General features: G+C 40.5%; 2 protein-coding genes across 3 annotated transcripts in view; both read left to right on the forward strand.

The window, feature by feature from the left end:
• Positions 1 to 10998, forward strand: part of specc1la (sperm antigen with calponin homology and coiled-coil domains 1-like a) — a 65796-nt gene extending 54798 nt beyond the window's left edge. Inside the window, exon 16 of the mRNA XM_061907024.1 lies at positions 6758 to 10998. Within this exon, the coding sequence (XP_061763008.1) occupies positions 6758 to 6847 (90 nt within the window). The 3' untranslated portion in view covers positions 6848 to 10998. The remainder of the gene's footprint in view (positions 1 to 6757) is intronic.
• A 1505-nt stretch (positions 10999 to 12503) lies between these two features.
• On the forward strand, positions 12504 to 49467 carry adora2aa (adenosine A2a receptor a). Of its 2 annotated transcripts, none has more exons than XM_061907035.1 (4): positions 12504 to 14145; positions 20793 to 20951; positions 30453 to 31072; positions 41579 to 49467. In XM_061907035.1, exons 3-4 carry the CDS (start codon positions 30735 to 30737, stop codon positions 42489 to 42491), a joined length of 1251 nt encoding a protein of 416 aa, XP_061763019.1. In that variant the 5' UTR covers positions 12504 to 14145; positions 20793 to 20951; positions 30453 to 30734; the 3' UTR covers positions 42492 to 49467. The 2 variants fall into 2 exon arrangements, with proteins under 2 accessions (XP_061763019.1, XP_061763020.1); XM_061907036.1 differs by lacking the exon at positions 12504 to 14145 and adding an exon at positions 17465 to 17551.
• The last annotated feature ends 22622 nt before the right edge of the window (positions 49468 to 72089 follow it).

Genomic DNA, 72089 nt, shown 5'->3' on the forward strand with positions numbered 1-72089 from the left:
GGAACATGCTTTATCAGTATCATGCTTTGAAAAGCTGTGCACTGCACAATGTGCTCATAGTAGCCATTAATCGTGACTTTCTCATTTTCATTTATTCAAAAAAAACAGCACCAATTGTTGCATGTATTCTTGTTTTGTAGTGTTTTACATATTGTGCTCCTGAGTTTTAATGTTTTTCTATCATTTGAATTCCATCCATCCATATTCTACCGCTTATTCCCTTTGGGGTCGCGGGGGGCGCTGGTGCCTATCTCAGCTACAATCGGGCGGAAGGCGGTGTACACCCTGGACAAGTCACCACCTCATCGCAGGGCCAACACAGATAGACAGACAACATTCACACTCACATTCACACACTAGGGCCCATTTAGTGTTGCCAATCAACCTATCCCCAGGTGCATGTCTTTGGAGGTGGGAGGAAGCCGGAGTACTCGGAGGGAACCCAGGCAGTCACGGGTAGAACATGCAAACTTTACACAGAAAGACCCCGAGCCCGTGATTGAACACCAGACTACTCAGGACATTGGTATTGTGAGGCAGATGCACTAACCCAGGGGTGGGCATTACGTCGATCGCGATCGACTGGTCGATCTTGGAGGGTGTGTCAGTCGATCTCAAGCCAGGCATTAAAAAATAGACATAAAAATGAGCAATCATCAATCATACCAAGACTTCACTTTCGTCAGTTGTTTGACATTCTCGGCACCCGAGGATCTTGTGAGATGACGCTGGCTGCTGCAAGCTCATATTTAAGAAAAAAATCACTAACAGGGCGGACGCAAAGAAACACATTTTATTTCTAGAGACTCCGTACCTACTGTCAAAACTCTAAAGACCGACCGCACAGTTCCTGTCTTCACCATAAAAGACCTGTTTCATCCTGCCTGTGCTAACAAAATAAGAGTCTCAGAAAGCTAGCGTGCACAAGCTAGCAAGCTACGGAGTTTGATGCCAATGTATTTCTCCCCCGCCCTCAGCGACCGCTTTCTCACTTGCTTGCCCACCCGCACACTCACTGACGTCACTCACCTGCTGCCAGACATTAAAGGGCCACACATATACATGCTACACTCATAACAAAGTGTTTAAAAACGAGTATGCAAGTTGGACTAATGAGATGCCAAATCCAACCACTTTCATGTGGTATTGGACAGAAAGGAGGACTTTTTTTTTCCTCCATTTGAAAATGCGGACGTTATCAGCACCACTGTCTAATTCCAATCAATGCAAGTCATCAGAATCAGGTAATACACCAACTTATATTCTTGTCTTCATGAAAGAAAGGAATCTATGTGTGTTAAACATGCTTGTATTATCATTAAACACCATTAACTTGTTAACAAAAATGTCTCTTTCATAAATAAATAAATATAAATTATAAATAGGAATGAGGTAGATCTCCTCGACTTGGTCAATTGAAAAGTAGCTCACCTGCAGAAAAAGTGTGAGCGCCCGTGCACTAACCCCTCTCCCACCATGAAGCCCTCATATGAATTCATTATTATTTATTGAGTTTATTTGGTCAAAAAATGTTTTGTAGTTTGGGGCGGTATACTCGGTTGGCAGAGGGTTCCAGGTTCGATCCCCGCTTCTGCCTTCCTAGTCACTGCCGTTGTGTCCTTGTGCAAGACACTTTACCCACCTGATCCCAGTGCCACCCACACTGGTTTAAATTTAACTTAGATTTGGGTTTCACTATGTAAAGCGCTTTGAGTCACTGGAGAAAAAGTGCTATATAAATATAATTCACTTCACTTCACACTAGTTTAAATAAAGATTTGATTTTTTTTCTACTTCAGGCACATTGATGCACTTAAAACCTTTTTTTGTTAGAGACTAAAAAAGTGGAGGAGTTCAAGTACCTAGGAGTCTTGTTCACGAGTGGGGGAAGAGTGGATCGTGAGATCGACAGGCGGATCGGTGCGGCGTCTTCAGTAATGCGGACGTTGTTCCGATCCGTTGTGGTGAAGAAGGAGCTGAGCCGGAAGGCAAAGCTCTCAATTTACCGGTCGATCTACGTTCCCATCCTCACCTATGGTCATGAGCTTTGGGTCATGACCGAAAGGATAAGATCAAGGGTACAAGCGGCCGAAATGAGTTTCCTCCGCCGTGTGGCGGGGCTCTCCCTTAGAGATAGGGTGAGAAGCTCTGCCATCCGGGAGGGACTCAAAGTAAAGCCGCTGCTCCTTCACATCGAGAGGAGCCAGATGAGGTGGTTTGGGCATCTGGTCAGGATGCCACCCGAACGCCTCCCTAGGGAGGTGTTTAGGGCACGTCCAGCTGGTAGGAGGCCACGGGGAAGACCCAGGACACGTTGGGAAGACTATGTCTCCCGGCTGGCCTGGGAACGCCTCGGGATCCCCCGGGAAGAGCTAGACGAAGTGGCTGGGGAGAGGGACGTCTGGGTTTCCCTGCTTAGGCTGTTGCCCCCGCGACCCGACCTCGGATAAGCGGAAGATGATGGATGGATGGATGGATGGATGGACTAAAAAACATGGTTATTCTTTTTTTAAATGTCTTTCTTTTGTTTCTTCTCGTGTTGTGTTTAATATTAATGTGGGTATACAATGTTATGCAGAGGTGTACTTATAACAATTTGATAGACAAAAAATAGTAGTTATAGTGACGGCGGAGTGTGGGTAAAAGCGTGGGGGATGTGCAAAATGTTTTCTGCTTCCTGGGGGGGTGTAACAGAGAATATTTGAGAAGCACTGATCTAAAGAAACATGATTTTTTAAGTCTGTGCTTTTAATATTACGCAATATTACTAAGCTATTATCCTAAGCTATATCAAAGACTCCTCAGTGTTCAAGAGAGACGGAAACTGTTATTGAAACAGGAACTAATCAATTCGTTATCCGCACAGGAAATAATATTCTAAAGAGGAACCCGTGTGGTTAGATTTGTGCAGAAGTGCATGTCAAGGAAGCAAGCCACCCTGCGTAGCGTACGTCGGTGCCTCAACGCAGAAGTGCATGCCAGGCTTTGCTGGTAAACGTTACAGCGCCACCTGTTGCTTTTGCCGGCTTTTGAATGCCTGCAGATGTCTTTTTAATGTTGACACAGGGAATAGATTTTCAACCCTGGCATGGCGAAGACTTTAGAGCATGCAGAACCAATTATATTGCAGTGTACTCTGTTTGACAAAATGAAACCGACTGCCAACTGTGCTCCGCAGCCAAGAAACTAGGGCTGGGCGATAATGCTGACGTCAGCATCCGTCTGAGACTTTTTACTTGGCGGTTATACTGACATTATGAGTGAAACCTAATTTTTGTGTTTGTAAATCTTACCAAAACGCCTGATTTGAGTAAAACTTGCAAAGATACAATATTACAGGCATTCTCAAACATAGTGTAGGTTTGGTTTTGGAGTTATGTATGTCTATATAACTTTCATATTTAGTATGTCAGTTATACTGTCAAATTGAGTAAAAAAAAAAAAACTTGTGTCTTTGCAAACCTTACAAAATATTTTTTTATCCCCAGTAAAACTCACAAAGATACATTTCTTCAGGCATTATTAGACATAATGCATGTTTGGTTTTGGAGTTATGTTAAATAACTCTCATATTGAGTGTGGCAGTTATACTGTCATAGTGAGTAAAACCTCATTTTTGTATTTGCAAACCTTACAAAAACAACTGATTCTAGTAAAACTCGCATACAGTGGGGCAAAAAAGTATTTAGGCAGCCACCGATTGTGCAAGTTCTCCCACTTAAAATGATGACAGAGGTCTGTAATTTTCATCATAGGTACACTTCAACTGTGAGAGACAGAATGTGGAAAAAAAATCCAGGAATTCACATTGTAGGAATTTAAAATAATGTATTTGTAAATTATGGTGGAAAATAAGTATTTGGTCACTTCAAACAAGGAAGATCTCTGGTTCTCACAGACCTGTAACTTCTTCTTTAAGAAGCTCTTCCATCCTCCACTCGTTACCTGTATTAATGGAACCTGTTTGAACTCGTTATCTGTATAAAAGACACCTGTCCACAGCCTCAAACCGTCAGACTCCAAACTCCACTATGGCCAAGACCAAAGAGCTGTCGAAGGACACCAGGAAAATAATTGTAGACCTGCACCAGACTGGGAAGAGTAAATCTACAATAGGCAAGCAGCTTGGTGTGAAAAAATCAACTGTGGTAGCAATTATCAAAAAATGGAAGACATACGAGACCACTGATAATCTCCCTCGATCTGGGGCTCCACGCAAGATCTCATCCCGTGAGGTCAAAATGATCATGAGCACGGTGAGCAAAAATCCCAGAACCATATGGGGGGACCCGGTGAATGACCTGCAGAGAGCTGGGACCAAAGTAACAAAGGTTACCATCAGTAACACACTACGCCGACAGGGAATCAAATCCTGCAGTGCCAGACGTGTCCCCCTGCTTAAGCCAGCGCATGTCCAGGCCCGTCTGAAGTTTGCCAGAGAGCACATGGGAGAATGTCATGTGGTCAGATGAAACCAAAATAGAACTTTTTGGTATAAACTCAACTCGTCGTGTTTGGAGGAAGAAGAATACTGAGTTGCATCCCAAGAACACCACGCCTACTGTGAAGCATGGGGGTGGAAACATCATGCTTTGGGGCTGTTTTTTTCTGTTAAGGGGAAAGGACGATTGATCCGTGTTAAGGAAAGAATGAATGAGGCCATGTATCGTGAGATTTTGAGCCAAAACCTCCTTCCATCAGTGAGAGCTTTGAATGGTTGACCAAATACTTATTTCCACCATAATTTACAATTAAGTTATTCAAAATTCCTACAATGTGAATTCCTGGATTTTTTTTTCCACATTCTGTCTCTCACAGTTGAAGTGTACCTATGATGAAAATTACAGACCTCTGTCATCATTTTAAGTGGGAGAACTTGCACAATCGGTGGCTGACTAAATACTTTTTTGCCCCACTGTAGATTCAGTATTCCTTGTTTGTGAATGACTGGGCATTCCACAGAAGCTCCCTTTTATACCTGTTCGACTTGCTACCATCAGGCAGGCGCTACAGGTGCATCAGAGCCAGAACAAACAGGCTCAGAGACAGCTTTTTTCCCAAAGCTGTCACCATGTTGAACTCTAACTTATAATAATAATAAATCACCCCTATACAATACAATGCCCTAATACCCTACTGTGCAATACTACCCTTCGAGCGCAATACGTCCGTCACTGATTGTTATTTATTACTCCGGTACTCCTGTCTTGCTCTGCATATTGTACATTATTTGTATTTTGTACTTCTATAGTGTTTTGTATATTGTACAGAATTGCTTATTATTTTTATTGGATAGTAGTCTGTTTATTTCAATTGTTAGTTTTTCCTTTTTACCTCTTATGTCATTTATTTCACCCCATATTTGTTCCCACTACCGCACCTTAAGTTGGAGTCTTTAATCTCGTTATATGCAAATATAATGACAATAAAGTTCATTCTATTCTATTCTATTATACCCAACCATGGTTCCCAGTCAGCCTGTTCACCTGTGGGATGTCCCAAATAAGTGTTTGATGAGCATTGCTCAACTTTCTCAGGCTTTTTTGCCACATGTGCCAGCTTTTTTTAAACATCAAATTCCATATGAGCTAATATTTGCAAAAAAATAACAAAGTTTTCCAGTTCAAACTTTAAATATCTTATCTTTGCAGTCTATTCAATTGAATATAATTTGAAAAGGATTTGCAAATCAATGTATTCTGTTTTTATTTACCATTTGTTACCATGCGTTTGTTACGTCTCGCCTAGATTACTGTAACGTATTATTTTCGGGTCTCCCCATGTCTAGCATTAAAAGATTACAGTTGGTACAAAATGCGGCTGCTAGACTTTTGACAAGAACAAGAAAGTTTGATCACATTACGCCTGTACTGGCTCACCTGCACTGGCTTCCTGTGCACTTAAGATGTGACTTTAAGGTTTTACTACTTACGTATAAAATACTACACGGTCTAGCTCCATCCTATCTTGCCGATTGTATTGTACCATATGTCCCGGCAAGAAATCTGCGTTCAAAGGACTCCGGCTTATTAGTGATTCCCAAAGCCCCAAAAAAAGTCTGCGGGCTATAGAGCGTTTTCCGTTCGGGCTCCAGTACTCTGGAATGCCCTCCCGGTAACAGTTCGAGATGCCACCTCAGTAGAAGCATTTAAGTCTCACCTTAAAACTCATTTGTTTACTCTGGCCTTTAAATAGACTCCCTTTTTAGACCAGTTGATCTGCCGTTTCTTTTATTTTTCTCCTATGTCCCACTCTCCCTTGTGGAGGGGGTCCGGTCCGATCCGGGGGCCATGTACTGCTCGCCTGTGTATCGGCTTGGGGACATCTCTGCGCTGCTGATCCGCCTCCGCTTGGGATGGTTTCCTGCTGGCTCCGCTGTGAACGGGACTCTCGCTGCTGTGTGGACTGGACTCTCGCGACTGTGTTGGATCCATTATGGATTGAACTTTCACAGTATCATGTTAGACCCGCTCGACATCCATTGCTTTCCTCCTCTCCAAGGTTCTCATAGTCATCATTGTCACCGACGTCCCACCGGGTGTGAGTTTTCCTTGCCCTTATGTGGGCCTACCGAGGATGTCGTAGTGGTTTGTGCAGCCCTTTGAGACACTAGTGATTTAGGGCTATATAAGTAAACATTGATTGATTGATCGATTTACACAACGTGCCAACTTCACTGGTTTTTGGGTTTTGTAGATAAATGTCGGTGAAGCACTGGAAGTTGAACTTTCTCCTTTTTTTTTTGTGTGTGTGTCAGGACATCAACGAGATGGCGCACACGGAGCGGCCAGACTGGCAGAGCGTCATGACGTACGTCACAGCTATCTACAAATACTTTGAGACCTGACTTCCTGCACGCTGCCGCAGCCTCGCCACCTTGACGTCACAACTATACCTCACTGGAGTACCACTCACACACTCACACACACACACACACACACACACACGTGAAGATCCTTAAAGTGCGGTGTCACCATGAGTCCTCGCCGTGTAAGAAGCGACGAGTGATGGTGAAGTCGCCACGCCTCAGTGCCTTCAACATTTTCTTTTTAGGGCCGGTTTCCTCCGCTGGCTTCAAAACAAGATTATTATTTTTTCTTGATGCGGAAGGAAACATCTGCTGCTGCTCAACAACGTATCAGTCACGCTTACGATGCAGCTCGGCCAAGCAGGCAGGCGTCTTTTTAGTCGTTTTCACCGAGCCTTCTTGAGACGCCTTACTGTAAGTGCGATGATCGATGCCTCACGCACGGCTGCTTAGTGGTCAGATCACATTAAAACCCAGAAGAACGTGCTCCGCAACACTAAGAGACATTTAAGCCGGCTTTTAACAACAGCACGAGGATCATTTACCGCGTTCTTCCCAACGCAAACGTTGCACCGTTTGCTTTTTGGGGTTCTTCGTTTTGTCACGTAGAGCCTGGGTTTACCCAAGGACCGAGTTCATGAGGTCAGTTCTGGGCTTTAGGAAATGACACTACATAAATAAGCTGAAAGGATGTAGCGGGAGTAGATAGGAGCTTGTTTATTTATTGGCGAAACACTCGGATACAAACTGTCATAGTTTGCATGCATGTCAAAGATTTACTTGCCTATTTTGTGTGGTTAGAACAGTGGTGTCCAAAGTACGGCTCAGGGGCTTTATACGCATTTTTTATTGTATAGTGTAGAAATGAAACAAAGGTATCGGTATTGAGATATGGTATTAGAAATTCTTTGCCTTGTCACCTGTAACACAAAGTTAAGATGTTTTGTTCGGCTCGCTTAGCATCTGTTGACCAACTTTGGATTTTTTCTAGCATATTTAATGTACAAAATATATCAAAGTGTTTTTTGCTAACACTTTAGTATGGGGAACATATTCACCTTTAATGACTTGCTTATTAAAGTAATAAATACTTAATTTAGAGTCATTTGGACACTAGGGGAACATATAAGGGTTAGGGTTACTAATAAGCAATAATTCTGAGGTTATTGAGAGAAGACTTTTAGTTAATGTCCTACTGCTTGTATAATAAGGCCATGCAGAATAAGGCATACTTAATAATGAGTAGTTAAGAGCCAATATGTTACTAATTTGCAGGTTGATAAACAACTAATTAATGGTGAATATGTGTTCCCCATACTAAAGTGATACTGACTTAATTTAGTTATGTGGACACTAGGGGAACATATAAGGTTTAGGGTTACTAATTAGCAATAATTCTGAGGTTATTGAGGGAAGACTCTTCGTTTGTGTCTTACTGCTTGTATAATAAGGCCATGCAGAATAAGTACTTAATAATGAAATATTTCAGAGCCAATATGTTGCAATTTCCATGTTAAAAATAAACTAATTAATGGTGAATATGTTCCCCATACTAAAGTGTCACACATTTAATTGAGAGTTATTTGGACACTAGGGGAACATATAAGGGTTAGGGTTACTAATAAGTACTAATAGTACTGATAAGCAATAATAAGACGCTTAGTTAATGGCCTACTGCTTGTATAATAAGGTCATGCAGTATAGGGCATTAATAAGTACTTAATAATGACTAATTAAGAGCCGATATGTTACAAATTTGCCTGTTAATAAGTAACTAATTGACTCTTAGTTAATGGCTTACTGGTTGTATAATAAGGCCATGCAGAATAAGGTATGAATAAGTACTTAATAATGACTAATTAAGAGCCAATATGTTACTAATTTGCATGTTGATAAGCAACTAATTAATGGTGAATATGTGTTCCCCATACTAAAGTGTTACCGACCTAATTTAGGGATATTTGGACACTAGGGAACATATAAGGGTTAGGGTTACTAATAAGCATGCAGAATAAGGCATTAATAAGTACTTAATATTGAATAATTAAGAGCCAGTATGTTACTAATTTGCAGGTTGATAAACAACTAATTAATGGTGAATATTTGTTCCCCATACTAAAGTGATACTGACTTAATTTAGTTATTTGGACACTAGGGGAACATATAAAATTTAGGGTTACTAATTAGCAATAATTCTGAGGTTATTGAGGGAAGACTTCGTTAGTGTCTTACTGCTTGTATAATAAGGCCATGCAGAATAAGGCATTAATAAGTACTTAATAATGACATATTTCCGAGCCAATATGTTGCAATTTGCAGGTTAAAAATAAACTAATTAATGGTGAATATTTCCCCCATACTAAAGTGTTACACATTTAATTGAGAGTTATTTGGACACTAGGGGAACATATAAGCGTTACTAATAAGTACTGATAAGCAATAATTCTGAGGTTATTGAGGGAAGACTCTTAGTTGATGGTCTACTGCTTGTATAATAAGGCCATGCAGTATAAGGCATTAGTAAGTACTTAATAATGACTAATTAAGAGCCGATATGTTACGAATTTGCATGTTAATAAGTAACTAATTGACTCTTAGTTAATGGCTAAATGGTTGTATAATAAGGCCATGCAGAGTAAGGCATTAATAAGTACTTAATAATGACATATTTCAGAGCCAATATGTTGCAATTTGCAGGTTAAAAAGAAACTAATTAATGGTGAATATGTTCCCCATACTAAAGTGTTACACATTTAATTGAGAGTTATTTGGACCTTAGGGGAACCTATAAGGGTTAGGGTTACTAATAAGTACTAATAGTACTGATAAGCAATAATAAGACGCTTAGTTAATGGCCTACTGCTTGTATAATAAGGCCATGCTGTATAAGGCATTAATAAGTACTTAATAATGACTAATTAAGAGCTGATATGTTACGAATTTGCATGTTAATAAGTAACTAATTGACTCTTAGTTAATGGATTACTGGTTGTATAATAAGGCCATGCAGAATAAGGCACGAATAAGTACTTAATAATGACTAATTAAGAGCCAATATGTTACTAATGTGCATGTTGATAAGCAACTAATTAATGGTGAATATGTGTTCCCCATACTAAAGTGTTACTGAGCTAATTTAGGGATATTTGGACACTAGGGAACATATAAGGGTTAGGATTACTAATAAGCATGCAGAATAAGGCATTAATAAGTACTTAATAATGAATAATTAAGAGCCAGTATGTTACTAATTTGCAGGTTGATAAACAACTAATTAATGGTGAATATTTGTTCCCCATACTAAAGTGATACTGACTTAATTTAGTTATTTGGACACTAGGGGAACATATAAAATTTAGGGTTACTAATTAGCAATAATTCTGAGGTTATTGAGGAAAGACTCTTCGTTTGTGTCTTATTGCTTGTATAGAAAGGCCATGCAGAATAAGGGATTAATAAGTACTTAATAATGACATATTAAGAGCCGATATGTTACAAATGTGCATGTTAATAAGTAACTAATTGACTCTTAGTTAATGGCTAAATGGTTGTATAATAAGGCCATGCAGAATAAGGCATTAATAAGTACTTAATAATTACATATTTCAGAGCCAATATGTTGCAATTTGCAGGTTAAAAATAAACTAATTAATGGTGAATATATTCCCCATACTATAGTGTTACACATTTAATTGAGAGTTATTTGGACACTAGGGGAACCTATAAGGGTTAGGGTTACCAATAAGTACTAATAGTACTGATAAGCAATAATTCTGAGGTTATTGAGGGAAGACTCTTAGTTAATGGCCTACTGCTTGTATAATAAGGCCATGCTGTATAAGGCATTAATAAGTACTTAATAATGACTAATTAAGAGCCGATATGTTACGAATTTGCATGTTAATAAGTAACTAATTGACTCTTAGTTAATGGATTACTGGTTGTATAATTAGGCCATGCAGAATAAGGCATGAATAAGTACTTAATAATGACTAATTAAGAGCCAATATGTTACTAATTTGCATGTTGATAAGCAACTAATTAATGGTGAGTATGTTTTCCCATACTAAAGTGTTACCGACCTAATTTAGGGATATTTGGACACTAGGGAACATATAAGGGTTAGGCTTACTAATAAGCAATGATTCTGATGTTATTGAGGGAAGACTTTTAGTTAGTGGCTTGCTGCATGTATAATAAGGCCATGCAGAATAAGGCATTAATAAGTACTTAATAATGACTAATTAAGAGCTAATACGTTACTAATTTGCAGGTTGATAAACAACTAATTAATGGTGGATATATGTTCCCCATACTAAAGGAAATGCCCAGGTCTGCCCCGGATGCTCATATATACTTGATAAGATAAATTAATTGCTTTTTTTTTATTTTTATTTTTTTCCTAATCTATGATTTTAAAAAGATTACAAACCATTTTTGACTAAGCTCTTGTTTTTGGCGGTCAAAAAAAACAAAACAACAAACAAACAAAATTAGTTTGTAGACAGCAATTAGTTAAGGTGACAAGTTTGAAAATAGTCAGTTAAAGGCAATTTAATTGTAATTTTGAGTTTGTTAGTTTTCAAAGTTGCAATTTGGTTTAAATTATTCATGAATAATTAGATCCTTTTGTTATTTTTTTTTACATTTGATTGTTAGTTTTCAAGGTTGCAATTTTATTTAAATTATTCATGAATACTTAGATCATTTTGTTATTTTTTTAAATTTAATTGTTAGTTTTTAAGGTTGCAATTTGATTTATATTATTCATGAATAATTAGATATTTTTGTTGTTATTTTTTACATTTTATTGTTAGTTTTCAAGGTTGCAATTTGATTTAAATTATTCAGGAATAATTACATCCTTTTGTTGGTTTTTATTTTACATTTAATTGTTGGTTTTCGAGGTTGCAATTTGATTTATATTATTCATGCATAATTAGATCCTTTTGTTGTTATTTTTTTACATTTCATTGTTGGTTTTGGAGGTTGCATAATGATTCAAATTATTCATGAATAATTGGATTCTTTTGTTGTTATTTTTTTTACATTTAATTGTTAGTTTTCAAGGTTGCAATTTTATTTAAATTATTCATGAATAATTATATTCTTTTGTTGTTGTTTTTCTTACATTTGTTAGTTTTCAAGGTTGCAATTTGATTTAAATTATTCATTAATACTTATATCAGTTTTTTTGTTATTTTTTTACATTTAATTGTTGGTTTTCGAGGTTGCAATTTGATTTATATTATTCATGCATAATTAGATCCTTTTGTTGTTATTTTTTTACATTTCATTGTTGGTTTTGGAGGTTGCATAATGATTCAAATTATTCATGAATAATTGGATTCTTTTGTTGTTATTTTTTTTACATTTAATTGTTAGTTTTCAAGGTTGCAATTTTATTTAAATTATTCATGAATAATTATATTCTTTTGTTGTTGTTTTTCTTACATTTGTTAGTTTTCAAGGTTGCAATTTGATTTAAATTATTCATTAATACTTATATCAGTTTTTTTGTTATTTTTTTACATTTAATTGTCGGTTTTCAAGGTTGCAATTTGATTTGAATTATTCATGAATAATTTGATATTTTTGTTGTTGTTGTTTTTTTTTAATTTAATTGTTAGTTTTCAAGGTTGCAATTTGATTTAAATGATTCATGAATACTTAGATCATTTTGTTGTTATTTTTTTTACATTTAATTGTTGGTTTTTAAGGTTGCAATATGATTTAAATTATTCATGAATAATTGGAACCTTTAGTTATTTTTTTTACATTTAATTCTTAGTTTTCAAGGTTGCGATTTGATTTGAATTATTCATGAATAATTAGATCTTTTTGTTGTTGTTTTTTTAAATTTAATTGTTAGTTTTCAAGGTTGCAATTTGATTTAAATTATTCATAAATATTTAGATCATTTCGTTGTTATTTTTTACTTTTAATTGTTGTTTTTTAAGGTTGCAATTTGATTTAAATTATTCATGAATAATTGGAACCTTTAGTTATTTTTTTTACATTTAATTCTTAGTTTTCAAGGTTGCAATTTGATTTAAATTACTCATGAATAATTAGATCATTTTGTTGTTAATTTTTTACATTTAATTCTTGTTTTTTAAGGTTGCAATTTGATTTAAATTATTCATGAATAATTGGAACCTTTAGTTATTTTTTTTACATTTAATTGTTACTTTTCAAGTTTGCAATTTGATTTAAATTATTCATGAATAATTAGATCCTTTTGTTGTTAATTTTTTCAACATGGCAAAATCCTTTTCCTTATCACATTTTAATTGTTTTCTTTTCTGATCGTGCCCCAAAATACTTGGTGATTTTGTGACGCAGGCTAGTTTTTTTATGTTATTTTTAAAAAAAACAACTAACCTTGGGCCGCACTTTGGACACCTCTGTTTTATATAAATGATCTCTAAGGGACGTTTTGTGTTACAAACCCTGTTTCCATATGAGTTGGGAAATTGTGTTAGTTGTAAATATAAACGGATTACAATGATTTGCAAATCATTTTCAACCCATATTCAATTGAATGCACTACAAGGACAAGATATTTGATGTTCAAACTCATTAACTTAATTTTTTTTTTTGCAAATAATAATTAACTTAGAATTTCATGGCTGCAACATGTGCCAAAGTAGTTGGGAAAGGGCATGTTCACCACTGTTACATCACCTTTTCTTTAGCCTGCACACTTATGGGATGTTCCAAATCAGTATTTTTTGCCACCTTTCTCAACTTAAAAAAAAAAAATGTTTATCAGATTGAACATCAAATATGTTGTCTTTGTAGCATATTCAACTGAATATGGGTTGAAAATAATTTGCAAATCATTGTATTCCGTTTATATTTACATCTAACACAATTTCCCAACTCATATGGAAACGGGGTTTGTACAAAAACCATTTAGTGTTGCCAGCGTGCGACTGTGACTCGCCACGACTTTAGGGATACAGACTATAGAAGTCTTGCTCACTAGACCTGGTTCACTGTATTTATTTGGGTCTTTCTAATCACTGTATTTTTTGGGGGTGAATCTGTTACATGACTATGTTACTTACACACATCCGCTTTTTCATGCCTTAACATTTTTTTTCCTGAGAGTGAATATTGCAGTTTTTGTTTTTTTTTCAACCCCGCAGTGTAGAAAACGATGACGGCGCCTCTTCAAATGGACTAAATATGTTTTTTTTCCCCTCTGGTGTGCGTTACCGTGTGCTGATTTGGGTCAGAGGAGGCCGCCAGCTGGTTTCTATGGCAACATCACTGTTTTTGTCTTAAAAACGAAGCACATTTGCCAAACCACGTCACTACAATCTGTACAGGTCTGTTACACACTTTGTGCGTGTGTGTGTGTGCGCGTGTGTGTGTGTGATGCCATGTTGCAACACTTCTTTTTGTGTAGCGCCTGATTCCAGCGCTGTATTTAATGGCCGACACCTGCACGGTCCGGACCGGACCGCAGCAATTAAGACGTGCGCTGCTTATTTGCAGACCTTGAATGTGTCAAACGGACTCAAGAAGCGGTGAAGCAAATGTGAACAATCCTTTTGTGTCTTTACTGGATCTGTTGAAATGTTGTTTGCTTTCCTTGGTTTACTTGAAAATGCTCTGAGAATTCCACTGAACCTAAAGTTGTTTTTGGTTTTGTTTTGTTGTTTTTTTTAACTCCGTGTTGCCTATAAAGTCAGTATTTTTTCAGGTCACATTAACAATATGCTTTTTTTTTGTTTTGAGAAACTGATCACACTTTTATGTTGTGCCTATGCTTTAGTTCACGTGTGAAGTGTGTGTGATGCAGAATAAAGTGCACAATAATGAATTGAAAACAAAGTTCACTGTTGCTTCATTTTCTCATCATAAAACCGTAATTATTGTCTCTACATTAAATATCAAATCAGTAATACTGCAATGTACAGTGAATTATTTACATCTACTAGGATAGATTACCGGATAAATACTTTGTTTTAAAGGAAAACTGCAATTGATTTGGAATTTCTCCTATCTTCCACAATCCTTACGTGAAACAGGAACAGTTATTTCTTTTTTTTTGGTGCATTCTAAATAGCAAAAACTCCTAAAAAGGAGGTGGCTAACAATCTAAGACAGGCCTGGGCAATTATTTAAAGAATTATATATGTGTGTATGTGTATGTATATGAATGTATACTGTGTGTGTGTATATATATATATATATATATATATATATATATATATATATATATGTATGTGTGTATGTGTATGTATATGAATGTATACTGTGTGTGTGTATATATATATATATATATATATATATATATATATATATATATATATTCATCCATTTTCTACCGCTTATTCCCTTTGGGGTCGCGGGGGTCGCTGGTGCCCATCTCAGCTACAATCGGGCGGAAGGCGGTGTACACCCTGGACAAGTTGCAACTTCATATATATATATATATATATATATATATATATATATATATATATACTTATATAAGGATATGTATATATATGTATGTATATATGTGTGTGTGTGTGTATATATATATATATGTGTGTGTGTATATATATATATATATATATATATGTATGTATATATATATGTGTGTGTGTATGTATATATATATATATATATATATATATATATATATATATATATATATATATATATGTATATATATATGTGTGTGTGTGTATATATATATATATATGTGTACATATACTTATATAAGGATATATATATGCACATATATATATATATATATATATATAAGGATATATATATGTACATATATATATATATATGTACATATATATATGTACATATATGTGTGTGGGTGTGTATATATATATATATATATATGTATATGTATATATATATATATATATGTGTGTATATATATATATATATGTATATATATACATATATATATACACAGTCGTGATCAAAAGTTGGCTTTCTTGCGTTTCCAATAGTTTCTACAACTCTTGTTTTTTGTGATAGAATGATTGGAGCACATACTTGTTGATCACAAAAAAAAAATCATGAAGTTTTAGTTCTTTTATGACTTTATCATGGGTCTACTGAAAATGTGAGCCAATCTGCTGGGTCAAAAGTATACATACAGCAATGTTGATATGTCCTTAAATGTACCTTGGCAAGTTTCACTGCAATAAGGCGCTTTTGGTAGCCATCCACAAGCTTCTGGTTGAAGGTTTGACCACTCCTCTTGACAAAACTGGTGCAGTTCATCTTAATTTGTTGTTTTTTGACATGGACTTGTTTCTTCAGCATTGTCCACACGTTTACGTCAGGACTTTAGGAAGGCCATTCCAAAACTTTCATTCTAGCCTGATTTAGCCATTCCTTTACCACTTTTGACGCATGTTCTGGGTCATTGTCCTGTTGGAACACCCAACTGCGCCCAAGACCCAACCTCCGGGCTGATGATTTTCGGTTGTCCTGAAGAATTTGGAGGTAATCCTCCTTTTTCATTGTCCCATTTACTCTCTGTCAAGCACCAGTTCCATTGGCAGCAAAACAGGCCCATAGCATAATACTACCACCTCCATGCTTGACGGTAGGTATGGTGTTCCTGGGATTAAAGGCCTCACCTTTTCTCCTCCAAACATACTGCTGGGTTTCAATTTTTTTTTCATCTGACATGGACAAAGATAATATCTTCTGGAGGAAAGTTCTGTGGTCATACGAAACAAAAACTGAGCTGTTTGGCTTGTTATACTACGTCATACTTCTTCTGAAATTGTCATGTATCAATCAAATCTGCTGTTGAAACCTGGACTATACTAGTAACATATATGACCAACATATATAACCAACAATTTAAGTTGATTGAGGGTGTACCTTGCAGCGGTAGAAAATGGATGGATGGACTTTTTTTCCCCCCCGTATCCCTTTTTCGGTGGGTGCCGTTGCATGTCTGTCAAATTACAAAGAGTACTGATGTGTCACTATATATGTCTATCTGCCACAATAAATACATTCATTCATTCATTCAATACGGCTCGCCGGATGTTCTAAATCATTTTGTTTTTTTAGACCTTTAACATCTGAAAAAAAATTTTTAAACTTTTTTTTATAAGTTTCAACATTTTCAAACAAACAGATGAGAAACAATAATCAAGATATGTACGAAAACAGTACAAAATAGTACAAAAAACAGTATAAAATAAAACAGAACAGCGCCAGGGGGTTGTAAATTCAAAGTAACTAAAATAGAATACTAAAAAAAATACATATATATAATAATAAATAAAATGCAAAGCCATAGACTCTCAATTTCAGTAAATAACTTAAATTTGAAACACAGCATCATTGTTTTCATAGCTTTTTTTGTTGTTAGAGGCAGTGTTTTAATGTAGAGTTCTAAATCTTTTTTAAAGGCACAAAAGACCATTCGGTTATTAAGAAACTTGCATTTATAAATATAAAACATAGGCAATAGAATAACGAGGTTGCAAAGGTATTTAACATCAAAAGTGTATTTTCCATTATGATGTGCAGTGATGTTTTGAAATTACCGTAAGTCTTGGACTAAAGAAAGTATTCCAATGGTTGAAGTCTGCACTTTTGAGTGTCATAGGAGTTATTACGGTAATCTAGGTCACAGCAGCTCGCACGAGGAACAAAGCAAGAGTGGGCGTGGTTTGTTTTCAGAGCAACCGGCCCGAAACGCGGGGGTCGGCAACAGATGCGGAAGCACATTTCTACGTGATAAAATATCATATTGTAGGTATTTATTACACTCTGCAGTCATATTTTGCCGTTTCTTACCTTTTTGTCGTGTTTTGCTTTGATTGAAAAAGATACACAACTACCGAGGAGCGACGTTAGACTTAGACCGACTTTATTGATCCACAAAGGCCTACTGAAATGCGATTTTCTTATTTAAACGGGGATAGCAGGTCCATTCTATGTGTCATACTTGACATACGGGCTGTGGAGCTCCTCACATCTGAACATTGTTTACAATCAGGGCCACCAGCAGCGAGAGCGATTCGGACTGAGAAAGCGACGATTTCCCCATTAATTTGAGCAAGGATGAAAGATTGGTGGATGAGGAAAGTGAGAGTGAAGGACTAGAAAAAAAAAGACTATACAGTGGGAGCGTTTCAGATGTTATTAGACAAATTTACTAGGATAATTCTGGAAAATCTGCTTATTGTGTTACTAGTGTTTTAGTGAGATAATATGGTCGTACCTGTACAACCTGAAGGTCAGCCCCGCACTTTTCTTCAACACCAGTCGACGGTTGGTGGCGATGCCCATCTCTGCCCTTTGCAAGGGACCCTCTTCAAAACACGATCTTTTGAAATGATCGCTGCATAATACACTGTACTTTGTGTGTGTGTGGTCCAATCTAATAGGCAATAGTGTGCGGCAAATAAGTGCCGTAAACCTGGCACTTTTGTCAACGGAATTTGGCACAGCAGGAGTAAAAAAAAGCCGGAGGGGTGTGGTGACCGCCAGTGTCTCCGAGGGACGCCACGTTTCTCGACGAGGCGAAGGCGGCCGGTGGGGCTGGGCTGAGATTTTTATTTTTTTCCCCCTCCTCCACGGTGGAAGCATCCGACGGTCAGGAGCGGCCGGTGGGAGGAGGCAAGAGAGTCCGCAGCTGCCTTTTTGACAGGTGCAGGAGGACCGACGCAAGCTCTCCGCTCATGTCTATGGTAAGAGCCGACTTATTATTACCATTTTCTCACCGAAACCTGCCGGTTGACATGTGGTAGGGAACCATGTTCGCTTGACCGCCTTAGCAAAGCTTCATCGTCATCTTTCGGGAATGTAAACAATGAAACACCGGCTGTGTTTGTGTTGCTAAAGGCGGCCGCAATACACCGCTTCCCACCTACAGCTTTCTTCTTTGACGTCTCCATAATTCATTGGACAAATTACAAAAGATTCAGCAACACAGATGTCGATAATACTGTGGAATTATGCGATAAAAACAGACGACTTATAGCTGTGAACGGTGCTGGAACAAAATGTCCTCTACAATGCGTGACGTCACGCGTACGCGTCATACTACTGCAACGTTTTAGCAGGATACTCTGCGCAAAATTAAAAATTGCAATTTAGTAAACTGAACCGGCAGTATTGGCATGTGTTGCAATGTTAATATTTCATCATTGATATATAAACTATCAGACTGCGTGGTCGGTAGTAGTGGGTTTCAGTAGGCCTTTAAGGGAAATTGTTCAACATAGCTCAGTTACAAAGGATGGAAAAGATAATTAAGTACACTAAAAATGTACCATGGTAGCAGCATAAAATATAAAGGTAACACTTTAGTCTAGGGAACATTTTCACCAGTAATTAGTTGCTTATATAACATAGGGTTAGGGAAGACTCTTAGTTAATGGCTTACTGCTTGTATAAAAAGGCCATGCAGAACAAGGCATTAATATGTATTTAATAACGACTAATTAAGAGCCAATATGTTACTAATTTGCATGTTAATAAGCAACTAATTAATGGTGAATAAGGTGTACCTTAAATTAAAGAGTTACCAATATAATATATGTAATATTTACATTTTATATATACAGTATATAGTATATACTGATCTATTATATTATTGTATTATATTTTATCCTTCTAGCTGGATGAAGTGGCTGGGGAGAGGGAAGTCCGGCCTTCCCTACTTAGGCTGCTGCCCCCGCGACCCGACCTCGGATAGGCGGAAGAAGATGGATGGATAGAAGGATAAAATATAATATCCATCCATCCCTCCATGGATAAAATATAATATCCATCCATCCCTCCATGGATGGATATTATATTTTATCCTTCTATCTTCAGCTCTCACTGGATCGGTTCGCAGCCGAGTGTGAAGCGACCGGAATGAGAATCAGCACCTCCAAGTCCGAGTCCATGGTTCTCGCCCGGAAAAGGGTGGAATGCCATCTCCGGGTTGGGGAGGAGACCCTGCCCCAAGTGGAGGAGTTCAAATACCTAGGAGTCTTGTTCACGAGTGGGGGAAGAGTGGATTGTGAGATCGGTGCGGCGTCTTCAGTAATGCGGACGTTGTACCGATCCGTTGTGGTGAAGAAGGAGCTGAGCCGGAAGGCAAAGCTCTCAATTTACCGGTCGATCTACGTTCCCATTATATTTTATCCATGGAGGGATGGATGGATATTATATTATATTTTATCCTTCTATCCATCCATCTTCTTCCGCCTATCCGAGGTCGGGTCGCGGGGGCAGCAGCCTAAGCAGGGAAGGCCAGACTTCCCTCTCCCCAGCCACTTCGTCCAGCTCTTCCCGGGGGATCCCGAGGCGTTCCCAGGCCAGGGTTAGATGTAACACAGTGGTGAACATGCCCTTTCCCAACTACTTTGGCACCTGTTGCAGCCATGAAATTTAAAGTTCATTATTATTTGCAAAAAAATATAAAGCTTATGAGTTTGAACATCAATTATCTTGTCTTTATAGTGCATTCAATTGAATATGGGTTGAAAAGGATTTGCAAATCATTGAATTCTGTTTTTATTTACCTCTAACACAATTTCCCAACTCATATGGAAACGGGGTTTTGTATAATTGACATTTATTCAATGTAAAATATTTGACCAACTCTGCCTTGCGCGCTTCTAAGGCTCCAATGAGTCCAGTGCTCCTGGTAGGGGAAACATTATATTGCACTTTAAAGTGGACACCGCACATAACAAAATGATAAGAGAGGCTTCCAGAAAACTATCAAATCGATCCTGAGTCCTTCAATTGAAAAAAAAAAAAAAACCTGGAAGAATCAAATGAGAAGAGGATAAGCATTACTATAATGCTGCTCTGAATTAACAACCAAAAACCAGGACCCATTACGAATGGGTTTGTAATGGACAAATCCATTAAGGATTTAAGATGGCCCATTTAGAGGGAGAGTCAACATCATCCAGCCTATAAAATGTTCTATTATGGCTTGGCGTGACTCATCATCCAGCTCAGGTGTCACACCTCTATGTGTCACCAGGGGATGGGATGCCCACAGCAAGTGGGCTTTTAGTTGCCAGTCTGGAGGAGAGCAAACATGCCTCGTGCGCTGCATGCAGACGGGCCGTGACAGACGTGGTGAGAACTTCAAAAACCCTCCCTGGACGCCGAGAGGACGTTTTTCTAAAGGACAGCAGAGGTAAGTTGTTTTGATTGCTAGAGATATCCAACTTGAGTGTCGACATCAATGTTACTTGTTATATTATTGGGGTGGCGTGGCTCACCCCAACCTAGAAACTTGAGGTTCTAGGTTCAAATCCAGCTTCTGCCTTCCTGGAGTGTCCTCGGGGAAGACACTTCACCCACCTTGCTCCCAGTGCCAGAAGTCACTTCGTGGGCTTCTCAATGTAAAGCCATTGGAGAAAAAGTGCTATATGAAGCAAAATATATCAAAATATATATTGCAAGATCACACTCCTCAGACTTCCCGGTAAGGTTTATTCAGGTGTACTGGAGAGGAGGCTACGCCGGATAGTCGAACCTCGGATTCAGGAGGAACAGTGTGGTTTTCGTCCTGGTCGTGGAACTGTGGACCAGCTCTATACTCTCGGCAGGGTTCTTGAGGGTGCATGGGAGTTTGTCCCGAACCAGTCTACATGTGCTTTGTGGACTTGGAGAAGGCATTCGACCGTGTCCCTCGGGAAGTCCTGTGGGGAGTGCTCAGAGAGTATGGGGTACCGGACTGTCTTATTGTGGCGGTCCGCTCCCTGTACGATCAGTGCCAGAGCTTGGTCCGCATTGCCGGCAGTAAGTCGGACACATTTCCAGTGAGGGGTTGGACTCCGCCAAGGCTGTCCTTTGTCACCGATTCTGTTCATAACTTTTATGGACAGAATTTCTAGGCGCAGTCAAGGCGTTGAGGGGTTCCGGTTTGGTGACCGCGGGATTAGGTCTCTGCTTTTTGCAGATGATGTGGTCCTGATGGCTTCGTCTGACCGGGATCTTCAGCTCTCACTGGATCGGTTCGCAGCCGAGTGTGAAGCGACCGGAATGAGAATCAGCACCTCCAAGTCCGAGTCCATGGTTCTCGCCCGGAAAAGGGTGGAATGCCATCTCCGGGTTGGAGAGGAGACCCTGCCCCAAGTGGAGGAGTTCAAGTACCTAGGAGTCTTGTTCACGAGTGGGGGAAGAGTGGATCGTGAGATCGGTGCGGCGTCTTCAGTAATGCGGACGTTGTACCGATCCGTTGTGGTGAAGAAGGAGCTGAGCCGGAAGGCAAAGCTCTCAATTTACCGGTCGATCTACGTTCCCATCCTCACCTATGGTCATGAGCTTTGGGTCATGACTGAAAGGATAAGATCACGGGTACAAGCGGCCGAAATGAGTTTCCTCTCCCTTAGAGATAGGGTGAGAAGCTCTGCCATCCGGGAGGAACTCAAAGTAAAGCCGCTGCTCCTCCACATGGAGAGGAGCCAGATGAGGTGGTTCGGGCATCTGGTCAGGATGCCACCCGAACGCCTCCCTAGGGAGGTGTTTAGGGCACGTCCAACCAGTAGGACGCCACGGGGAAGACCCAGGACACGTTGGGAAGACTATGTCTCCCGGCTGGCCTGGGAACGCCTCGGGATTCCCCGGGAAGAGCTAGACGAAGTGGCTGGGGAGAGGGAAGTCTGGGTTTCCCTGCTTAGGTTGTTGCCCCCGCGACCCGACCTCTGATAAGCGGAAGAAGATGGATGGATATTGCAAGATGTTTATTTTTCATATGGATGTCCTATTAGGGTTGTCCCGATACCAATATATATCCAAAATGTATTTTGGTAAAGCCAATAAGTCATTATTGGCTTTATTTTAACCAAAAAAATCTTAGGGTACATTAAACACACGTTTCTTATTGCACACTGCAAAAAGTCAGCGTTCAAAAAGAAGAAAAATATGTATAAAAATGAGGGGTATATTATTTGAACAAATCAAAAATGTCTGCCAATAGAACAAGAAAATTTGGCTTGTCAAGACTTTCCAAAACAAGTAAAATTAGCTAACCTCAATGAACCCAAAAAGACCTTAAAATAAGTATATTCTCACTAATAACAAGTGCACTTTTCTTGGTAGAAAAAAAAAGAGACCTTTTTGCTCAATATGTTTAAAAATATTCTTAAATGAAGTAAATGCTAGTGCCATTATCTTGACATAATGCATCATGATTTTTTTGGTAAGAAATTATTACTTTAAAAAAAAAGTTTTATACTTGTGAGTGTTAAAGACACAGCTTTGCAACAGTTGATATTTTAGTTTCAAGCATGTCTTACTCAATATAGGTCATCAAATCTCAGCCAACAAGCTGTAATATCCTACTGAGATCACCTATCCATCCATTTTCTACCGCTTATTCCCTTTGGGGTTGCAGGGGGGCGCTGGTGCCTATCTTAGCTACAATCGGGCGGAAGGCGGAGTACACCCTGGACAAGTCGCCACCTCATCGCATGGCCAATCTTACTGAGATCATTTAGGATCAAAACCTTTAAAACAAGTAAAACACTCGAACATAAAATCTGCTAAGTGAGAAGAATTATCATATCAGACAGAAAATAAAAAAATATCACCCTGATTTGAGATATTTCATCTTACTTAGATTTCAGTTTTTGCAGTGCAAGTTTGTCTGTAAATAAAATAGTGAACATAGTAGACAACTTGTCTTTTAGTAGTAAGTAAACAAACAAATGCTCCTAATTAGTCGTATGGAGTAACATATTGTGTCATTTATCCAAAAAAAACTAGACTGAGGAAACAAAAAACAACCCGGAGGCGAGCGTGCCTAACGCACGTAAAAGCAAAGGCAAAACTGAGGACATGAAACATGAACTAAAAAAAAACTCACTAAACTGTGGCTTGAAAACAAAACTTACACATGGGCAGAAACTATGGACAAGAAACAAAACTTACTTGGCGGGGCATGGACAGCAAAAACAGAGTATTGAGTATAGTCATAACCGAATTGTAGAGTATGACGCCAGGCCGACTGCCTGGCAACTACAAGCTCAAATAATACAGACAGGTGCATGAGTCCGAACACATGACAGGTGAAACTAATGGTTGTCATGGTGACAAAACAAGAGAGCACAAAGAGTCCAAAAACCAACAGAACATAACCAAACAACAAATAATCACAAAGACATGACATTTTGTCAATATTCAGTGTTTTATCCTTCATAGAAAAATGTAAAATTCCATTATGTTTTTTAAGGCGGTCTTTAATAACATTTTTAGCATTCAATCCGACATTACTGTGAGGTTTTGTATTAGTGTTCATAAAAATAGATATACCGGCCCCCCCAGACACATTTTTTTTCTCTAAATGTGGCCCCTGAGTCAAAATAATTGCCCAGGCCTGATCGAGTGAACGAGAAGGTGTGTCCAAACTTTTGGCCTGTACTGTACATGAAGACCAACACACTTAAAGGGGAACATTATCACCAAACCTATGCAAGCGTCAATATATACCTTGATGTTGCAGAAAAAAGACCATATATTTTTTTAACCGATTTCCGAACTCTAAATGGGTGAATTTTAGCGAAAAGAAGGCCTTTCTGTTTATCGGTCTTGTAGCGGTTCTGACGTCACCGAGGTAATACACCCGCCATTTTCATTTTCACATTACAAACACCGGGTTATTTTCCGTTTTTTCGACTATTTTTTGGAACCTTGGAGACATCATGCCTCGTCGGTGTGTTGTCGGAGGGTGTAACAACACTAACAGGGAGGGATTCAAGTTGCACCACTGGCAAGCAATCTGCCGCTAGACCCCCATTGAATATACCAGAGTGTCTTCACATTTGAGCGGCGATGCTAAGACAGACATGGCACAGAGATGTATGGATAACCTACAGATGCATTTGCAACGATAAAGTCAACGAAATCACAAAGGTGAGTTTTGTTGATGTTGTTGACTTATGTGCTAATCAGATATATTTGGTCACGGCATGACTGCCAGCTAATCGATGCTAACATGCTATTTACACTGGCTGTATGTACATTTGAAACTAGGTACCCACATTTAATGCGAAACAAACACTTACCAATCGACGGATTTAAGTTGCTCCAGTGTCACAAGATGCGAAAGTCCTGATCGTTTGGTCCGCACATTTTACCGGCGATGCTAATAAGGCAGCCATGCTATGGGCCACTTCATTAGGTACACCCATGCTATGGCCGAATAGCGTCAATAGCTATTCGCTCAATAGCTTCAGTTTCTTCTTCAATTTCGTTTTCGCTATCTGGCTCCATACTCCGACCATCTGTTTCAATACATGCGTAATCTGTTAAATCGCTTAGGCCGCTGAAATCCGAGTCTGAATCCGAGCTGATATCGCTATATCTTACTGTGGTAACCATCTTGTTTGTATAGACAGCCCTGTATGACGTCACAGGGAAATGGATAGTGGCATCGCAAATAGCGAAAATCAAGAACTTTAAAGCTTTTTTTAGGGATATTCCGGGAGGTGTGAAATTTTGAAAAAAACTTCGAAAAATAAAACAAGCCACTGGGAACTGATTTTTATTGTTTTTAACCCTTTTGAAATTGTAATTATGTTCCCCTTTAAAGGATTCTCTATTTTCATCACTGAAGAGACTCAATCCTCTGGTCCGAAATTTAGTCGATCAGCTTTGCCGTCAAGTTTGCACGTGTTTTTTAATACACGCAAACCTTTCGTAGATCGGGCCCTTAATTTATAGTATGAGTGGCTTTAAAGGGGAACATTATCACAATTTCAAAAGGATTAAAAACAATTAAAATCAGTTCCCAGTGGCTTGTTGTATTTTTTGAAATTTTTTTCAAAATTTTACCGGTCTCGGAACATCCCTAAATAAAGCTTTAAAGTGCCTTATTTTCGCTCTCTGCGAAGACACTGGCCATTTCCCTGTGACGTCACACAGTGCTGCCAATGTAAACAAACAATGGGAATACCACAGCAAGATATAGCGACATTAGCCCGGATTCAAACTCGGATTTCAGCGATTTAAGCGATTCAACAGATTACGCATGTATGTAAAACAGATGGTTGGAGTATGAAAATATTGAAGAAGAAACTGAAGCTATTGACGCTATTCATAGCCATAGCATGGCCGAATAGCTGCGTTAGCATTGCCGGTAAAATGTGCGGACCAAACGATCAGGACTTTCGCATCTTTTGACACTGGAGCAACTTAAATCCGTCGATTGGTAAGTGTTTGTTTCGCATTAAATGTGGGTGGGAGGAAACGTAATATAGTTGCAAATGCATCTGCAGGTTATCCATACATCTCTGTTCCATGTCTGCTTTAGCACCGCCGGTAAATAGCATGTTAGCATCGATTAGCATAGCATGTTAGCATCGATTAGCTGGCAGTCAAGATCAACAAAACTCACCTTTGTGATTTCGTTGGCTATCGTTGCAAATGCATCTGCAGGTTATCCATACATCTCTGTGCCATGTCTGCCTTAGCATCGCCGCTCAAATGTGGAGAAACTCCGGCACATTCAATGGGGGTCTGGCGGCAGACACTTTGGCATCTTTGGGCCAGTGGTGCAACTTGAATCCCTCCCTGTTAGTGTTGTTACACCCTCAGACAACACACCGTCGAGGCATGATGTCTCCAAGGTTCCAAAAAATAGTCGAAAAAACGGAAAATAACAGAGCTGAGACCCGGTGTTTGTAATGTGTTGAAAATGAAAATGGCGGGCGTGTTACCTCGGCGACGTCACATTCTGACATCATCGCCTCCAGCGCGATTAACAGAAAGGCGTTTAATTCGCCAAAATTCACCCATTTAGAGTTTGGAAATCGGTTAAAAAAAATAGATGGTCTTTTTTCTGCACCATCAAGGTATATATTGACGCTTACATAGGTCTGGTGATAATGTTCCCCTTTAAGAAACTGTGGTGTTGACAAAGTATAATGCAAGTAAACTTTATTTGAACGTGAGTTATTTGAGTGGTAGTTGGCACACGTTGATTTGGAGATAAGTTAGTATTGTGCTTAAAAATATTTCAACATGATCAAAAAAGAAGCTCTCAAATGGTTGAAATGTATTTGTAGCGGGCTGCATGTACGACAAACACTGTTATTATTGAGTCGGAGTAGGTTATTTATCATTTTTAAACACTGAGAAGCGTTTAAGTGGCTGCACTCGACATTTAAAACTGCAGTGAATTAAAAACTGTGCCCTTTCACTTCTTTTTGCAGCCTGTGGCTCACATTATCAACATCATCTTTTTAATGTCTTGACGTGCGCTCGACACGCCAGCAAAGGTTAGATTCAAAATGTCATCTTGTTTTCATCTGACATCACAAGGACAGAGATAAGACCTTCTGGAGGAAAGTCCTGTGGTCGGATAAAAAGAAAAAGTTGAGCTGTTTGGACACAATATTCAGCAATATGTTAGAAGGAGCAAAGACGAGGCCTTTTATGAGAACACCAAACCTACCGTCAAGCATGGTGGTGGTAGTATTACGCTTTTGGTCACTTCATTTCTGTTTGTTTCCTTGTTTTTGTATTTACTTCCTATCAGTGCTCTTATTTAGGTTTCCACTTCCTGCTTGTTTCGCTGAGCACCGTGTTCGTTTACTCACCTGCTGTTGATCGGCACCTGGTCCACACCTGTGCCAATCAGCATTATGTCTATTTATGTTTCACTCGCCCACTCCTCAGTGCTCGAAGATCACTTTATGTTAGCAACTATTCCATGCAAGACTGGTTCCCTCTCTGTTTGAGTGATAAAACTCATCTTACCTGCTCGTGGTCCTCCTGGTTCCTGGTGCTTTACAGAGAGTAAATGGGATAATGGAAAAGGAAGCTTACCTCCAAATTCTTCAGGACTACCTGAAATCGTCAGCCCGGAGGTTGGGTCTTTAACACTGTTAAAAAATATGCGCCACACTGTGAACCCACACCAAACAAGAACGACAAACACATTTCGGGAGAACATCCGCAACCGTAACACAACAGAACTAATACCCAGAACCCCATGCAGCACTAACTCTTCCGCGACGCTACAATATACAAGTATGCCCCCCAAAAAACGTCAAAAGTGGTAGCGGAATAGCTAAATCCGGCCAGAATGAAGGTTTTAGAATGGCCTTCCCAAAGGTCCTGACTTAAACGTGTGGACAATGCTGAAGAAACAAGTTAATGTCAGAAAACCAACACATTTAGTTGCACTGCATTGGTTTTTGTCAAGAGGAGTGGTTAGTGAAACTTGCCAAGGGACATGTAAGCATACTTGCCAACTTTAAGACCTCCAAATATCCCTTTGAGCTGTCCTGGATGAAATGAAATTCTTTTTTTCCAATCATTTTGGACTTTGCAAGCGTATTTCTTCTTCTTACTTGTCGTCGCCCCTTGTGGAGGGGGGGAGGGGGGTGAGTGATATCTAAAGGATATCACCACATGGGCTCAGGAACACTTCAGAAAACCACTGTCAGTAAATAGAGTTGGTCGCTACATCTGTATGTGCAAGTTAAAGCTCTACTAAGCAAAGCGAAAGCCATTTATCAACAACATCCAGAAACGCTACCAGCATTTAAGATGGACTGATGCAAAGTGGAAAAGTGTTCTGTGGTCTGACGAGTCCACATTTCAAATTGTTTTTGGAAATATTCGACATCGTGTCACCCAGACCAAAGGGGAAGCGAACCATCCAGACTGTTATCAACGCAAAGTTCAAAAGCCAGCATGTGTGATGGTATGGGGGTGCATTAGTGCTTAAGGCATGGGTAACTTACACATCTGTGAAGGCACCATTAATGCTGTAAGGTACATGCAGGTTTTGGAAAAACATATGCTGACATCTAAGCGTTGTCTTTTTCATGGACGCCCCTGCTTATTTCAGTAAGACAATGCCAAGCCACATTCAGCACGTGTTACAACAGCGTGGCTTCATAAAAAAAGAGTGCAGGTACTTTCCTGGCCCGCCTGCAGTCCAGACCTGTCTCCCGTCGAACGTGTATGGCGCATTATGAAGCGTAAAATACGACCGCGGAGACCCCGGACTGTTGAACGACTGAAGCTCTACATAAAACAAGAATGGGAAAGAATTCCACTTTCAAAGCTTCAACAATTAGTTTCCTCAGTTCCCAAATGTTTATTGAGTGTTGTTAAAAGAAAAGGTGAGGTAACACAGTGGTGAACATGCCCTTTCCCAACTACTTTGGCACGTGTTGCAGCCATGAAATTCTAAGTTAAATATTATTTGCAAAAAAAAAAAAAAAAAGTTTATGAGTTTGAACATCAAATATCTTGTCTTTGTAGTGCATTCATCCATCCATCCATCCATCCATCCATCATCTTCCGCTTATCCGAGGTCGGGTCGCGGGGGCAGCAGCCTAAGCAGGGAAGCCCAGACTTCCCTCTCCCCAGCCACTTCGTCCAGCTCTTCCCGGGGGATCCCGAGGCGTTCCCAAGCCAGCCGGGAGACATAGTCTTCCCAACGTGTCCTGGGTCTTCCCCGTGGCCTCCTACCAGCTGGACGTGCCCTAAACACCTCCCTAGGGAGGCGTTCGGGTGGCATCCTGACCAGATGCCCGAACCACCTCATCTGGCTCCTCTCCATGTGGAGGAGCAGCGGCTTTACTTTGAGTTCCTCCCGGATGACAGAGCTTCTCACCCTATCTCTAAGGGAGAGCCCCGCCACCCGGCGGAGGAAACTCATTTCGGCCGCTTGTACCCGTGATCTTATCCTTTCGGTCATGACCCAAAGCTCATGACCATAGGTGAGGATGGGAATGTAGATCGACCGGTAAATTGAGAGCTTTGCCTTCCGGCTCAGCTCCTTCTTCACCACAACGGATCGATACAACGTCCGCATTACTGAAGACGCCGCACCGATCCGCCTGTCGACCTCACGATCCACTCTTCCCCCACTCGTGAACAAGACTCCTTGGTACTTGAACTCCTCCACTTGGGTCAGGGTCTCCTCCCCAACCCGGAGATGGCACTCCACCCTTTTCCGGGCGAGAACCATGGACTCGGACTTGGAGGTGCTGATTCTCATAGTGCATTCAATTGAAAAGTATTTGCAAATCATTGTATTCCCTTTATATTTACATCTAACACAATTCCCCAACTCATACGGAAACGGGGTTTGTATGTTAGATCCACTATGGACTGGACTTTCACAATATTATGTTAGACCCACTCGACACTCGACATCCATTGCATCCCATCTCCTCTAGAGTGTGTGTGTGGTCTGCGGTCCTCTCCAAGGTTTCTCACAGTCATCCACATTGACGTCCCACTGGGTTGTGAGTTTTTTTCTTGCCCTTTTTGTGGGCTCTGAACTGAGGTTGTAGTTGTGGCTTGTGCAGCCCTTTGAGACACTAGAGATTTAGGACTATATGAGTAAACATTGATTGATTGATGGTCTTTTTCATGGACGCCCCTGCTTATTTCAGTCGAGCATTTATCCAATGACTGTCCAGTTTGCCTGCAGTAGAACATCTCACTCTATTTTTAGTCTATATAAATAAACATTGATTCTTGACAAGTGTACGCCGACTTTTGACCACGACTGTAAATGTGAGGGTGGAGCAGAACGCAAAATGAATACTACTCTTGAATACATTTTAAAAAAAAAACCACAAACGCGTTCCTATTGGCTGAGTCTTAACGTGTTGCGCCACACTTCCTTCACTGTCAAACCATTTCCTCTTTGTGTCTTCTGCAGCGACTTCGCTCCATTGATGCGGCGTCGCTGGCGAGGTCTCAGCCCCTCAAGAGGTTCATGGGAAAATGCCGCGGAGGGTTAGGACCCGCGGGAAGAGGCTTCTCTCGGGCTGGAAAGGACTCTTCCGCGTTTAGCGACTTGGACTTCTATCTGAGGTTCGGGCCGAGCAGGTGGTGAGGACGGGTCAGGGTGCGAGTCCGAGCGCTGGCGGGGCCGTCGCTAAGCTGGTAGAGGCGAGGTCTCCTCCCCCTCCTCGTCGATGAGACTTCACATTCGTCCACCATGCTGGAAAACCCCGCCGCCTCTGCCCCTTACATCGCTCTGGAGCTGCTGATCGCCATCTTCTCCGTGCTGGGCAACGTGCTGGTGTGTTGGGCCGTGTTCCTCAACAGCAACCTGCAGAGCCACACCAACTTCTTCGTGGTCTCGCTCGCCGTGGCCGACATCGCGGTGGGCGTCCTCGCCATTCCGTTCGCCATCGTCCTCAGCGTGGGCTTCTGCTCCAACTTCTACGGATGCCTCTTCATCGCCTGTTTCGTGCTGGTCCTCACCCAGAGCTCCATCTTCAGCCTGCTGGCCATCGCCATGGATCGCTACATCGCCATCAAGCTACCGCTCAGGTCAGTTTTGGGGTCCTTTGATTTGAAAAGTCGTACTTCCAGAACTTGGTTCGCTTTCCAGGACTGAAGTTGTGGTTTTAGCATCGAGATACGGTCCACGTTTCTTACACATGTGACCGTAGAGCTAGAGATGTCCAATAATGGCTCTTTTGCCAATACTCCGATATTGTCCAACTCTTAATTACCGATTCCGATATCAACCAATACAAACAGTCGTACAATAAACACATTAGTGCGCCTAATTTTGTTGCGATACCCCGCTGGATGCATTAAACAATGTGACAAGGTTTTCCAAAATAAATCAACTCAAGTTATGAAAAAAAAATGCCAACATGGCACTGCCATATCCCAGAAGAGTTAGTGCTGCATGGGATTCTGGGTATTACGTGTGTTACGGTGCGGATGTTCTCCCAAAATGTGTTTGTCATTCTTGTTTGGTGTGGATTGACAGTGTGGCGCATATTTGTAACAGTTCGCTTCCCAGGACTGTAGTTGTGGTTTTAGCATCGAGATACGGTCCACGTTCCCTTGACATGTGACCATAGAGCTAGAGATGTCCAATAATGGCTCTTTTGCCAATACTCCGATATTGTCCAACTCTTAATTACCGATTCCGATATCAACCAATACCGATATATACAGTCGTACAATAAACACATTAATGCGCCTAATTTTGTTGCGATACCCCGCTGGATGCATTAAACAATGTGACAAGGTTTTCCAAAATAAATCAACTCAAGTTATGAAAAAAAAATGCCAACATGGCACTGCCATATCCCAGAAGAGTTAGTGCTGCATGGGATTCTGGGTATTACGTGTGTTACGGTGCGGATGTTCTCCCAAAATGTGTTTGTCATTCTTGTTTGGTGTGGATTGACAGTGTGGCGCATATTTGTAACAGTTCGCTTTCCAGGACCGTAGTTGTGGTTTTAGCATCGAGATACGGTCTACGTTCCTTTGACATGTCACCATAGAGCTAGAGATGTCCAATAATGGCTCTTTTGCCAATACTCCGATATTGTCCAACTCTTAATTACCGATTCCAATATCAACCGATACCGATATATACAGTCGTACAGTAAACACAGTAATGCGCCTAATTTTGTTGCGATACCCCGCTGGATGCATTAAACAATGTGACAAGGTTTTCCGAAATAAATCAACTCAAGTTATGAAAAAAAATGCCAACATGGCACTGCCATATCCCAGAAGAGTTAGTGCTGCATGGGATTCTGGGTATTACGTGTGTTACGGTGCGGATGTTCTCCCAAAATGTGTTTGTCATTCTTGTTTGGTGTGGATTGACAGTGTGGCGCATATTTGTAACAGTTCACTTTCCAGGACTGTAGTTGTGGTCTTAGCATCGAGATACGGTCCACGTTCCTTTGACATGTGACCATAGAGCTAGAGATGTCCAATAATGGCTCTTTTGCCAATACTCCGATATTGTCCAACTCTTAATTACCGATTCCGATATCAACCGATATATACAGTCGTACAATAAACACATTAACGCGCCTAATTTTGTTGCGATACCCCGCTGGATGCATTAAACAATGTGACAAGGTTTTCCAAAATAAATCAACTCAAGTTATGAAAAAAAAGGCCAACATGGCACTGCCCAGAAGAGTTAGTGCTGCATGGGATTCTGGGTATTACGTGTGTTACGGTGCGGATGTTCTCCCAAATTGTGTTTGTCATTCTTGTTTGGTGTGGATTGACAGTGTGGCACATATTTGTAACAGTTCGTTTTCCAGGACTGTAGTTGTGGTTTTAGCATCGAGATAAAATCCACGTTCCTTTGACATGTGACCATAGAGCTAGAGATGTCCATTAATGGCTCTTTTGCCAATACTCCGATATTGTCCAACTCTTAATTACCGATTCCGATATCAACCGATATATACAGTCGTACAATAAACACATTAATGCGCCTAATTTTGTTGCGATACCCCGCTGGATGCATTAAACAATGTGACAAGGTTTTCCAAAATAAATCAACTCAAGTTATGAAAAAAAATGCCAACATGGCACTGCCATATCCCAGAAGAGTTAGTGCTGCATGGGATTCTGGGTATTACGTGTGTTACGGTGCGGATGTTCTCCCAAAATGTGTTTGTCATTCTTGTTTGGTGTGGATTGACAGTGTGGCGCATATTTTTAACAGTTCGCTTCCCAGGACTGTAGTTGTGGTTTTAGCATCGAGATACGGTCCACGTTCCTTTGACATGTGACCATAGAGCTAGAGATGTCCAATAATGGCTCTTTTGCCAATACTCCGATATTGAAGTGAAGTGAATTATATTTATATAGCGCTTTTCTCAAGTGACTCAAAGCGCTTTACATAGTGACACCCAATATCTACGTTACATTTAAACCAGTGTGGGTGGCACTGGGAGCAGGTGGGTAAAGTGTCTTGCCCAAGGACACAACGGCAGTAACTAGGATGGCACAAGCGGGAATCGAACCTGCAACCCTCAAGTTGCTGGCACGGCCACTCTACCAACCGAGCTATGTATTGTCCAAATCTTAATTACCGATTCCGATATAAACCTATATATACAGTCGTACAATAAACACATTAACGCGCCTAATTTTGTTGCGATACCCCGCTGGATGCATTAAACAATGTGACAAGGTGTTCCAAAATAAATCAACTCAAGTTATGAAAAAAAATGCCAACATGGCACTGCCATATCCCAGAAGAGTTAGTGCTGCATGGGATTCTGGGTATTACGTGTGTTACGGTGCGGATGTTCTCCCAAATTGTGTTTGTCATTCTTGTATGGTGTGGATTGACGGTGTGGCGCATATTTTTAACAGTTCGCTTTCCAGGACTGTAGTTGTGGTTTTAGCATCGAGATACGGTCAACGTTCCTTTGACATGTGACCGTAGAGCTAGAGATGCCCAATAATGGCTCTTTTGCCAATAATCCGATATTGTCCAACTCTTAATTACCGATTCCGATATCAACCGATATATACAGTCGTACAATAAACACATTAATGCGCCTAATTTTGTTGCGATACCCCGCTGGATGCATTAAACAATGTGACAAGGTGTTCCAAAATAAATCAACTCAAGTTATGAAAAAAAATGCCAACATGGCACTGCCATATCCCAGAAGAGTTAGTGCTGCATGGGATTCTGGGTATTACGTGTGTTACGGTGCGGATGTTCTCCCAAATTGTGTTTGTCATTCTTGTATGGTGTGGATTGACGGTGTGGCGCATATTTTTAACAGTTCACTTTCCAGGACTGTAGTTGTGGTTTTAGCATCGAGATACGGTCAACGTTTCTTACACATGTGACCATAGAGCTAGAGATGTCCAATAATGGCTCTTTTGCCAATACTCCGATATTGTCCAACTCTTAATTACCGATTCCGATATCAACCGATATATACAGTCGTACAATAAACACATTAATGCGCCTAATTTTGTCGCGATACCCCGCTGGGTGCATTAAACAATGTGACAAGGTTTTCCAAAATAAATCAACTCAAGTTATGAAAAAAAATGCCAACATGGCACTGCCATATCCCAGAAGAGTTAGTGCTGCATGGGATTCTGGGTATTACGTGTGTTACGGTGCGGATGTTCTCCCAAAATGTGTTTGTCATTCTTGTTTGGTGTGGATTGACAGTGTGGCGCATATTTGTAACAGTTCGCTTCCCAGGACTGTAGTTGTGGTTTTAGCATCGAGATACAATCCACGTTTCGTACACATGTGACCATAGAGCTAGAGATGTCCAATAATGGCTCTTTTGCCAATACTCCGATATTGTCCAACTCTTAATTACCGATTCCGATATCAACCGATATATACAGTCGTACAATAAACACATTAATGCGCCTAATTTTGTTGCGATACCCCGCTGGATGCATTAAACAATGTGACAAGGTTTTACAAAATAAATCAACTCAAGTTATGAAAAAAAAATGCCAACATGGCACTGCCATATCCCAGAAGAGTTAGTGCTGCATGGGATTCTGGGTATTACGTGTGTTACGGTGCGGATGTTCTCCCCAAATGTGTTTGTCATTCTTGTTTGGTGTGGATTGACAGTGTGGCGCATATTTTTAACAGTTCGCCTCCCAGGACTGTAGTTGTGGTTTTAGCATCGAGATAAGGTCCACGTTCCTTTGACATGTGACCATAGAGCTAGAGATGCCCAATAATGGCTCTTTTGCCAATACTCCGATATTGTCCAACTCTTAATTACCGATTCCGATATCAACCGATATATACAGTCGTACAATAAACACATTAATGCGCCTAATTTTGTTGCGATACCCCACTGTATGCATTAAACAATGTGACAAGGTTTTCCGAAATAAATCAACTCAAGTTATGAAAAAAAATGCCAACATGGCACTGCCATATCCCAGAAGAGTTAGTGCTGCATGGGATTCTGGGTATTACGTGTGTTACGGTGCGGATGTTCTCCCAAAATGTGTTTGTCATTCTTGTTTGGTGTGGATTGACAGTGTGGCGCATATTTGTAACAGTTCGCTTTCCAGGACTGTAGTTGTGGTTTTAGCATCGAGATACGGTCCACGTTCCTTTGACATGTGACCGTAGAGCTAGAGATGTCCAATAATGGCTCTTTTGCCAATACTCCGATATTGTCCAACTCTTAATTACCGATTCCGATATCAACCGATACCGATATATACAGTCGTACAATAAACACATTAATGCGCCTAATTTTGTTGCGATACCCCGCTGGATGCATTAAACAATGTGAAAAGGTTTTCCAAAATAAATCAACTTAAGTTATGAAAAAAAATGCCAACATGGCACTGCGATATCCCAGAAGGGTTAGTGCTGCATGGGATTCTGGGTATTACGTGTGTTACGGTGCGGATGTTCTCCCGAAATGTGTTTGTCATTCTTGTTTGGTGTGGGTTGACAGTGTGGCCCATATTTGTAACAGTCTTAAAGTTGTTTATACGGGCACCCTCAGTGTGACTTGTATGGCTGTTGACCAGGTATGCCTTGCATTCACTTGTGTGTGTGTGTGAAAAGCCGTAGATATTATGTGACTGGGCCATCACGCTGTTGGTATGGAGGGAAAGCGGATGTCATGACAGGTTGTAGAGAATGCTAAAGGCAGTGCCTTTAAGGTACGCCCCCAATATTGTTGGCTGGGTGGAAATCGGGAGAAGTTCGGGAGAATGGTTTCTCCCGGAGATTTTCGGGAGGGTCACTGAAATTCGGTAGTCTCCCGGGGAAATCGGGAGGGTTGGCAAGTATGGTTTGAGGTAGAGATGTCCAATAATGGCTTTTTTGCCGATATCCGATATACCGATATTGTCCAACTCTTAATTACTGATTCCGATATCAACTGATACCGATATATACAGTTTGGTGGTAGCAGGGGTTGTATATTTTAGCGTCCCGGAAGAGTTAGTGCTGCAAGGGGTTCTGGGTATTTGTTCTGTTGTGTTACGGTGCGGATGTTCTCCCGAAATGTGTTTGTCATTCTTGTTTGGTGTGGGTTGACAGTGTGGCGTACATTTGTAACAGTGTTAAAGTTGTTTATACGGCCACCCTCAGTGTGACCTGTATGGCTGTTGACCAAGTATGCATTGCATTCACTTGTGTGTGTGTGTATAAGCCGCATATATTATGTGACTGGGCCGGCACGCTGTTTGTCAGTGGCCTTGTGGTTAGAGATCGGTAGATTCTGAGTTCAAACCCCCGGCCGAGTCATACCAAAGACTATAAAAATGGGACCAATTAGCTCCCTGCTTGGCACTCAGCATCAAGGGTTGGAATAGTGGATCTACAAACCCTGTTTCCATACGAGTTGGGAAATTGTGTTAGATGTAAATATAAATGGAATATAATGATTAGCAAATCATTTTCAACCCATATTCAGTTGAATATGCTACAAAGACAACATTTTTGATGTTCAAAATGATAAACTTTTTTTTTTTTTCAAATAATCATTAACTTTAGAATTTGATGCCAGCAACACGTGACAAAGAAGTTGGGAAAGGTGGCAATAAATACTGATTAAGTTGAGGAATGCTAATCAAACACTTATTTGGAATATCCCACAGGTGTGCAGGCTAATTGGGAACAGGTGGGTGCCATGATTGGGTATAAAAACAGCTTCCCAAAAAATGCTCAGTCTTTCACAAGAAAAGATGGGGTGAGGTACACCCCTTTGTCCACAACTGCGTGAGCAAATAGTCAAACAGTTTAAGAACAACTTTTCTCAAAGTGCAATTGCAAGAAATTTAGGGATTTCAACATCTACGGTCCATAATATCAAAAGGTTCAGAGACTCTGGAGAAATCACTCCACGTAAGCGGCATGGCCGGAAACCAACATTGAATGACCGTGACCTTCCATCCCTCAGACGGCACTGTATCAAAAACCGACATCAATCTCTAAAGGATATCACCACATGGGCTTAGGAACACTTCAGAAAACCACTGTCATTAAATACAGTTTGTCGCTACATCTGTAAGTGCAACTTAAAACTCTACTATGCAAAGCGAAAGCCATTTATCAACAACATCCAGAAACGCCGCCGGCTTCTCTGGGGCCTGAGATCATCTAAGATGGACTGATGCAAAATGCAAATAGTGTTCTTTGGTCTGACGAGTCCACATTTCAAACTGTTTTTGGAAATATTCGACATTGTGTCATCCGAAGGGTAAGCGAACCATCCAGACTGTTATCGACACAAAATTCAAAAGCCAGCATCTGTGATGGAATGGGGGTGCATTAGTGCCCAAGGCATGGGTAGCTTACACATATGTGAAGGCACCATTAATGCTGAAAGGTACATACAGGTTTTGGAACAACATATGCTGCCATCTAAGCACCGTCTCTTTTTCATGGACGCCCCTGCTTATTTCAGCAAAACAATGCCAAGCCACATTCAACACGTGTTACAACAGCGTGGCTTCGTAAAAAAAAAGAGTGCGGGTACTTTCCTGGCCCGCCTGCAGTCCAGACATGTCTCCCATGGAAAATGTGCGGCGCATTATCTGTTGAACGGCTGAAGCTCTACATAAAACAAGAATGGTATAGAATTCCACTTTCAAAGCTTTAACAGTTATTTTCCTCAGTTCCCAAACATTTATTGTGTTGTTAAACAAAAAGTGATGTAACACAGTGGTGAACATGCCCTTTCCCAACTACTTTGGCACGTGTTGCAGCCATGAAATTCCAAGTTGATTATTATTTGCAAAAAAAAAAATAAAGTTTCTCAGTTTGAACATCAAATATCTTGTCTTTGTAGTGCATTCAATTGAAAATGGGTTGAAAAGTATTTGCAAATCATTGTATTCTGTGTTTGTTTACCTCTTACACAATTTCCCAACTCATATGGAAACGGGGTTTGTAGTAGTACAGTTGTTATTAGTGAGAATATACTTATTTTAAGGTATTTTTGGGTTCATTGAGGTTAGCTATTTTGACTTGTTTTGGAAAATATTGTTCTATTGGCAGATGATTTTTGCTTAGTTCAAATAAAAAAAAACTATTTTTTCTATTTTCTTTTTTTTGTTTTTGAACACTGACTTTTCTGAAGTCGAAATTGTGGGTCTCTTAATTGCTTGAGCAGACCATGTCCAAGTCCCATCTCTTCACATGTCAGATGTTGATATCAGCGACACTACCACTGACAGTCTTTTCAACTTTGACCTTTTGTCGTTGAATTAAAGTGCACCTCGGAGACTTTGTGTTTCCTGTTTCCAACAGACACTTTTCACACAGCCGACGCCGTCTCTGCATCGTTTTTTTGGGGGGTTTTTTTGCATCTCCGACGTTGTTGTTGCAGGGGTTGACATTTTGCACTTTAACATCTGAAGAATGTGCTAGAAACAAACTGTCTCAGCTGCTCTCCCACACTGTGTGGCGGTCATACTGAAAACAGACTAAAAAAAGACTAGTTTGTTGATGATTTATTTTTTACTCTTAAAGACCAGGAAATAATCTTGTCATTCGTACCAAATGTGGACTTCAATTGCTTGGCGGGGTAATTAGCAATAGTATCAATACCAAGGCTGTCAATATCGAATCAATACACGTCATTTTCGGTGTTTGTTTTCACAAATATTGGTGTTTTATTTGTCGATATTGTTATGTTTATGTATTCTTTACAAACTCAGGGAATCTGTTGTTGGACTTTGGGAGGTGGTAATATGACAAAACATTTGAATGAGCAGGCAGCACGGTGGTAGAGGGGTTAGTGCGTCTGCCTCACAATGGTCCTGGGTTCAATCCCAGCCTCGGGATCTTTCTGTGTAGAGTTTGCATGTTCTCCCCGTGACTGCGTGGGCTTCCTCCCACCTCCAAAGACATGCACCTGGGGATAGGTTGATTGGCGACACTAAATTGGCCCTAGAGTGTGAATGTTGTCTGTCTATCTGTGATGAGGTGGCGACTTGTCTAGGGTGTACACCGCCTCCCGCCCGATTGTAGCTGAGATGGCTACCAAAAGCGCCTTATTGCAGTGAACCTTGCCAAGGGATATGTAAGCAAATATTAACGGTTTAGCTCGGTTGGTAGAGTGGCCGTACTTGAGGGTTGCAGGTTCGATTCCCGCTTCCGCCATCCTAGTCACTGCCGTTGTGTCCTTGGGCAAGACACTTCACCCACCTGCTCCCAGTGCCACCCACACTGGTTTGAATGCAACTTAGATATTGGGTTTCACTATGTAAAGCGCTTTGAGTCACTAGAGAAAAAGCGCTATATAAATATAATTCACTTCACTTCACACAACATTGCTGTATGTATACTTTTGACCCAGCAGATTTGGTCCCATTTTTTAGTAGACCCCCTAATAAATTCATAAAGGAACCAAACTTCATGACTGTATGTGCTCCAATCCCTCTATCACAGAAAATTAAGAGTTCTAGAAATGCTTGGAAACTCAAGACAGCCATGACATTGTGTTGTTTACAAGTCTATGTAAACTTTGGACCATGACTGTAGGTAAGTCTTTTTTTTGTCATTGCACAAGTACAACAGAACTTATCAGCACAAACCCGTTCAAGATTAGACAAACAGTGTACAGCAGGGGTGCCCATTACGTCGATCGCGAGCTACCAGTGGACCGCGGGGGGTGTGTCAGTCGATCTCCAGCCAGGCTTTTAAAAAAAATAGACCTAAAAATTAGCGATCATCAATCTTCACCAAGACGTCACTTAAATGACATTCACGGTACCGGAGGGTCTTGTGAGATGACGCTGGCTGCTGCAAGATCATTATTATTAAAAAATGACCGAGAGGAAGGCGAGAAACACTTTTTATTTCAACAGACTCTCGCGCCGTACCTTCCGTCAAAACTCTAAAGGCCGACTGCACATTTCCTATCTTCACAATAAAAGCCCTGCTTCATGCTGCCTGCGCTAACTAAATACAGAGTCTCGGAAAACTGGCGTGCACAAGCGATCCCTCAGAAAGCTGGCGTGCACATCACTTGTGCACGCCAGCTTTCCGAGACTCTTATTTTGTCAGCGCAGGCAGCATGAAGCAGGGATTTTATTGTGAAGATAGGAAATGTGCAGTCGGCCTTTAGAGTTTTGACGGAAGGGACGGCGCGAAACTCTCTTGAAATAAAAAGTGTTTCTCGCCTTCCTCTCTGTCATTTTTTCATAATAATGAACTGGCAGCAGCCAGCGTCATCTCACAAGACCCTCGGGTGCCGTGAATGTCAATCAAGCAAGCTACGGAATTTGCCGCCAATGTTTTTCTTGTAAAGTGTATGGAAGCTGGATGAATTAGTTGCCAAAAAACAACCACTTTCATGTGGTATTGTACAGAAAGGACAACTTTTTTTCTCCTCCATTTGAAAATGTGGGCGTTATCATCATTACTGTCTGATTCCAATCAATGCAAGTCATCAGAATCAGGTAATACACCAACTTATATTCTTGTCTTCGTGAAAGAAAGACACATGCTTGTATTATCATTAAACACATTTAACTTGTTTACAAAAATGTCTCTTTCATAAATAAATAAAAAATGATATATATAAATGAGGTAGATCCCCTCGAGCTGGTCAATTGAAAAGTAGCTCGCCTGCAGAAAAAGTGTGGGGCCCCCTGATGTACAGGGTTACAGAACAGGAACGCTGATGGGTCGCAACAAGGCGCCTCGTAACATACGGGAAAAAGGTCAACGCTGGTGGAGGATGAGTAAAAAAATACAATCCTGGAGTGTGAAAAAGCAGATTTACATATTACAACATACATCTTGAGACTTGCAACAGAGGGGAGGGGAGAGGGGGCCACGGTGGCAGGCTGCAGCTCTCCAGGCGACATCACCCCTAAGGGATTCGCGTCAAGGGCGTTGGATGGGAGGTGGGGTATGTGTGTGTGGCGTATACTTTTTTTGTGGATGCAAGCCTGCGGCGTGTCTCTGTTCGCGGTCTTGGTGTTGTGCAGCCGCTAGTCAGTCCAAAGTCAAAAACAAGAAGTGTGTCTATGAGAGACAAATTTACATTTTCGACACTGACCGGACTTCTCTCTCTCAAGGTACAACAGCCTGTTGACGGGCCGGAGGGCTCAGTGCATCATTGCCATCTGCTGGTTTCTCTCCGTCATCATCGGCCTCACCCCCATGATGGGTTGGCACAAGTTCTCCCAGAAGGAAAACGCGGAGTGTCCGCCGGGCCTGATGAAGTGTCTATTTGAGAAGGTGGTCGTCATGGATTACATGGTGTACTTTAACTTCTTCGCCTGCGTCTTGATGCCCCTGCTACTGATGCTGGCCATCTACGTGTGTATCTTCATGGCCGCCCGTCACCAGCTCAAACTCATGGAGGTCAAGGCGGCTCACGGGGAGAAGTCCAGCTCCACCCTCCAGAAGGAGGTCCAAGCCGCCAAGTCTCTGGCCATTATAGTGGGACTCTTTGCTGTGTGCTGGCTGCCGTTACACATCATCAACTGCTTCACCTTCTTCTGTCCCGAGTGTCCGCACGCTCCTCTCTGGATCGTGTACGTGGCCATCATCCTGTCTCACGGCAACTCTGTGGTCAATCCCTTCATCTACGCCTACCGCATCAGGGAATTCCGGCAAACCTTCCGGAAAATCATCCTCCACCACATCTTGGGCCGGCAGGAGGGGATGGAACGACGCGGAAGCAAGCGCAACTCTCTTCGCAGCAGCATCACTGACTCCATCCGACTCAAGGCCAACGGCCTCAGGTTGGACCTTTTCACCCAGCAGGGGAGCAGCAGTAGCAACGTCTCCCAAATCTCCTCTGGCTGCACTACTCACATATCCCCTGTAGGGGGAGACCCGTTGATAGTATCCCCAATGCCCCTTCCTGTATCTCAAGCAGAACCCATTAGACCGACTGCAATCGCCACCTGTCATCGTCTGCAGTGTTTAATGGGACCAAAAGGTGTGGAGGAACAGGAACCACAGAAGCAGAGCACCGCCTAAGCAGAACCACAGCTAACCGGCACAACAAGGAGAGCAGCTTGAGGGAACTGGCAAAAGTGTCTTAACACACACACACACACACACACACACCTACTGGTTATCATTTAGAATGGGGACCAAGTGTTTGTTCGTGACTTGTGGGGACCACCCTTTCTACAGGTTGTGGAGGCATACAAAAAATTAGGTAAAATGGCCACTGCCCAGTTAGCTCATACACGTCTTTAAATCTCTGGATTGACAAAGTAATGTGCTGATCAGACTTACTGGGGACCCTGGGGGGAAAAAGAGTTAATATGGTTCCATCCATCCATCCATCTTCTTCCGCTTATCCGAGGTCAGGTCGCGGGGGCAGCAGCCTAAGCAGGGAAGCCCAGACTTCCCTCTCCCCAGCCACTTCCCCCGGGAAGAGCTAGACGGTTCATGGGGACCAAATTTAAATCCTGTTGCATACTTCACACAAATGTGTACGTGACTACTGAGGACCATTAAAAAGTTGAAATGTCTCACACTCAAACTAACCAGCAAATGGGAAAAAAACGTAAAAATCACTTGGGGCATCTTCAGAATGGATCTGACTATCATTTAAAAAGGTGTCCCTTTAGGAGACTTGTTTTTTTGGTCCCCATACCGTCAGAGGTCCCCTAAAGGTGACTGTGTAAACAGAGCGATGTCCCCATTAAGTAAGCATTGCCAGAAAACACACACATACTGGTTATCATTTAGAATGGGGACCAAGTGTTTGTTCGTGACTTGTGGGGACCACCCTTTCTACAGGCTGTGGAGGCGTACAAAAATGAGTTGAAATGGCCACTGCCCAGTTAGCTCATACACATCTTTAAATCTCTAGATTGATGAAGTAATGTGCTGATCAGTCTTACTGGGGATCCAGGGGGGAAAAGAGTTAATATGGTTCATGGGGACCAAATTTAAATCCTGTTGCATACTTCACACAAATGTGTACGTGACTACTGAGGACCATTAAAAAGTTGAAATGTCTCACACTCAAACTAACCAGCAAATGGGAAAAAAAAACGTAAAAATCACTTGGGGCATCTTCAGAATGGATCTGACTATCATTTAAAAAGGTTTCCCTTTAGGAGACTTGTTTTTTTGGTCCCCATACCATCAGAGGTCCCCTAAAGGTGACTGTGTAAACAGAGCGATGTCCCCATTAAGTAAGCATTGCCAGAAAACACACACACACACACACATATACTGGTTATCATTTAGAATGGGGACCAAGTGTTTGTTCGTGACTTGTGGGGACCACCCTTTCTACAGGTTGTGGAGGGATACAAAAATGAGTTGAAATGGCCACTGCCCAGTTAGCTCATACACGTCTTTAAATCTCTGGATTGGTGAAGTAATATGCCGATCAGTCTTAGTGGGGGCCCTGGGGGAATATAGTTAATAGGGTTCATGGGGACCAAATTTAAATCCTGTTGCATACTTCACACAAATGTGTACGTGACTACTGAGGACCAATAAAAAAGTTTAAATGTCTCACACTCAAACTAACCAGCAAATGGGAAAAAAAACCCCGTAAAAATCACTTGGGGCATCTTCAGAATGGATCTGACCATCATTTAAAAAGGTTGCCCTTTAGTGGACCTGTTTTTGTTGTCCCCATACTGTCAGAAATCCCCTAAAGGTGACTGTGTAAACAGAGCGATGTCCCCATTAAGTAAGCATTGCCAGAAAACACACACACACATATTGGTTATCATTTAGAATGGGGACCAAGTGTTTGTTCATGACTTGTGGGGACCGCCCTTTCTACAGGTTGGTGTTTGTTTGTGACTTGTGGGGACCACCCTTTCTACAGGTTGTGGAGGCATACAAAAATGAGTTGAAATGGCCACTGCCCAGTTAGCTCATACACATCTTTAAATCTCTGGATTGATGAAGTAATGTGCTGATCAGTCTTACTGGGGACCCTGGGGGGGAACAGAGTTAATATGGTTCATGGGGACCAAATTTAAATCCTCTTGCATACTTCACACAAATGTGTACGTGACTACTGAGGACCATTAAAAAGTTGAAATGTCTCACACTCAAACTAACCAGCAAATGGGAAAAAAAACATAAAAATCACTTGGGGCATCTTCAGAATGGATCTGACTATCATTTAAAAAGGTTACCCTTTAGGAGACTTGTTTTTTGGTCCACATACCATCAGAAGTCCACTAAAGGTGACTGTGTAAACAGAGCAATGTCCCCATTAAGTAAGCATTGCCAGAAAACACACACACATACTGGTTATCATTTAGAATGGGGACCAAGTGTTTGTTCGTGACTTGTGGGGACCACCCTTTCTACAGGTTGTGGAGGCATAAAAAAATAGGTAAAATGGCCACTGCCCAGTTAGCTCATACACGTCTTTAAATCTCTGGATTGATGAAGTAATGTGCTGATCAGTCTTACTGGGGACCCTGGGGGGGAAAAGAGTTAATATGGTTCCATCCATCCATCCATCCATCCATCTTCTTCCGCTTATCCGAGGTCGGGTCGCGGGGGCAGCAGCCTAAGCAGGGAAGCCCAGACTTCCCTCTCCCCAGCCAGTTCCCCCGGGAAGAGCTAGACGGTTCATGGGGACCAAATTTAAATCCTGTTGCATACTTCACACAAATGTGTACGTGACTACTGAGGACCATTAAAAAGTTGAAATGTCTCACACTCAAACTAACCAGCAAATGGGAAAAAAAAACGTAAAAATCACTTGGGGCATCTTCAGAATGGATCTGACTATCATTTAAAAAGGTTTCCCTTTAGGAGACTTGTTTTTTTGGTCGCCATACCGTCAGAGGTCCACTAAAGGTGACTGTGTAAACAGAGCGATGTCCCCATTAAGTAAGCGTTGCCAGAAAACACACTTACACACACATACTGGTTATCATTTAGAATGGGGACCAAGTGTTTGTTCGTGACTTGTGGGGACCACCCTTTCTACAGGTTGTGGAGGCATACAAAAATGAGTTGAAATGGCCACTGCACAGTTAGCTCATACACGTCTTTAAATCTCTGGATTGACGAAGTAATGTGCTGATCAGACTTACTGGGGACCCTGGGGGGAAAAGAGTTAATATGGTTCATGGGGTCCAAATTTAAATCCTGTTGCATACTTCACACAAATGTGTACGTGACTACTGAGGACCATTAAAAAGTTGAAATGTCTCACACTCAAACTAACCAGCAAATGGGGAAAAAAACGTAAAGAAACTTGGGCATCTTCAGAATGGATCTGACTATCATTTAAAAAGGTTACCCTTTAGGAGACTTGTTTTTTGGTCCCCATACTGTCAGATGTCCCCTAAGGGTGACTGTGTAAACAGAGCGATGTCCCCATTAAGTAAGCATTGCCAAAAAACACACACATACTGGTTATCATTTAGAATGGGGACCAAGTGTTTGTTCGTGACTTGTGGGGACCACCCTTTCTACAGGTTGTGGAGGCATACAAAAATGAGTTGAAATGGCCACTGCCCAGTTAGCTCATACACATCTTTAAATCTCTAGATTGATGAAGTAATGTGCTGATCAGTCTTACTGGGGACCCTGGGGGAAAAGAGTTAATATGGTTCATGGGGACCAAATTTAAATCATGTTGCATACTTCACACAAATGTGTACGTGACTACTGAGGACCAATAAAAAGTTGAAATGTCTCACACTCAAACTAACCAGCAAATGGGAAAAAAAACGTAAAAAAAACTTGGGCATCTTCAGAATGGATCTGACTATCATTTAAAAAGGTTTCCCTTTAGGAGACTTGTTTTTTTGTCCCCATACCGTCAGAGGTCCCCTAAAGGTGACTGTGTAAACAGAGCGATGTCCCCATTAAGTAAGCGTTGCCAGAAAACACACTTACACACACACATACTGGTTATCATTTAGAATGGGGACCAAGTGTTTGTTCGTGACTTGTAGGGACCACCCTTTCTACAGGTTGTGGAGGCATACAAAAATGAGTTGAAATGGCCACTGCACAGTTAGCTCATACACATCTTTAAATCTCTGGATTGATGAAGTAATGTGCTGATCAGTCTTACTGGGGACCCTGGGGGGAAAATAGTTAATATGGTTCATGGGGACCAAATTTAAATCATGTTGCATACTTCACACAAATGTGTACGTGACTACTGAGGACCATTAAAAAGTTGAAATGTCTCACACTCAAACTAACCAGCAAATGGAAAAAAAAGAAGCTTAAAAACCACTTCGGCATCTTCAGAATGGATCTGACTATAATTTAAAAAGGTTTCCCTCTAGGAGACTTGTTTTTTGGTCCCCATACCGTCAGAGGTCCCCTAAAGGTGACTGTGTAAACAGAGCGATGTCCCCATTAAGTAAGCGTTGCCAGAAAACACACTTACACACACACATACTGGTTATCATTTAGAATGGGGACCAAGTGTTTGTTCGTGACTTGTGGGGACCACCCTTTCTACAGGTTGTGGAGGCATACAAAAATGAGTTGAAATGGCCACTGCCCAGTTAGCTCATACACATCTTTAAATCTCTAGATTGATGAAGTAATGTGCTGATCAGTCTTACTGGGGACCCTGGGGGAAAAGAGTTAATATGGTTCATGGGGACCAAATTTAAATCATGTTGCATACTTCACACAAATGTGTACGTGACTACTGAGGACCAATAAAAAGTTGAAATGTCTCACACTCAAACTAACCAGCAAATGGGAAAAAAAACGTAAAAAAAACTTGGGCATCTTCAGAATGGATCTGACTATCATTTAAAAAGGTTTCCCTTTAGGAGACTTGTTTTTTTGTCCCCATACCGTCAGAGGTCCCCTAAAGGTGACTGTGTAAACAGAGCGATGTCCCCATTAAGTAAGCGTTGCCAGAAAACACACTTACACACACACATACTGGTTATCATTTAGAATGGGGACCAAGTGTTTGTTCGTGACTTGTGGGGACCACCCTTTCTACAGGTTGTGGAGGCATACAAAAATGAGTTGAAATGGCCACTGCCCAGTTAGCTCATACACATCTTTAAATCTCTAGATTGATGAAGTAATGTGCTGATCAGTCTTACTGGGGACCCTGGGGGAAAAGAGTTAATATGGTTCATGGGGACCAAATTTAAATCATGTTGCATACTTCACACAAATGTGTACGTGACTACTGAGGACCAATAAAAAGTTGAAATGTCTCACACTCAAACTAACCAGCAAATGGGAAAAAAAACGTAAAAAAAACTTGGGCATCTTCAGAATGGATCTGACTATCATTTAAAAAGGTTTCCCTTTAGGAGACTTGTTTTTTTGTCCCCATACCGTCAGAGGTCCCCTAAAGGTGACTGTGTAAACAGAGCGATGTCCCCATTAAGTAAGCGTTGCCAGAAAACACACTTACACACACACATACTGGTTATCATTTAGAATGGGGACCAAGTGTTTGTTCGTGACTTGTAGGGACCACCCTTTCTACAGGTTGTGGAGGCATACAAAAATGAGTTGAAATGGCCACTGCCCAGTTAGCTCATACACGTCTTTAAATCTCTGGATTGATGAAGTAATGTGCTGATCAGTCTTACTGGGGACCCTGGGGGGGAAAAGAGTTAATATTGTTCATGGGGACCAAATTTAAATCCTGTTGCATACTTCACACAAATGTGTACGTGACTACTGAGGACCATTAAAAAGTTGAAATGTCTCACACTCAAACTAACCAGCAAATGGGGGAAAAAAACCGTAAAAATCACTTGGGGCATCTTCAGAATGGATCTGACTATCATTTAAAAAGGTTTCCCTTTAGGAGACTTGTTTTTTGGTCCCCATACCATCAGAGGTCCCCTAAGGGTGACTGTGTAAACAGAGCGATGTCCCCACTAAGTAAGCATTGCCAGAAAACACACACACACACACACACATACTGGTTATCATTTAGAATGGGGACCAAGTGTTTGTTCGTGACTTGTGGGAACCACCCTTTCTACAGGTTGTGGAGGCATACAAAAATTAGTTGAAATGGCCACTGCCCAGTTAGCTCATACACGTCTTTAAATCTCTGGATTGACGAAGTAATGTGCTGATCAGTCTTACTGGGGACCCTGGGGGGAAAGAGTTAATATGGTTCATGGGGACCAAATTTAAATCCTGTTGCATACTTCACACAAATGTGTACGTGACTACTGAGGACCATAAAAAAGTTGAAATGTCTCACACTCAAACTAACCAGCAAATGGGAAAAAAAACGTAAAAATCACTTGGGGCATCTTCAGAATGGATCTGACTATCATTTAAAAAGGTTTCCCTTTAGGAGACTTGTTTTTTTGGTCCCCATACCGTCAGAAATCCCCTAAAGGTGACTGTGTAAACACAGCGATGTCCCCATTAAGTAAGCATTGCCAGAAAACACACACATACACACACATACTGGTTATCATTTAGAATGGGGACCAAGTGTTTGTTCGTGACTTGTGGGGACCACCCTTTCTACAGGTTGTGGAGGCATACAAAAATGAGTTGAAATGGCCACTGCCCAGTTAGCTCATACACGTCTTTAAATCTCTGGATTGATGAAGTAATGTGCCGATCAGTCTTAGTGGGGGCCCTGGAGGATTATAGTTAATAGGGTTCATGGGGACCAAATTTAAATCCTGTTGCATACTTCACACAAATGTGTACGTGACTACTGAGGACCATTAAAAAGTTGAAATGTCTCACGCTCAAACTAACCAGCAAATGGAAAAGAAACCCCGTAAAAATCACTTGGGGCATCTTCAGAATGGATCTGACTATCATTTAAAAAGGTTTCCCTTTAGGAGACTTGTTTTTTTGGTCCCCATACCGTCAGAGGTCCACTAAAGGTGACTGTGTAAACAGAGCGATGTCCCCATTAAGTAAGCATTGCCAGAACACACACACACACACACACACACACACACACACACACACACACACACACACACACACACACACACACACACACACACACACACACAGAAGCTAAAAAGTAACAGAAACAACTACCAATGTCTTATGCATGCAGTTGCATGGTAATTTCCACATTCACCCGTTCACACACACACACACACACACGTTCACACGCTGAAGGCGGGAGCTGCCAATGCAAGGCCCTAACCACGACGCATCAGGAGCAAGGGTGTGAAGTCTCTTGCTCAAGGACACAACGGACGTGACTAAGATGGCAGAAGCTGGGGATCGAACCAGGAACCCTCAAGTTGCAGCCACGCGAGCCATGCCGTCCCCGTATGTATATTGTTTATGTTTTTCATCATTACAAATAAAAGGAATAAAAAAATATGTTCCAACAATTAATTTTACATACTTACATACATTCCCTTTTTTTTTTTTAATTGTTTTTTTCAAAATAATTGAAATTAAGTTCCAGTCTTTTAACTCTTGGTCCAAATGATTCCATACATGAATCCCGACAAAGACACAACGCTGCTTTGCACTCCTTCTCCCACAAGTTTATTGTTTTAAACATTTCCTTCTTTCAAAAATTATAAACACAGTCTTGTTTTTTTAGTGAAGTGAATTATACTTATATAGCGCTTTTCTCTAAGTGACTCAAAGCGCTTTACATAGTGAAACCCAAAATCGAAGTTACATTTAAACTGGCACTGGGAGCAGGTGGGTAAAGTGTCTTGCCCAAGGACACAACGGCAGCGACTAGGATGGCGGAAGCGGGAATCGAACCTGGAACCCTCAAGTCGCCGGCACGGTCACGCTACCAACTGAGCTATGCCGCCCCTGTACATACGCTGGTAACTTATTCCAATCCAATCCACGTCATTTATATAGCACATTTGAGTGAATTCCATTTATATAGCGCTTTTCTCTAAGTGACTCAAAGCGCTTTTACATGGTGAAACCCAATATCTAAGTTACATTTAAACCAGTGAGGGTGGCACTGGCAGCAGGTGGGTAAAGTGTCTTGCCCAAGGACACAACGGCAGTAACTAGGATGGCGGAAGCGGGGGTCGAACCTGGAACCCTCAAGTTGCTTGTACGGCCACTCTACCAACTGAGCTATGCCGCCCCTGTATATATGCAGGTAACTTGTTGTAGTTCGTCACTACATCTGTAAGTGCAAGTCAAAACTCTACCGTGCAAATCACTATTTATCAACAACACCCAGGAACGCTGTCGGCTTTGTTGGGCCCGAGCTCATCCAAGATGGATTGATGGACAGTGGAAAAGTGTTCTGTGGTCTGACGAGTCGACATTTCAAATTGTTTTTGGAAACTGTGGACGTCGTGTCCTCCGGACCAAAGAGGATAAGATTGTTCAAATGCCAGCATCTGTGATGGTGCCCAAGGCATGGGTAACTTACACATCTGTGAAGGCACCTTTAATGCTGAAAGGTACATACAGGTTTTGGAACAACATAGGTTGCCATTCAAGCAACGTTATTATGGACGCCCCTGCTTATTTACTATTTACATTTTAGATTGTCACATCTGAACTATGAATGAACACATGTGGAGTTATGTACTTAAAGGCCTACTGAAACCCACGACTACCGACCACGCAGTCTGATAGTTTATATATCAATGATGAAATATTAACATTGCAACACATGCCAATACAGCCTTTTTAGTTTACTAAATTACAATTTTAAATTTTCCGCGGAGTTTCTTGTTGAAAACGTAGCGGAATGATGACGCGTGTTTGTGACGTCACCGGTTGTAGCGGACATATTAGCCCAGCACCACTTACGGCTAAAAGTCGTCTCTTTTCATCGCATAATTACACAGTAATTTGGACATCTGTGTTGCTGAATCTTTTGCAGTTTGTTCAATTAATAATGGAGACGTCAAAGAAGAATGCTGTTGGTGGAAAGCGGTGAATTGCAGCTGCCTTTAGCAACCCAAACACAGCCGGTGTTTCTTTGTTTGTTGTGAAGCTTTAACCCAGAGCGGTCGAGTGAACATGTTTCTCTACGTCAACCAGCAAGTTTTTGAATGGGAAAATTGTGATATATATATCTTACCGGAGACATCAGTGGATTATGCGTCCTCCTGCAGTAGCTGTCAAAAAACACAGTTGTAAGCTTGGCTTCTCTCTGAGACACTGGCGTGTTCACCGCAGCCATCCGACTTTCAGGTATGTCTCTACAATCTCACTAAAACACTATTAAAACAATAAGCGGATAAGGGATCTTCCAGAATTATCCTAGTAAATGTGTCTAATTACATCTGAAACGCTCACAGGTGTCATAGTTTTGATGCCTTCAGTGACTATCTACAATGTAAATAGTCATGAGAATAAAGAAAACACAATAAAATGAGATGTGTCCAAACTTTTAACACTTCATTAATCTTACTTGCACTAATGTGGATTATTTAGGTTTTTATATATCATTCACTACTCAGGATGACAGATGTATGGTGGGTTCAAGTCTCTTAAGCACTTGAACTCAACCCAAAGTGTGTCTTTCAAGTGACTATAATTAGATCCGACGAGAGATAAACCTGATCCCTTGGGCGCCTGCCCTCAGGGAAATTAGGATTTCAATAGCGACAAGACTGCAAGTATTAGACAATACTAATACTTTGTACTATATTGTAGTTTTTACCTTCCATAACGTATCTACTGACGGATATACAGTGGGGAAAAAAAAATATTTAGTCAGCCACCGATTGTGCAAGTTCTCCCACTTCAAATGATGACAGAGGTCTGTCATTTTCATCATAGGTACACTTCAACTGTGAGAGACAGAATGTGGAAAAAAATCCAGGAATTTTAAAGAATTTATTTGTAATTTATGGTGGAAAATAAGTATTTGGTCAACCATTCAAAGCTCTCACTGATGGAAGGAGGTTTTGGCTCAAAATCTCACGATACATGGCCCCATTCATTCTTTCCTTAACACGGATCAATCGTCCTGTCCCCTTAGCAGAAAAACAGCCCCAAAGCATGATGTTTCCACCCCCATGCTTCACAGTAGGTATGGTGTTCTTGGGATGCGACTCGGTATTCTTCTTCCTCCAAACACGACGAGTTGAGTTCATACCAAAAAGTTCTATTTTGGTTTCATCTGACCACATGACATTCTCCCAATCCTCTGCTGTATCATCCATGTATCCATTTTGGTATAAACTCAACTCGTCGTGTTTGGAGGAAGAAGAATACTGAGTTGCATCCCAAGAACACCATACCTACTGTGAAGCATGGGGGGTGGAAATATCTTGCTTTGGGGCTGTTTTTCTGCTAAGGGGACAGGACGATTGATCCGTGTTAAGGAAAGAATGAATGGGGCCATGTATCGTGAGATTTTGAGCCCAAACCTCCTTCCATCAGTGAGAGCTTTGAATGGTTGACCAAATACTTATTTTCCACCATAATTTACAAAAAAATTCTTTAAAATTCCTAAAATGTGAATTCCTGAATTTTTTTTCCACATTCTGTCTCTCATAGCTGAAGTGTACCTATGATGAAAATTACAGACCTCTGTCATCATTTTAAGTGGGAGAACTTGCACAATCGGTGGCTGACTAAATACTTTTTTGCCCCACTCTAAGTTAAAAAACCCGGATGCTAACCGCCCATTGAAAATACATGGGTACGGCTAGTAGCTACTATTAGCAAACAGATAGACCTACCAACTTGGTGCATAAAATGTGAAGATGGCCTTAAAACGCCACAACAGTCAGGCACCATATGTAAGTACCCAAAATAAAGACTCGACATACAAAGAAATTCAATCGGAGCAGAAACATAGGAGGAAACGGGATTAAAACCCGATGCTAACCGCCCATTGAAAATTCATGGGTACGGCTAATAGCTACTATTAGCAAACAGATAGACTTACCAACTCGGCGTAATATCTTAACATCGACACACTCTCTCGTCGCAACTCGGCCTTGATAGTCGGCACCTATAAGTTTAAAATTACTTGTACAATGTTGAACGGTTGTTTTTACGATATGCAGGCAAACGACAACTTTAAAACATACCGGCTTAGCTACGACACCTGGCAGCCATCTTGGTATAGGCGATCACAGCCCCTCCCTCACGAATGTTGGTGCGTGCGCAACAGCAGCAGACAGAACGGAAAAAAAACTGAAAAAAAACCCGTCTCCCTCACTGTGTCTGCGCACGGCGGCCATCTTTGAAATGGTTTTCAGCGCAGCGGTTCTTTGAAGGCTGATTAAATCAAAACCGTAGCAGTAATTAAAACTCTTTCGTCAACTTTTAATCAGAAGGGTTCAATCCCTCTCCTGTGGTAGTTTGAAACCGACACGACAAACGCGCTCAGAGGAGATAATGTTTGAAAAAAGGTGACCGGGTTTTGCAAAACTTTCGTTTTGAAGGGGGAATTGCAAATTTCCTGTTGATTTTTGCTGGGGCTTGTCAATTTATGAAATGTAGGTCTAAGTGAGACCTACATAGAGGTTTTTGTTTCATGTCTCTACGACATTCCTACTGGAATTTACAGGCAGTTTTGTCTGTCTTTTCTTCCTAGGAGCAATTTTGTCTGTGTTTTATTGCTAGGGGGTGCTAGAGCGCAATTTTGAGTTTTGGAGTTAGGTATTTTTGATTAGATCGCAATTTTTGCCAGTCCTGATGTGTGTGTCCAGTTTGGTGAGTTTTGAAGCATGTTAAGGGGGTCAAATTACAGCTCAAAGAGGCAAAGGTGAGTGTTTTTACAAAACCTTTGTTTTGAAGGGGGAATTTCAAACTTCCTGTTGATTTTTGCTGAAGGATGTTAGTGTATCAGAATCAGAATCAGAATCATTTTTATTTGTCCGTTCCAACATGTACAAGACACATCAGAACTGAAATTACATTTTCAGCACAGTCCCGCTAAGAGCAGACATACGTTACAGGGGGGGGGGACAAGACGAGACCGCCGACGGATCAGCCGGTTACAGCGCTCCTTATGAAATCTAGGTCTAAGTGAGACCTACATAGAGGTTTTTGTTTCATGTCGCTACGACGTAGTTACAGGCAATTGTGTATGTGTTTTCTTCCTAGGAGGCGCTAGAGCGTAATTTTTAGTTTTGGGGTTAGGTTTTTTGATTAAATCGCAATGTTAGCCAGTCCTGATGTGTGTGTTGAACTATGTTAAAAGGGGTCAAATTACAGTTCAAAGCTGCGGAATAATAATAAAGAAAGAATAAAACGCTAGAAATTCAATGGGGTCATCTGTCCAAAAGTTACATTCGGTCCCTAATTAGAGGATATTGGTTCTTTGGGGGTTACACAAATATCCCAGACAAAAGCCCAATGAAGCACATTACACAGTTTGAAACTGAAAAAATGTGAAGACTGGCAAGACCGATTCTGTTGAATAAAATAGAACAGAAGATTCTGTAAGTTCCAAGACTCTGACGAGAAGATCAGTTCTCATATTAGACGTACCAATTCTGGACACAGATCTGGTTTACTCATCCTGGGAACCGCATAGTTAATCAGTGGAGCCTATCTTTGGAGCGCCTTATTTTTCCCAGCATTCCTTGCAGTTCCCCTACACAGCACTCAGGGCCTACTTCTGTTTGAAAGGTTCCCCCGGGGGTCCAAAGTACTTTTTAAAGATTGACCATAGAGGCCACCAGGATCTGGGACCACTTTGCTTCTATTCTGAGAGGACGGTGGTATGACTTAAACACGTTTCAACTATTGTCTACTGAAGGAAGTCAATAGTTGCTGGCTCAGTCTGGTGGTGCACATAAAAAAAAATAATTCCCAAATAAACTACAAAAGTTTGCATGTCGGCATACAACTTTGAAGTCTGTAGCAATACTCATCAGTTCAAATGTGAAGTGTATTAAAAACTGTTTTTTTTACTCCCCTTGCTCATATTACACAACTGTCAGTTAGAAAATTCCTGCTTATTTTGCAACACTGACACCTGCTGGCAAGTCACTCCCACTACTCCAAAAGTGTCACTGACTCAGTCCAGTAAATGAAACTGGACGAGGTATGAATGCTCCATTGCTGGAGTTTTAAGTGAAATGCTGACAAAATGTGGTATGAATGGAAGAATAGTTTGAATGTTGAAGAGTTTGAATTCCCAGGACAAACGGAATTTGGTTCGGAACTTGGGAAAGTTTTAGTTTGAATGTCCAGGATGAGTGGAATGTGTTGCTGTTGGAAAGGTTTGAATCGGTTGAAAAATGTAGGAATTGGGGAAGTTTAAAAAAATTATTTTGAAGGGGGGAAAATGTCCCTGAAAACTGGGAATTTTGGGGAATTTCGGCAAATGTTAAAGACTTGAATGTTTGAAATCACTTGAAATGGTTAGTGTTGGAATTTTTCACATCGGTCGAGAAGTGTTGAAGTAATAACATGTTGAGTTGAGAAGTGGTATTTCAGAATTCCAGGAATTTCGGGGAAAACCGGGAATTTTTCCCGTTCAAAAAATAATTTAGTTTTTTGTCCGAGGGATTATTGGACAGTTGAAAAACGTGGAAGGAGTAGTCGCCAGAAAAAGGGTGGAAAGAGGCCTTTGGAAAAGCAAAGATTCTGGAAAATCCTAAAAAATTTTTGCAACTCGGAAAAAAGAAAGTTTGAATTTCAAAGATAGTGGAATGTGTTGAAGATGGAATGATTTGAATCGGTTAAAAAATGCTGAAATTGTGGAAGTTAAAAAAAATCCATTTTGAATGGGGAAAATGTCCATGAAAACTGGGAATTCTCGGAAATCTGGGATTTTTTTTTAGAATTGTTGAAAAAGATCACATAATTTTGAACAGACTGAATATTTTGAAGTTGGAATGATTTGAATCGGTTAAAAAATGTGGAAATTGTGGAAGTTAAAAAAATCCATTTTGAATGGGGAAAATGTTCCTGAAAACTGGGAATTCTCGGAAATCCGGGATTTTTTTTTTTAGATTGTTGAAGAAGATCACATAATTTTGAACAGGCTGAATATTTTGAAGTTGGAATGATTTGAATCGGATAAAAAAATGTGGGAATTGTGGAACTTTGAAAAATGCCCCATTCATGGAAATTTGGGAATTTCGGCAAAGGCGGGTATTTTTTGGGAAAATGTTAAAAGAATTGAATGTTTTAAATCATTTGAAATGGTTAGTGTTGGAATTTTTCACATCGGTCGAGAAGTGTTGAAGTAATAACATGTTGAGTTGAGAAGTGGTATTTCAAAATTCTGAGAATTTCGGGGAAAACCGGGAATTTTTCCCGTTCAAAAAACAACTTTGTTTTTTGTCCGAGAGATTATTGGACGGTTGAAAAACGTGGAAGGAGTAGTCGCCAGAAAAAAGGGTGGAAAGAGGGCTTTGGAAAAGCAAAGATTCTGGAAAATCCTAAAATTTTTTGCAACTCGGAAAAAAGAAAGTTTGAATTTCAAGGATGGTGGAATGTGTTGAAGATGGAATGATTTGAATCGGTTAAAAAAATTTGGAAATTGTGGAAGTTAAAAAAATCAATTTTGAATGGGGAAAATGTCCCTGAAAACTGGGAATTCTGGGAAATCCGGGATTTTTTTTAAAAATTGTTGAAGAAAATCACATAATTTTGAACGCACTGAAAATTTTGAAGTTGGAATGGTTTTAATCGGATGAAAAATGTGGGAATTGTGGAACTTTGAAAAATGCCCCATTCATGGAAATTTGGGAATTTCGGCAAAGGCGGGTATTTTTTGGGAAAATGTTAAAAGACTTGAATGTTTTAAATCATTTGAAATGGTTAGTGTTGGAATTTTTCACATCGGTCGAGAAGTGTTGAAGTAATAACATGTTGAGTTGAGAAGTGGTATTTCAGAATTCCAGGAATTTCGGGGAAAACCGGGAATTTTTCCCGTTCAAAAAATAATTTAGTTTTTTGTCCGAGGGATTATTGGACGGTGGTGCGGTTGAAAAACGTGGAAGGAGTAGTCGCCAGAAAAAAAGGTGGAAAGAGGGCTTTGGAAAAGCAAAGATTCTGGAAAATCCTAAAAAATTTTTGCAACTCGGAAAAAAGAAAGTTTGAATTTCAAAGATGGTGGAATGTGTTGAAGATGGAATGATTTGAATCGGTTAAAAAATGTGGAGATTGTGGAAGTTAAAAAAAATCCATTTTGAATGGGGAAAATTTCCCTGAAAACTGGGAATTCTCAGAAATCCGGGATTTTTTTTTTTAATTGTTGAAGAAGATCACATAATTTTGAACAGACTGAATATTTTGAAGTTGGAATGGTTTGAATCGGATAAAAAAATGTGGGAATTGTGGAACTTTGAAAAATGCCCCATTCATGGAAATTTGGGAATTTCGGCAAAGGCGGGTATTTTTTGGAGAATGTTAAAAGACTTGAATGTTTTAAATCACTTGAAATGGTTAGTGTTGGAATTTTTCACATCGGTCGAGAAGTGTTGAAGTAATAACATGTTGAGTTGAGAAGTGGTATTTCAGAATTCCAGGAATTTCGGGGAAAACCGGGAATTTTTCCCGTTCAAAAAACAACTTTTTTTTTTGTCCGAGGGATTATTGGACGATGGTGCGGTTGAAAAACATGGAAGGAGTAGTCGCCAGAAAAAAGGGTGGAAAGAGGGCTTTGGAAAAGCAAATATTCTGGAAAATCCTAAAATTTTTTGCAACTCGGAAAAAAGAAAGTTTGAATTTCAAGGATGGTGGAATGTGTTGAAGATGGAATGATTTGAATCGGTTAAAAAATGTGGAAATTGTGGAAGTTAAAAAAATCCATTTTGAATGGGGAAAATTGCCCTGAAAACTGGGAATTCTCGGAAATCCGGGATTTTTTTTTTTAATTGTTGAAGAAGATCACATAATTTTGAACGGACTGAATATTTTGAAGTTAGAATGGTTTGAATCGGATAAAAAAATGTGGGAATTGTGGAACTTTGAAAAATGCCCCATTCATGGAAATTTGGGAATTTCGGCAAACATTTCGGCAACATTTTTGGAAAATGTTAAAAGACTTGAATGTTTTAAATGACTTGAAATGGTTAGTGTTGGAATTTTTCACATCGGTCGAGAAGTGTTGAAGTAATAACATGTTGAATTGAGAAGTGGTATTTCAGAATTCCAGGAATTTTGGGGAAAACCGGGAATTTTTCCCGTTCAAAAAACAACTTTGGTTTTTTGTCCGAGGGATTATTGGACGGTGGTGCGGTTGAAAAACGTGGAAGGAGTAGTCGCCAGAAAAAAGGGTGGAAAGAGGGCTTTGGAAAAGCAAAGATTCTGGAAAATCCTAAAATTTTTTGCAACTCGGAAAAAAGAAAGTTTGAATTTCAAGGATGGTGGAATGTGTTGAAGATGGAATGATTTGAATCGGTTAAAAAATGTGGAAATTGTGGAAGTTAAAAAAATCCATTTTGAATGGGGAAAATGTCCCTGAAAACTGGGAATTCTCGGAAATCCGGGATTTTTTTTTTTTTAATTGTTGAAGAAGATCACATAATTTTGAACAGGCTGAATATTTTGAAGATGGAATGGTTTGAATCGGATAAAAAAATGTGGGAATTGTGGAACTTTGAAAAATGCCCCATCCATGGAAATTTGGGAATTTCGGCAAAGGCGGGTATTTTTTGGGAAAAAGTTAAAAGACTTGAATGTTTTAAATCACTTGAAATGGTTAGTGTTGGAATTTTTCACATCGGTCGAGAAGTGTTGAAGTAATAACATGTTGAGTTGAGAAGTGGTATTTCAGAATTCCAGGAATTTCGGGGAAAACCTGGAATTTTTCCCCGTTTAAAAAACAACTTGGTGTCTGGTATTCACATGAGGGGCTTTGAGCGATCAGAGAATGGCCAGAGGTTGGTCAACAGCTTCTCAGGTGAATACAGGGCGCCGTGTTTGCTACCGCGGGCACCAGGTCGCCCGTAAGGACCAGATGAGTCGCCCGCTGGCCTGTTCTAAAAATAGCTCAAATAGCAGCACTTACCAGTGAGCTGCCTCAATTTTTTAAATTGTATTTATTTACTAGCAAGCTGGACTCGCTTTGTTCGACATTTTTAATTCTAAGAGAGACAAAACTCAAAAAGAATTTGAAAATCCAAGAAAATATTTTAAAGACTTGGTCTTCACTTGTTTAAATAAATTCATTTTTTTTTTTACTTTGCTTCTTATAACTTTCAGAAAGACATTTTTAGAGAAAAAACACAACCTTAAAAATGATTTTACCTTTTTACCTTTTAAATTCCTTCCTCTTCTTTCCTGACAATTTAAATCAATGTTCAAGTAAATGTATTTTTTATAGTGTAAATAATAATACATTTTAATTTAATTCTTCATTTTAGCTTCTGTTTTTTCGACTAAGAATATTTGTGAAATATTTATTTAAACTTATTAAAATTCAAAAAAATTATTCTGGAAAATCTAGAAAATCTGTAGAATCAAATTTAAATCTTATTTCAAAGTCTTTTGAATTTCTTTTAAAATTTTTGTTCTGGAAAATCTAGAAGAAATAATGATTTGTCTTTGTTAGAAATATAGCTTGGTCCAATTTGTTATATATTCTAACAAAGTGCAGATTGGATTTTAACCTATTTAAAACATGTCATCAAAATTCTAAAATTAATATTAATCAGGAAAAATTACTAATGATGTTCCATAAATTATTTTTAAAATTTTTTCAAAAAGATTCGAATGAGCCAGTTTTTCTCTTCATTTTTTTCGGTTGAATTTTGAATTTTAAAGAGTCGAAATTGGAGATAAACTTTGTTTCAAGATTTAATTTTAATTTTTTCCCTGTTTTCTCCTCTTTTAAACCGTTCAATAAGTGTTTTTTTCATCATTTATTCTCTACATAACACCTTCCGTAAAAGGAAAAAAAAAATGTATGACGGAATGACGGACAGAAATACCCATTTTTTTAATATACATATATATAGATTTATTTATTACCGGTAAATTGAGCAAATTGGTTATTTCTGGCAATTTATTTAAGTGTGTATCAAACTGGTAGCCCTTCGCATTAATCAGTACCTAAGAAGTAGCTCTTGGTTTCAAAAAGCTTGGTGACCCCTGCTCTAAACTCTGCCCATGGTCTTCACTGACTGGAACTGTTAGATGCACAGGGTTTAGGCCCCGTTTACACTAAACCGGACTAAGTTACCCAGGGTAAATCACACCTAACCTTATCAATGTCCACACATAACCCCTCCTTTCGCCGGCCCAACGTGACCTAGTACGCATGCGAGGAAAATGCGCACGTCGTAGTCACCTCCGGTGTTGCTTTGTGTGCACGTAAAAAATGTGATAGAGAACATTTAACATGAATCTAGGCATCTAGATATCTGGATATCTATATATCTTCACCATCACTGTCCATTCCTTTTTGGTGAGTTTATATACTCTGGACCTAGACATCGAGTCCGCGGCCTACAAGGCGGACAATAACTTATACAGTCGGCTTTGCCAGTGTCAAGACTTGGACTGTGACTTGGTTTGTTTCTTCGATGCAAAGGAAAATTGGCACAAGCCGGACGTGATTGTGAGTACATCTTTATTTATTAAACACCATAACTAACAAAAGGGGAAACAAATGGCGCGCACAGTGGCGGAGAACAAACTAGACTAATGAAAAAACAAAAGACTAGCACAAAGGCTACAAACATGTAACAAATACTTGCACTGTGGCGCGGACAATAACTTATACAGTCGGCTTTGCCAGTGTCAAGACTTGGACTGTGACTTGGATTGTTTCTGCGATGCAAAGGAAAATTGGCACGAGCCAGACATGAATGTGAGTACATCTTTATTTATTAAACACTATAACTAACAGAAGGGGAAACAAATGGCGCGCACAATGGCGGAGAACAAACTAGACTAATGAAAAAACAAAAGACTAGCACAAAGGCTACAAACATGAAACAAATACTTGCACTGTGGCGCGGACAATAACTTATACAGTCGGCTTTGCCAGTGTCAAGACTTGGACTGTGACTTGGTTTGTTTCTTCGATGCAAAGGAAAATTGGCACAAGCCGGACGTGATTGTGAGTACATCTTTATTTATTAAACACCATAACTAACAAAAGGGGAAACAAATGGCGCGCACAGTGGCGGAGAACAAACTAGACTAATGAAAAAACAAAAGACTAGCACAAAGGCTACAAACATGTAACAAATACTTGCACTGTGGCGCGGACAATAACTTATACAGTCGGCTTTGCCAGTGTCAAGACTTGGACTGTGACTTGGATTGTTTCTGCGATGCAAAGGAAAATTGGCACGAGCCAGACATGAATGTGAGTACATCTTTATTTATTAAACACTATAACTAACAAAAGGGGAAACAAATGGCGCGCACAATGGCGGAGAACAAACTAGACTAATGAAAAAACAAAAGACTAGCACAAAGGCTACAAACATGAAACAAATACTTGCACTGTGGCGCGGACAATAACTTATACAGTCGGCTTTGCCAGTGTCAAGACTTGGACTGTGACTTGGTTTGTTTCTGCGATGCAAAGGAAAATTAGCACGAGCCAGACGTGAATGTGAGTACATCTTTATTTATTAAACACTATAACTAACAAAAGGGGAAACAAATGGCGCGCACAATGGCGGAGAACAAACTAGACTCATGAAAAAACAAAAGACTAGCACAAAGGCTACAAACATGAAACAAATACTTGCACTGTGGCGCGGACAATAACTTACAGTCGGCTTTGCCAGTGTCAAGACTTGGACTGTGACTTGGATTGTTTTTCGATGCAAAGGAAAATTGGCACGAGCCGGACGTGAATGTGAGTACATCTTTATTTATTAAACACCATAACTAACAAAAGGGGAAACAAATGGCGCGCACAATGGCGGAGAACAAACTAGACTCATGAAAAAACAAAAGACTAGCACAAAGGCTACAAACATGAAACAAATACTTGCACTGTGGCCAAACAATAACTTATGCAGTCGGCTTTGCCAGTGTCAAGACTTGGACTGTGACTTGGATTGTTTCTGCGATGCAAAGGAAAATTGGCACGAGCCGGACGTGAATGTGAGTACATCTTTATTTATTAAACACCATAACTAACAAAAGGGGAAACAAATGGCGCGCACAATGGCGGAGAACAAAACAGACTAATGAAAAAACAAAAGACCAGCACAAAGGCTACAAACATGAAACAAATACTTGCACTGTGGCGCGGACAATAACTTATACAGTCGGCTTTGCCAGTGTCAAGACTTGGACTGTGACTTGGTTTGTTTCTTCGATGCAAAGGAAAATTGGCACGAGCCGGACGTGAACGTGAGTACATCTTTATTTATTAAACACCATAACTAACAAAAGGGGAAACAAATGGCGCGCACAATGGCGGAGAACAAACTAGACTAATGAAAAAACAAAAGACTAGCACAAAGGCTACAAACATGAAACAAATACTTGCACTGTGGCGCGGACAATAACTTATACAGTCGGCTTTGCCAGTGTCAAGACTTGGACTGCGACTTGGTTTGTTTCTTCGATACAAAGGAAAATTGGCACGAGCCAGACGTGAATGTGAGTACATCTTTATTTATTAAACACCATAACTAACAAAAGGGGAAACAAATGGCGCGCACAATGGCGGAGAACAAACTAGACTAATGCAAAAACATAAGACTAGCACAAAGGCTACAAACATGAAACAAATACTTGCACTGTGGCGCGGACAATAACTTATACAGTCGGCTTTGCCAGTGTCAAGACTTGGACTGTGACTTGGATTGTTTCCTCGATGCAAAGGAAAATTGGCACGAGCCAGACGTGAATGTGAGTACATCTTTATTTATTAAACACTATAACTAACAAAAGGGGAAACAAATGGCGCGCACAATGGCGGAGAACAAACTAGACTAATGAAAAAACAAAAGACTAGCACAAAGGCTACAAGCATGAAACAAATACTTGCACTGTGGCGCGGACAATAACTTATACAGTCGGCTTTGCCAGTGTCAAGACTTGGACTGTGACTTGGTTTGTTTCTGCGATGCAAAGGAAAATTGGCACGAGCCGGACGTGAATGTGAGTACATCTTTATTTATTAAACACCATAACTAACAAAAGGGGAAACAAATGGCGCGCACAATGGCGGAGAACAAACTAGACTAATGAAAAAACATAAGACTAGCACAAAGGCTACAAACATGAAACAAATACTTGCACTGTGGCGCGGACAATAACTTATACAGTCGGCTTTGCCAGTGTCAAGACTTGGACTGTGACTTGGTTTGTTTCTTCGATGCAAAGGAAAATTGGCACGAGCCAGACGTGAATGTGAGTACATCTTTATTTATTAAACACTATAACTAACAAAAGGGGAAACAAATGGCGCGCACAATGGCGGAGAACAAACTAGACTAATGAAAAAAACAAAAGACTAGCACAAAGGCTACAAACATGAAACAAATACTTGCACTGTGGCGCGGACAATAACTTATGTAGTCGGCTTTGCCAGTGTCAAGACTTGGACTGTGACTTGGTTTGTTTCTGCGATGCAAAGGAAAATTGGCACGAGCCGGACGTGAATGTGAGTACATCTTTATTTATTAAACACCATAACTAACAAAAGGGGAAACAAATGGCGCGCACAATGGCGGAGAACAAACTAGACTACTGAAAAAACAAAAGACTAGCACAAAGGCTACAAACATGAAACAAATACTTGCACTGTGGCGCGGACAATAACTTATGTAGTCGGCTTTGCCAGTGTCAAGACTTGGACTGTGACTTGGTTTGTTTCTGCGATGCAAAGGAAAATTGGCACGAGCCAGACATGAATGTGAGTACATCTTTATTTATTAAACACTATAACAAACAAAAGGGGAAACAAATGGCGCGCACAATGGCGGAGAACAAACTAGACTCATGAAAAAACAAAAGACTAGCACAAAGGCTACAAACATGAAACAAATACTTGCACTGTGGCGCGGACAATAACTTATACAGTCGGCTTTGCCAGTGTCAAGACTTGGACTGTGACTTGGTTTGTTTCTTCGATGCAAAGGAAAATTGTTACGAGCCAGAATGTGAGTACATCTTTATTTATTAAACACTATAACAAAAGGGGAAACAAATGGCGCGCACAATGGTGGACAACAAACTAGACTACTGAAAAAACAAAAGACTAGCACAAAGGCTACAAACATGAAACAAATACTTACACTGTGGCATGAATAACAAAAACTTACGTGGCATGGACAGCATAGGAAACAGAGTAGCATGGCATGAAGGTTGATGAGGAGTATGGGAAGTTGCCAGGTTGACTACCTGGTAACTGGGGCTTAAATAATAGCTATGATAATTAACGACAGGGGCGTGAAAGCTAAGGTGAAAATCAATGAGTAGCTATGGTGATAAAACAAATAAGGAAGTGCAAACATAGGAACCGATTGTCCCAAAAACAAAAACATGACAAAAACGAAACATGATTTCATAGGCGTGACAGTCAGTCCAAATGCATTCGCCAGGTAATACGAACCACACTCTACCTTTTTTATCACATCCACAGAAGCCCGCATTCTTGCTGTCTCTTCTTCGACAAATGGACAAAGTTTTTCGCTAAGTAGCATCACAGCTTATCCGGCCGGGCATTGGAAAGTTCTCTTGCCGTCTGAGAAGTGTTGTATCCCAAATAGCTGCAATCGCTTTCTCTTAGGGTTAGGGTGATTTCACCAAGGGTTTGTACGTGTAGCCATGACTGGATGACTCGCCTTCATACTTCCGGTGGTTAGCTCCGAGCTTTATTACGAAGCTGTGTGGGCGAGGTCTTTCTGGCGAACTCACTTTGTAAACGATCAATGAGTCCATACAAAGCTAAGTGCCAGAGATTCCAGATTTACCCGTGTAAAAATCAGTCCGTTTAAGGGATCACCTTAAACGGCGGCTTAGTGTGGCTGAAACGGGGCTTAGGCAAAATGATTATTTGTTCAAAGGGTTAAACGACTTAGTCTAGAAATGTTGACAGGCCACAACTCTGGCATCTACCGGCGCAGTCTACCAAGAACACGCCACAGAATTTCTTAGCAGACGTGCCAGCTGTGGGTTTGGCCCTGTGTCAAAGAACTGGTGTGAACCTTTCTGACACACCTTGTACGCCATTCAAATGTGAAGTACCGGGGAAATTTACCTGACATAAAACACATCTTTACCGCAACGAAGCACGTCAGCAGCCCAGCTTCTCTTCTTAAAGGGTTTTCATGGTCAAATCTTCTCATTGTCAAAACTTTGATAGCATCCAGCTGCTGACAATTGCCACACCCTAGAATTGCTTGAGATGTTTTCAAGAGTTTAAGGGCCTTTCACTTGTCTCCATGCTCCTGGGGGGCTTCCCTGACCGTGTCGTTCCAGGCTTCAACGTCCTCCTCGCGTGTTTCCAGAAGCTTGGCGCAGGCCGTAAGATGGATTTTCACATGCGTCTGCCTGTTCATCAGCTTCCTCTGCTTGTTTTTGTTCAGTACTTTGGCACCCTCCCAAGGAGCTTTGGTCGTCTCGTCCTCCTGGGCTGCGTACGTTTTACGATCCTCAAAAAGGCCTTTGATGCTCCTGTCGCCCCGAGATGCCGCGTTTGTTACATCCACCTCGCTTGTCACCACCGTCTCGTCCTCCTCGGGGATTCCAGGAAGATAACCCTTCATGTTGGTCTGCCTGTTTCTGCGTTTCCTTTGCTTCTTTTCGATTGGCATGTCGGCTTTCGGTCTGCTTCGCTGATAGTTGAGTGGTCGACTTGTCGGTTCAGTATCAGTGCAAACGGCTGTTCGTCTGTATTTCCTGTGATTGACCGGTTTAGGATGTCATCAACCTTTCTCTCAAAATGATGTGGGATAGGCTCCAGCCCCCAGCAACCATTGGGAAAAAACAGAAAGTCGGACGGACTTCAGTTTGTTGAGGAAGGACAGTAAGTTCACCTATCGATGCGTGAGGACTTGCCAAGTCTAAAAGACATCTTCTTAGCAAAATAACCATTGTGACAAATATAAAGGCTTCAAAGCCAACAAGGAGTCTATGTCATTCTTCTTTGCTTCCACTACTCCTATGAAATATTTTATTACTAATTTCCAGAAAATCAGAATCAGAAAAACTTTATTAATCCCCGTAGGGAAAATTAAAAGGTTCAGCACGAACCCCCGGTATAGCTCGGTTGGTAGAGTGGCCGTGCCGGCAACTTGAGGGTTGCAGGTTCGGTTCCCACTTGTGCCATCCTAGTTACTGCCGTTGTGTCCTCGGGCAAGACACTTTACCCACCTGCTCCCAGTGCCACCCACGCTGGTTTAAATGTAACTTAGATATTGGGTGTCACTATGTAAAGCGCTTTGAGTCACTTGAGAAAAGCGCTATATAAATATAATTCACTACACCCATTCAAGATCAGACAAACAATACAATGAGACAGAACAGGATCACTGACAAGTCTGCCAACCATTTCTAGCGATAACGTTAAAAGTTGTGGAAATAACGAGTTCACTCACACAGCATTGATATTTTTTGGGGGATGACAGTGTGTTTCGATAGTTGAGTGTTTTTCAACCACTACTAGTGTGCCGTGATATACGGTCTGTGTGCCGTGGGGGATTATGAAGTTTCACTTATGCGGGAAATATCGCTCAAAGGAAGACATGAAACTGCTACAGGAAAACACCAACAAAACAGGAAAAACCACCAAAATAGGAGCTCAACACAAGGACTAAAACACTACACACTGACTGAAATAGTCTTGATTGCGAAAACAAAGTAGATGCGGGAAATATCAAGACATGAAACTGCTACAGGAAAACACCAACAAAACAGGAAAAGCCACCAAAATAGGAGCTCAACACAAGGACTAAAACAATACACACTGACTGAAATAGTCTTGATTGCTAAAACAAAGTAGATGCGGTAAATATCACTTAAAGGAAGACATGAAACTGCTACGGGAAAACACCAACAAAACAGGAAAAGCCACCAAAATAGGAGCTCAACACAAGACCTAAAACACTACACACTGACTGAAATAGTCTTGATTGCTAAAACAAAGTAGATGTGGGAAATATCGCTCAAAATAAGACATGAAACTGCTACAGGAAAACACCAACAAAACAGGAAAAACCACCAAAATAGGAGCTCAACACAAGGACTAAAACACTACACACTGACTGAAATAGTCTTGATTGCTAAAACAAAGTAGATGTGGGATATATCGCTCAAAATAAGACATGAAACTGCTACAGGAAAACACCAACAAAACAGCAAAAGCCACCAAAATAGGAGCTCAACACAAGGACTAAAACACTACACACTGACTGAAATAGTCTTGATTGCTAAAACAAAGTAGATGCGGGAAATATCGCTCAAAGGAAGACATGAAACTGCTACAGGAAAACACCAACAAAAGAGGAAAAGCCACCAAAATAGGAGCTCAACACAAGGACTAAAACACTACACACTGACTGAAATAGTCTTGATTGCTAAAACAAAGTAGATGCGGGAAATATCACCCAAAGGAAGACATGAAACTGCTACAGGAAAACACCAACAAAACAGGAAAAGCCACCAAAATAGGAGCTCAACACAAGGACCAAAACACTACACACTGACTGAAATAGTCTTTATTGCTAAAACAAAGTAGATGCGGGAAATATCGCTCAAAGGAAGACATGAAACTGCTACAGGAAAACACCAACAAAAGAGGAAAAGCCACCAAAATAGGAGCTCAACACAAGGACTAAAACACTACACACTGACTGAAATAGTCTTGATTGCTAAAACAAAGTAGATGCGGGAAATATCGCTCAAAGGAAGACATGAAACTGCTACAGGAAAACACCAACAAAACAGTAAAAGCCACCAAAATAGGAGCTCAACACAAGGACTAAAACACTACACACTGACTGAAATAGTCTTGATTGCTAAAACAAAGTAGATGCGGGAAATATCGCTCAAAGGAAGACATGAAACTGCTACAGGAAAACACCAACACAACAGGAAAAGCCACCAAAATAGGAGCTCAACACCAAAACTAAAACACTACACACTGACTGAAATAGTCTTGATTGCTAAAACAAAGTAGATGCGGGAAATATCGCTCAAAGGAAGACATGAAACTGCTACAGGAAAACACCAACAAAACAGGAAAAGCCACCAAAATAGGAGCTCAACACAAGGACTAAAACACTACACACTGACTGAAATAGTCTTGATTGCTAAAACAAAATAGATGCGGGAAATATCGCTCAAAGGAAGACATGAAACTGCTACAGGAAAACACCAACAAAACAGGAAAAGCCACCAAAATAGGAGCTCAACACAAGGAATAAAACACTACACACTGACTGAAATAGTCTTGATTGCTAAAACAAAGTAGATGCGGGAAATATCGCTTAAAGTAAGACATGAAACTGCTACAGGAAAACACCAACAAAACAGGAAAAGCCACCAAAATAGGAGCTCAACACAAAGACTAAAACACTACACACTGACTGAAATAGTCTTGATTGCTAAAACAAAGTAGATGCGGGAAATATCACTTAAAGGAAGACATGAAACTGCTACAGGAAAACACCAACAAAACAGGAAAAGCCACCAAAATAGGAGCTCAACACAAGGACTAAAACACTACACACTGACTGAAATAGTCTTGATTGCTAAAACAAAGTAGATGCGGGAAATATTGCTCAAAGGAAGACATGAAACTGCTACAGGAAAACACCAACAAAACAGGAAAAGCCACCAAAATAGGATCTCAACACAAGGACTAAAACACTACACACTGACTGAAATAGTCTTGATTGCTAAAAAAAAGTAGATGCGGGAAATATTGCTCAAAGGAAGACATGAAACTGCTACAGGAAAACACCAACACAACAGGAAAAGCCACCAAAATGGGAGCTCAACACCAAAACTAAAACACTACACACTGACTGAAATAGTCTTGATTGCTGAAACAAAGTAGATGCGGGAAATATCGCTCAAAGGAAGACATGAAACTGCTACAGGAAAACACCAACACAACAGGAGAAGCCACCAAAATAGGAGCTCAACACCAAAACTAAAACACTACACACTGACTGAAATAGTCTTGATTGCTGAAACAAAGTAGATGCGGGAAATATCGCTCAAAGGAAGACATGAAACTGCTACAGGAAAACACCAACACAACAGGAAAAGCCACCAAAATAGGAGCTCAACACCAAAACTAAAACACTACACACTGGCTGAAATAGTCTTGATTGCTGAAACAAAGTAGATGCGGGAAATATCGCTCAAAGGAAGACATGAAACTGCTACAGGAAAACACCAACACAACAGGAAAAGCCACCAAAATAGGAGCTCAACACCAAAACTAAAACACTACACACTGACTGAAATAGTCTTGATTGCTAAAACAAAGTAGATGCGGGAAATATCGCTCAAAGGAAGACATGAAACTGCTACAGGAAAACACCAACAAAAGAGGAAAAGCCACCAAAATAGGAGCTCAACACAAGGACTAAAACACTACACACTGACTGAAATAGTCTTGATTGCTAAAACAAATTAGATGCGGGAAATATCGCCCAAAGGAAGACATGAAACTGCTACAGGAAAACACCAACAAAACAGGAAAAGCCACCAAAATAGGAGCTCAACACAAGGACCAAAACACTACACACTGACTGAAATAGTCTTGATTGCTAAAACAAAGTAGATGCGGGAAATATCGCTCAAAGGAAGACATGAAACTGCTACAGGAAAACACCAACAAAACAGGAAAAGACACCAAAATAGGAGCTCAACACAAGGACTAAAACACTACACACTGACTGAAATAGTCTTGATTGCTAAAACAAAGTAGATGCGGGAAATATCACTCAAAGGAAGACATGAAACTGCTACAGGAAAACACCAACAAAACAGGAAAAGCCACCAAAATAGGAGCTCAACACCAAAACTAAAACACTACACACTGACTGAAATAGTCTTGATTGCTAAAACAAAGTAGATGTGGGAAATATCGCTCAAAATAAGACATGAAACTGCTACAGGAAAACACCAACAAAAGAGGAAAAGCCACCAAAATAGGATCTCAACACAAGGACTAAAAGACTACACACTGACTGAAATAGTCTTGATTGCTAAAACAAAGTAGATGTGGGAAATATCACTCAAAGGAAGACATGAAACTGCTACAGGAAAACACCAACACAACAGGAAAAGCCACCAAAATGGGAGCTCAACACCAAAACTAAAACACTACACACTGACTGAAATAGTCTTGATTGCTGAAACAAAGTAGATGCGGGAAATATCGCTCAAAGGAAGACATGAAACTGCTACAGGAAAACACCAACACAACAGGAAAAGCCACCAAAATAGGAGCTCAACACCAAAACTAAAACACTACACACTGACTGAAATAGTCTTGATTGCTAAAACAAAGTAGATGCGGGAAATATCGCTCAAAGGAAGACATGAAACTGCTACAGGAAAACACCAACAAAACAGGAAAAGACACCAAAATAGGAGCTCAACACAAGGACTAAAACACTACACACTGACTGAAATAGTCTTGATTGCTAAAACAAAGTAGATGCGGGAAATATCACTCAAAGGAAGACATGAAACTGCTACAGGAAAACACCAACAAAACAGGAAAAGCCACCAAAATAGGAGCTCAACACCAAAACTAAAACACTACACACTGACTGAAATAGTCTTGATTGCTAAAACAAAGTAGATGTGGGAAATATCGCTCAAAATAAGACATGAAACTGCTACAGGAAAACACCAACAAAAGAGGAAAAGCCACCAAAATAGGATCTCAACACAAGGACTAAAAGACTACACACTGACTGAAATAGTCTTGATTGCTAAAACAAAGTAGATGTGGGAAATATCGCTCAAAGGAAGACATGAAACTGCTACAGGAAAACACCAACAAAACAGTAAAAGCCACCAAAATAGGAGCTCAACCCAAGGACTAAAACACTACACACTGACTGAAATAGTCTTGATTGCTAAAACAAAGTAGATGCGGGAAATATCGCTCAAAGGAAGACATGAAACTGCTGCAGGAAAACACCAACAAAAGAGGAAAAGCCACCAAAATAGGAGCTCAACACAAGAACTAAAACACTACACACTGTCAGGCTTTTCCCTGATAGTTTGGTTTTGTTTTAGTTTTTCCTCTGTGTAGGTCTTTGTTTCCTGTCAGCGCTTTTAATTTGGTCATTTTCTGCTTTTCTCCCTGGCATCTGGCCACACCTGGTGTCAATCAGCCCGAAACCTATTTAAACCTGCTTTGCCCCAAGTCAGGGTTGGATTATTGTCACCACTACCTGTCAATGTCATTAATGCTTGTCGTAGAACCTGTAGCTGTTTGCAGCCTGCTGTCTTTTTGTTTGCTAGTTCCTGTTTGCTGGATCCTGTTTCTTGTTTTCCAGTTTGGATGTTCCTAGTTCCTGGTTTGTGTTTTTTTCATTTTTAAAGATTAAATTATGTTTTCTTATTCAATGCCTGCCACTGTCTTTGCATCTTGGGGTTCAATGTGACACACACAGGAAAACAGCCAAAACTAAAAATAACGACAACAATGACAACACACCTACTTTGAGACAAGAGCTATAGTGATGCATGTTTGTTTATGCTTTAAAGTAATACCCAACAATTGCGACAACTTTTAAATGTCAATTGACTTTTGGATTTTTTAATGATTTCTGCTTGGTGGTGTGTCTCCGGATTTTTTCAATGACAAAAATGTGC

This window comes from Nerophis ophidion, linkage group LG07 (assembly GCF_033978795.1).
Source record: "Nerophis ophidion isolate RoL-2023_Sa linkage group LG07, RoL_Noph_v1.0, whole genome shotgun sequence".
NCBI lineage: Eukaryota > Metazoa > Chordata > Actinopteri > Syngnathiformes > Syngnathidae > Nerophis > Nerophis ophidion.

What these genes read in the sequence shown, in the direction of transcription:
- adora2aa (XM_061907035.1), top strand. Translation starts at nt 30,735, where the DNA reads ATGCTGGAAAACCCCGCCGCCTCTGCCCCTTACATCGCTCTGGAGCTG. An exon ending in GCCATCAAGCTACCGCTCAG is followed by an intron (nt 31,073 to 41,578) that starts GTCAGTTTTGGG and finishes CTCTCTCTCAAG; the next exon opens with GTACAACAGCCTGTTGACGG.